The sequence below is a fragment of the Nansenia antarctica genome (assembly GCF_963989245.1).
Source record: "Nansenia antarctica genome assembly, chromosome: 11".
In the NCBI taxonomy this organism is placed as follows: Eukaryota; Metazoa; Chordata; class Actinopteri; order Argentiniformes; family Microstomatidae; genus Nansenia; species Nansenia antarctica.
The window spans coordinates 21104468-21166722 of record NC_137681.1 but is presented as its reverse complement, the minus strand read 5'-3'; the positions used below and the strand labels follow the sequence as shown (position 1 = coordinate 21166722).

General features: G+C 45.3%; 2 protein-coding genes across 2 annotated transcripts in view; both read left to right on the top strand.

Annotated features, from left to right (window-relative positions):
- Nucleotides 1-5425: 5425 nt before the first annotated feature.
- On the top strand, nucleotides 5426-52138 carry abca5 (ATP-binding cassette, sub-family A (ABC1), member 5; the record flags this gene model as incomplete). The annotated part of the gene is made up of 37 exons (XM_080541752.1): nucleotides 5426-5557; nucleotides 10443-10632; nucleotides 11703-11876; nucleotides 12166-12263; nucleotides 12760-12986; nucleotides 13646-13787; nucleotides 14026-14214; nucleotides 14694-14841; nucleotides 15421-15598; nucleotides 16981-17039; nucleotides 17384-17670; nucleotides 19529-19648; nucleotides 19892-20030; nucleotides 20202-20292; nucleotides 20787-20926; nucleotides 21585-21704; nucleotides 24349-24547; nucleotides 25022-25188; nucleotides 27947-28074; nucleotides 28332-28469; nucleotides 28875-28988; nucleotides 33238-33408; nucleotides 33539-33652; nucleotides 33825-33962; nucleotides 34126-34194; nucleotides 44482-44573; nucleotides 45094-45217; nucleotides 45829-45946; nucleotides 46208-46299; nucleotides 46502-46677; nucleotides 47506-47581; nucleotides 48435-48529; nucleotides 50487-50606; nucleotides 50752-50904; nucleotides 51008-51087; nucleotides 51436-51491; nucleotides 51998-52138. The coding sequence occupies exons 1-37, from the start codon at nucleotides 5453-5455 to the stop codon at nucleotides 52136-52138; spliced, it is 4968 nt and encodes a 1655-aa protein (XP_080397878.1). The 5' UTR covers nucleotides 5426-5452.
- Nucleotides 52139-58122: 5984 nt separating this feature from the next.
- The window catches only part of LOC308167116 (charged multivesicular body protein 6-like), a 6479-nt gene continuing 2346 nt past the window's right edge, over nucleotides 58123-62255 (top strand). The window contains exons 1-6 of the mRNA XM_080541492.1: nucleotides 58123-58639; nucleotides 59856-59965; nucleotides 60791-60878; nucleotides 60999-61085; nucleotides 61349-61414; nucleotides 61510-61590. Of these exons, the coding sequence (XP_080397618.1) occupies nucleotides 58274-58639; nucleotides 59856-59965; nucleotides 60791-60878; nucleotides 60999-61085; nucleotides 61349-61414; nucleotides 61510-61590 (798 nt within the window). The 5' untranslated portion in view covers nucleotides 58123-58273. The remainder of the gene's footprint in view (nucleotides 58640-59855; nucleotides 59966-60790; nucleotides 60879-60998; nucleotides 61086-61348; nucleotides 61415-61509; nucleotides 61591-62255) is intronic.

Below are 62255 nucleotides of genomic sequence, written 5' to 3'. Positions count from 1 at the left end.
CCGTAACGACAACCGGAGTCACACCGTAACAGCGTCTCAACTTGCACGTCAACCTGACATCAGCTTTCTAATGCTCTTCTACCCCTAGCCCTAACCCTAACCCTGACCCCAGCGACCTCACCCTAACCCTAACCCTCACCCTGACCCTACCCCTAACCCTGACCCTGACTCTATCCCTAACCCTCACCCCTCACCCTCACCCTCACCCTCACCCTTACCCTAACCCTAACCCTAAACCTAACCCCAACCCCAGCGTCAACTGTTTGGACTGTTATTCAGTGTATGCACATGTATTTATATGTTAGGATGTAAGATGTTCATGTTTTATTGATGCTGTCACTGTTTTAGTGCTGATACCAGAGAACCTATAGCCAAAAAGGCTGTGCCTAAAAGCTACAACGCTGCCCTCTAGTGAGTAAATATGTGGAGTTGCAAATGAAATGCCGATGGCTTGGCTTTCCACCTGTCTTTTAGGTAAAAACACAATCATAAATGTACTAACTATATATTGAATATAAGAGATGACTAAGTGAATCATTTTAAATTGTCTCAACTGAAACCCAGTTGTGCTTAAATTGACAGTTAAATACCGTAGATTAGAATTGTGTTGTACAGTAAATAATGAAATGCTGTAACAGCTATGCTTATTAAATAAATGTTATGAAACATTATGTCCCCCCTTGTATTAGGGTTAGTGTTAGTTAAGTGTGTTTGTTTGGTAGTGCTGTAGTGTTGTGCGGTTTCTCCTCAGATGGGCTGTTTATTTGGCTCCCTCAAGCAGAAGACTCTCCTTGGGCGCTAGCAGTACATTGAGAGGATTCATGTTTATTTCCAGACATTGTTACATATAATTTATGGTATATTTCTCATATGTTGTTTATCGACAGGGGTCTGGCCAGACCCTAAAATGAAAACATAAAAAAATACACAATCTTTCAAAAAGTAATATTCCTCATTCAGAATCATTTCAACAACAGAGGATTTGAGAATTGTAAAAAAAAAAAAATACACAACCTGGAATTAAAATGGATTGTTTGAAAATGTGTATCATTTAATTTACAGAATATGCCTACAACTTTGAAGATGTGATTTTTTTTTTATTGTGAAGCAAACAACAACAAATAGGACAAAATAACAGAAAACGTCAATGTGCATAACTATTCACCCCCTTAAAGTCTGTACTTTGTAGAGCCACCTTTTGCGGCAATCACAGCTGCAAGTCACTTTTGATAAGTCTCTATGAGCTTGCCACATCTTTCCACTGGGATTTTTGCCCATTCCTCAAGGGAAAACTGCGCCAGCTCCTTCAAGTTTGATGGTTTGCGCTTGTGAACAGCAATCTTCAAGTCTGACCACAGATTCTCAATTGGATTGAGGTCTGGGCTTTGACTAGGCCATTCCGACACATGTATATGTTTCCCCTTGAACCACTCAAGTGTTGCTTTAGCAGGATGCTTGGGGTCGTTGTCCTGCTGGAAGGTGAACCTCCATCCTAGTCTCAAATCACTTACAGACTGGTACAGGTTTTGCTCAAGAATATCCCTGTATTTAGCACCATCAATCTTTCCCTCGACTCGGACCAGTTTCCCAGTCCCTGTTGCTGAAAAACAGCCCCACAGCATGATGCTGCCACCACCATGTTTCACTGTGGGGATGGTGTTCTTGGGGTGATGGGATGTGTTGGGTGTGCGCCAGACATAGCGTTTTCCTTGATGGCCAAAGTTCAATTTTAGTCTCATCTGACCAGAGCACCTTCCTCCATACATTTTGGGAGTCTCCGACATGCCTTTTTGCAAACTCAAAACGTGCCTTCTTATTTTTAGCTGAAAGTAATGGCTTTCTTCTGGCCACTCTTAAAGCCCAGCTCTCTGGAGTGTACGGCTAATTGTGGTCCCATGGACAGATACGCCAGTCTCTGCTGTGGAACTCTTCAGCTCCTCCAGGGTTACCTTTGGTCTCTGTGCTGCCTCTCTGATTAATGCCCTCCTTGCCCGGTCCGTGAGTTTTGGTGGGCGGCCCTCTCTTGGCAGGTTTGTTGCGGTGCCATGTTCTTTCCATTTGATTATGATGGATTTGATGGTGCTCCTGGGGATCATCAAAGATTTGGATATTTTTTTATAACCCAACCCTGACTTGTACTTCTCAACAACTTTGTCCCGGACTTGTTTGGAGAGTTCCTTGGTCTTCATGGCAGTGTTTGGTTGGTGGTGCCTCTTGCTTAGGTGTTGCAGCCTCTGGGGCCTTTCAGAAAAGGTGTGTATGTACTGACAGATCATGTGACACTTAGATTGCACACAGGTGGATTTCATTTCACTAATTATGTGACTTCTGAAGGTAATTGTTTGCACCATAACTTTTTAGGGGCTTCATAACAAAGGGGGTGAATACATATGCACATGCCAATTTTCTGTTCTTTATTTTTTTTAAATTCTTTTTTATATATATATTTCTCATTTCATTTCAAAACTAAGACTATTTTGTGCAGATTCATCAAATAAAACTCAGATTAAAAAAACATTTAAATTACAGGTTGTAATGTAACAAAATAGGTAAAAAGCCAAGGGGGGTGAATACTTTTGCAAGGCACTGTATGTTAATAGCTCCTTAAATTATCCAAATGGTAGCGAAACTGCCCTGAATGGAGCTGAAGGCCCTCAGATTTCACACGCTCCAAATCTGTCAAATCACTTGAAAACTATTTTTATGACACAGGCAGTTGCCATGACAAATTGAGCCTTTTTGCTTTTTACTCACCCATAACATTTGTAAATAAAATTAAAAAAACTTGACACCAAATAAAATGACAAATTCATGGAGCCTTTGAAGCGTAGAATAATTATAAGCTTCCAATAGGCTACACACACACACACACACACACACACACACACACACACACGCGCACGCGCACGCGCACGCACACGCACACGCACACACACACACACACACACACACACACACACACACACACACACACACACACACACACAGTTTAATTTATTTTACATGACAAGCTATCAAGACCAATGTTAATTTTCTGATCTTACTGTTTGTATGATGATTTTTAAATAAAATATATAACATTCTGTTTTTGAATACTTTGCCATAGTTTAGTTTAGTGACCAGAGATATCATCATAAAATCGATCAAATATAAGTGTTATCTTATAATGATGTGCTAGTGACTGTTGATTGGTCACATACTTTGACAGATGCGGAAGCATGACAGAAAATAGATCTGGCTGTGATATCTATTATATATATCTATATCTATGGTGTTCCGTCAACACTGTGGAGGAGATCCACCAACGTTGTTAAGCAGTACGTTCCAACATAACAACTTCCGGTTCCGTTTTCGAGACTTCAAAATAAAAGCGCAATGTAAGAGATGACTGGAAAGTAATGGGATCCTATTTTCTCGTATTTCAGGACATATGGAACAGAAAGTATATACATCTTCAAAAAGTAATTATGATCATTATAATTTACATATATAGGCCTACTGTATACAAATATTTTCCCAAGGCTAAACTGATTTTGAGTACCAAACTACTCAGCAACACTTCTAGAATATGAATCAAGTGAGTTTCAACCATGAGCTGTTGATGTCTTTTTACTGTGGCCTATTTGGACTGCATAGGACACACATAATGGACTGTACACACATAATATAATAATAATAATAATAATAATAATAATAATAATAATAATAATTCTCCAAGGCTGTGGCCCAACAGCTCAGATGCCCTATTTGACATTATTGCTGTTATACAGTATGCCCTATTCAGCTGTCTTTCATCAGGGTAATTAGGATATTAGATATTAAAATGATAATAATACATTGAGAGGATGAAATGTTTATTTTACAGAGATATGTTATAATGTGTGGTTCCTTTATCCATATTTAGCGCTTTTATTTGGAAGAAATCCTAATTTCCATATCCCAGAAGTAGCAGGGCGGAGATCCGCCGCCGTGGCTCCCAGAACGCAGAGGGTTGGTCTTCAGTCTTCTGGTTTGTTTACTGATCGCGTTCAGAGCAAGAAGAACACAACAGAGGCACGAAGCAGCTAACGACGACAGACATGCCTTAATGTATTTCATACGTGAGTAAATCATTCTTCCGTTTCATAGCAGAACAGTGTGGTTGACAGGACAGGACAGGACCTCCATTGATTGTGGCCGTTGTGGCAGTTCTGGCTGTAGCTAACGTCAGCTAGCATCACCAGCTGTCTCCACAGCTCGTAACAAACTAGCCTCCTGGTGGTATGGTAGCCTGCCGATAGCTTCTTCGACAACCACAGCATCTGTGATCAAACTGAGCATGTAGTCAACAACCACAGCTAGAACATCGACTATAGCTAGCTATCAGGCTATCAGGCTATTACGCTCCCATGAACGTCAGGCGTATGGTACTCTGGGCTGTCTAGCTATGAGGCTAGTAACAGTCATTCTCACCTTCTCCTGGTACTAGTATGTCCCCCTGGTACTAGTATGTCCTGGTACTAGTATGTCCCCCTGGTACTAGTATGTCCTCCTGGTACTAGTATGTCCTGGTACTAGTATGTCCCCCTGGTACTAGTATGTCCTCCTGGTACTAGTATGTCCCCCTGGTACTAGTATGTCCTCCTGGTACTAGTATGTCCCCCTGGTACTAGTATGTCCTCCTGGTACTAGTATGTCCTCCTGGTACTAGTATGTCCTCCTGGTACTAGTATGTCCTCCTGGTACTAGTATGTCCTCCTGGTACTAGTATGTCCCCCTGGTACTAGTATGTCCTCCTGGTACTAGTATGTCCTCCTGGTACTAGTATGTCCTCCTGGTACTAGTATGTCCTCCTGGTACTAGTATGTCCCCCTGGTACTAGTATGTCCCCCTGGTACTAGTATGTCCTCCTGGTACTAGTATGTCCTCCTGGTACTAGTATGTCCCCCTGGTACTAGTATGTCCCCCTGGTACTAGTATGTCCCCCTGGTACTAGTATGCTGTCTAGCTAGTTGCTTATTATCCTGATTGCATGAGGATGTTGAAGACTGTAATTATCCATAACAGATGCATAAACTGAGTGATCGCCTGTGTTAATGTTTTTTTTTTTTTTTTAAATATTGCTTTCATGATCGTCTTGTTAAGCTACTCCCGCATCACTGACTTAGTGCATTTCCACCTGTCTCAAACCACTAGCTAGCTAGCTATTTTTTTATTTTTTATTTAACCGTTTATTTATAAAGGTTAGTCTCATTGGGATACAATCTGTTTCAAGAGAGACCTGTTTCAACAGCAGAAGGGGAACATCGTTTTCAGACAAAACAACTTACAGTAGGCTACATGTACACAACATTGAACCAACATACAGTACAACAGTAATTTAAGTACGGTTGCTTTTGTCTGTTTTACAGCTGAGCCCACTATCGGCCAGACTTCCCACCCATGCCCCAGCCAGGTGAAGCATGCTGCAAGTATGCTGCCTTTAGTCAGAAGAGATGCTGGAGTCTGGAACCAGACCAGAAGCCTGCTCTACAAGAACCTACTGATCAAATGGAGGACCAAACAGCAGAGCCTGCAGGTGCTGGGCCTTTTCACAATCTCTCTGGCTGATTTGAGGAGTTTGAAAGTGGAGAAAAATGTGTTTTAAGCCCTGTCATATGTTTTACATTTTAACCATTTAGCAGACACTTTTATCCAAAGCGACTTACAATTAGAGATTACAGGGACAGTCTCCCTGGAGTAATTTAGGCCTTACTCAAGGGCACACTATTGGTGGTGTTCCCAGGTGGGATTTAAACTCATGACCTTCTGATCTCCAGTCCAACTCACTATCCACTAGGCCAGGCGACCACTACCCCTGTCATATAATGTAGGCCTAGTACCAATACCCTAACGTGTACTGGAATACGGAAGGCCTAGCACCAATACTTACCACCTAGTACCCTAACCCTAGTGGAAGACGGGCATTATGTCGGCCTTTACACAGGCTCTTCTCGATCAGCTGATAATGCCTATTCCTTTCATGTTTTTAACATCAAAGCATTTACATTTAGGAGACTTTTTTTTATCCAAAGCGACTTAGGCCTACAGTTAGAGATTACAGGGACATTCTCCCTTGAGTAATTTAGGGCTAAGTGTCTTATTCAAGGGCACACTAGTGGTGGTATTCCCAGGTGAGATTTTAACTCATGACCTTCCAATCACCATTCCAACTCACTATTCACTAGACCACCACTACCCCCATGCGCTCAAATATTGTCGCTGTGATCATAAAGGATGAACTCATTGCTCTCTTCTCCATGGTTGCTTCTGCTTGCGTACCGTACCCATGGCTTGACAACATCTGTTGTGTATGTGCTCTTCATGGATTTCGTTACATGTTTTACATCCCCATTCGTCTCATGGTTGTTTGTCCAAATATGATTATTATTAAAAATAAAATACATGTTTTTATTACTCATAACACAGAATTATAAGGATATCCATGCAGATTTTATTATATAAATTATTCACCATATAGGCTATGCTGATTATATTTCATTTCCTGCTGTGAGAGAGATGCATTATTGCTTCAGAATGATGTGATTCTATGCTTCTGGAGGTGACTGTATCAGGTGGTAGTGCTGCAGGCTGATGCTGACGGGGATCACACCTTGTTGGAAGGTACTTAGTAAAGGGTCAGTAACTAGTATGTGTTTGTCTCCCTGAAGTGCCAGATGGACGAGGTTTGCCCTTTGTAACACTATTCCATTGGTCCTCTCAATTTTTAAGACTATTCCATTGGTCCTGTCTGTTTTTTAAGACACTTCCATTGGTCCTCTTGGTTTTTTTAAAGGTTATTTTTTGGTAGTCCCACTCTAATTTTTCAATTTGTATTGGATAGAGACAGTAGAGAAAGACAGGAAAGTGAGGAGGAGAGGGTATGTCAGCAGGGCATGGGCAGGATTCTAACCCATGCTGACATGGGAATATGTGTGCACTGTGCACTGTAGGCCGTGGTGCTGGACCACCCCAGGCCATGGTACTAGACCACTGGACCACCCCAGGCCATGGTGCTAGACCACTGAACCACCCCAGACCATTTCCATTAAATTCAATTCAATTCAAAAAACTTTATTAGTCCCACTAGGGGCAATTAAGAGCACCATGTTCACAGAAAAACCTAAAAACGTCTCACCACATACAATCAACAACAACAAGTGCTCCAGGAGCTAGGTTAAATCATTGGGCATCGTGGGTACCTTGAAATAATACAATACAACTCAACAATCAATGAATATGCGCTATAGCCTACCGTGCTTCGCTAGCCTATCCGAGTTTAACAGTCTGACCGCAGAAGGGATGAAGGATTTGGAATAGCGGTTTGTTCTACAAGCAGGCAAGGCAAAGCGCCGTCCTGATGGCAACAGAGACAATTCACCTGCCAGAACATGCCCCGGAGACGCTAACATGCTTTCTGCCATTGGTTCTATTGTGCCAAGCCAGAAGGATTTCACCTACTATTTGAGTTCATGTCCGATGTGGATATTCTTCCACCACTCCATCACCTCTCTGAGGGCCAGTGCATCGTCATGGTCAGGTCATGTGTTCCTCCTAGACCCCTACGTTGTTCAAGTTTATTACCATATCATATATACAGTACTGGATACAGTGGAGTGTATAACACAACAGTGGAGTGTATAAGTGTATAACACAACAGTGGAGTGTATAACAAGTGTATAACACAACAGTGGAGTGTATAACAGGACAGTGGAGTCTATAACAAGTGTATAACAGGACTGCCTCCGCAACTCAGCAGGTCTCCACTAGGGATGCACGATGCATTTTTTCCAACCGATACCGATAACCAATGTTTACCCGCTTCTCGTGGCCGATAACCGATATGAGAACCGATATGAGAACAGATATAATATATAACAAGCATAACCAAAAAATCGCTATTATGACTATGTGCTGTGCCTATGCTGTTCCTCAGTCCAGCGCGCTTCATCATCCCCCTTCTAGAACTGCCATCTCCCCTTTCCATCCCTTATGTGATTTTATCAATGAACATTGTATTACTGTTATTTCAACATTTAAGCCTCTTTCACACAGTTCCCTGTAACTTCAATGGAATCCCAAGCTGTGCCATCCAGCCATTTTCGCTGTTCACTCATGAGTCAAATGCCGGTAGATTCGCATCTTGCTCCCTTTAAGACATGTCGGCGTTTCCCTGGTTGCGAGATCTAAACTACTAGAACTGAAAGCGGCAGGTAACAGGCACGTAACATCCATATGCTATATATATAAATAAATATATTTGACTACCAGCAAGACACCGGAGCACTCGTATCTATAACAAACGCAGAGATTGTATGAGCCCCGCGTCAGTCAGCCTTTCCGTAGAAATACATCGCTCCGTGCCCCGCGGTGGTGTAGCGGTCTAAGCACTAGCCACTAGTGCAAGCTGCCCACCGGGGACTGGGATCGAATCCCAGCTCGCCAGATCCGGATATGGCCGGGGCACACACAGGGAGCGGCATATTGAGCGGCCGCTCCCGAGGGCGGTATAGGAATATTTCCGGACAAGGATCCGTCGCGCAACAGCGCCCCCGGGGTGCCGGAATAACGGTGCTGGGCTCGAGGAGCCAGTCAGCTAGTCTGCCTGGCGGTCTCCTCTGGGGCTGCCGGCCACGGGGTCGTGCGGCGGATCCTACGCAATAGGCAGGGGATAATTGGATGCTAGGTTGGGTTCAATTGGATACCAAATTGGGTGAAAAAGGGATAAAATCTGAAAAACAAATTTAAAAATAAGAAATACATCGCTCCGTTATATATCTAACGTTACATGTTTTAAGGCTGATCTGTGCATGATAGTGCTGCATTATGTTGATCTATTTATATCGATCTATTCTTGCCAATTCCTTATTACCAGTGGAAAGGGGGAAGGCTAAAACACTTTGAATGGAATAGATAGGACTTTCCGTTCAATGGAGGAAGCATGATACTCGCGCAGAGTTCATCTCGCTTTCACCCCCGTTGATGTATTAAACAATCTAAGCAATCTAATCAGAGCATTAGTTGTTATTATGTATATTATTGATGGATGTGCCATTTTTGATGGAGAGCGGTGAGCGGATGACTGGATGTGAGCATGTATTTGACTAATGCCGATAGATTCGCGTCGCAGGCGCAGCATCATGAGCGCGACAACCGGAACCGGAAATATTTCCGGCTTCACATTATCGCCTCTATATCGGCTAAAATTGAATAAAACCGATAAATATTTAATAACATTAGTTTCCCAATATCGGGCCGATAATATCGTGCATCCCTAGTCTCCACCTTTACTACTTTGTTTCTGGATTTTGTACACAAGTTAAACATGTTTAGGCATTCCTCCTCTTCTCTCCCCCTTCCTTCCTTCTGTGGAGGGCCATGCATTTTTCATCTGGACTCTAGTTTCTCTAATGCATTTTTTACACCTCTCTCTGTTTCATCTGTTGTCCCCTGGGGGTAATGTGTTTGAGGCTCTCCTGAAATGAAGTCTCTCTTAAAGGGCTTCACCTTATGTTGAACAACACGTTCATGGATGTAAATGGCCTCCAATGGCCTCCGATTCCAAAGTGCTTTACAATGGCCTCTCATTCACCCATTCTCACACACATTCACACACCAACGGCAGCAAGCTACCATGCAAGGTGCTGGCCCAAGGACATCTCGACACGTGGCCAGCCGGGGATTGAACCACAGAACCGCAGACCTTGTGATCATTAGACGCCGGCTCTACCCGCCGAACCACGGCCGCCTTACGCTCAGACTTCCTGTCAAAAGGAAGTAGCTGTGGGTCTGTGTTCATCCTGCCAGGGATGCAATCCTTTCAGTTAACTGCAGGGGTGCAAACGTGTCACCTTTCCAGACAGCATAGAGAACACACGGTAAACTGTTTTCGAAGCAATTCTGCAGGTGTTAAGGTCAGGGCTGCCGCTACTTACACATGCATCATTGTTAGACCACCGTTAGTGCTAGCGCTATCTATTTAACACCATTAGTGCTAGCGCTATCCCCCCCCTAAGGTTAGTCACACAAAAAAAATGTGTCACCTTTTTGGGCCATCACCAGTTTGCACCCCTCTAACTGGAACAGGAATGTTTTTATTAACTGGAACAGCAATTAAGCGTTATGACTTATGCAATGTCTCATGCCGTGTCTGTCTCAGAGTAGTGGCGGTTTAGCTTTATGGGATTTTTTATTGAGGATGATATGTTTAGCAAATTATTTTATTCAGTCCTTTTCCTGTGATGGCCCAGCCTATTGAAGTCAAACACTTCAGGGAGACTGTCCCTGTCATCTCTAATTGCAAGTCGTTTTGGATAAAAGCGTCTGCTAAAGGGTCAAAATGTGATGTAAAATATTCTGTTTGCAGCTCTTTTAAACCATTCCTGTGCCCCCCCCACCCCACCACCACCCCCCACCCCCCTCAGGAGTTCATCCTGCCCCTGCTCCTGCTGGGCCTCCTGATCCTGATCAGCACCCTGAACCCCCATGTCTACTACGGGGGCATCAGCACCATGGAGCTGGACAAGGAGGACTACTACTTCCTCAAGGGCCTGGGCTACACCCCCATCACCAACGTCACCAACCACATCATGGAGGAAGTGGCCCAGGAAATGCGTGAGTGACTTGAGAAACAACTAACCAGAAACACGCCTTTTCCTAGACCCCCCGGAGACGCTTGCGTAGAAATGTATAAGCTAAGTATGGGAACAGATTCCAAGGTTCCCATGTTACCTACCATGTAATGGATCTGATTGTTTTTCAGTTATTGATTATGGTGGAGGATATTGATCGCAGATGTCTTTCGTCTCTGCGTTGTGTCATTCCAACCATTCACTGTAAAATAGCCCCCTCAACAATACGGTCTTCAGGTTCAATGATAGACTTGGAACACGGGTTGCTGGGTCCTCAGGAGAATAGATTTATTACAGAATTGCAGCATATAGGATACAGAGAGATTCTCTCTCTCTCATTCCAGCTCGCAACCAACTCCAACCCAACAACAAGATATTTTCACACAGACAGAAGCATATAAGCACCCATCTCTCAGTTGTTGAGATTCCCCATCAGACATTCCTGCAGATCCACCTGCCCTCCCCCCTAGAGACCTTGACGACTCTAACTCCTCCAGACAAGGCCTAGTGCTAGCTGAGTCTACAGCTGATAAGATAGTATTCTTTTGGAAGGCAGTTTAATGTAGAGTGACCCTGAGTAATATTCCACCAGATTTCTAAGCTACCTTATAATGAATATACAATGGATATATAATGGATACACAATGGATATATAATGAATAGAAATATTGATCAAATCTAACACATGGTTACATCTATCCAGTCGTTTCTGGTTTGGGGTGTCCAGGGCAGAACTGCTAGAGTTTTGTTTTTTCTTTGGACGGGGTCTTCCTCTGTTACTCAGCCCACTAGGACAGAACCCACTAGGACTTCTGAACCACAGAACTGGTGTGAAAATCCATGAAGCCAATGTCCATCTCATGTGTGTTTTCTTCTTTGTGCGTTGAGCCATCAAATCAATCAATCAGTCAAATCAATTAGTGTAGCAAATAAATATATCAGTACATATGACTTATTGAACAGTTTCTGTGTCTTATTAAACGAAAATGTTATACGAGAAACAACAGTCTTTTTTGTTGTTGTTGTTTACGCGGATGTTTCTCGTGGTTCCAGACATGCAGGACCGTCTGGAGATGTTCTCCAGTGAGGAGGACCTGGAGAACGCCAGTCTGTACGAACCCTCCGGCTACGTGGGCGTGGTCTTCCTGGACAGCTCCGCCACGTCCTATCGCCTACGCTTCCCGTACAACCAGCTGCCCCTCCCCAGCGACTACACCGAGTCCATCGGTAAGAACCAAGAACCAAATAAACAAACAAACAAACAAACAAACAACCACCTCCACCAATCGTATTCGCCATACAATCAATCCAATCAACTGTTGGAATGTGGTAATTTTTGCACACACACACAACCCTGAGACAACACACACTTGCACTGCATTAAGGTTGTGTGTGTGTGTGTGTGTGTGTGTGTCTGTATGTGTCTGTATGTGTCTGTATGTGTCTGTATGTGTCTGTGTGTGTCTGTGTGTGTGTGTGTGTGTGTGTGTGTGTGTGTGTGTGTGTCCTCCTCCAGCCAACTGCTTTGCCAGCTCAGTGAACTGCAGAGCGGCTAATTACTGGTACTCTGGCTTCATCCGCCTCCAGTCCGTCATCGACGCTGCCATCATCCAGGTAAGAGGGAGGACGCCACGGCAACATGACCTCTTCCTGACCTCCTGGTGATTGGTCGAATGGTCGATCAACCCTTGTGTCTACTCTACAGTAGAAAAGAAAGCAGCGCTCTGTTTGATGTACTAATTCCTTCATCTATTTTGGGATTTGACTCCAAACAGATTATACACTTTTTGACTCCAAACACATATTGTTGATTTTTTATTATTATTATTATTTATTTATTTTTAAGGCATTGCCTTTAAAAATAATATAAATTCTCAACAGCAAAAGGGGTGATTTAACTCACCAACAGCCAAATGATTGTTTTCTGTGGTATTTACCTAGCAACAAAACAAGCATCATTTATGTTGAAGACTTAATTCACCCTTGACACTGAATGAGTTTAGATGTTTTTAGATAACATTGAACACTCATGGAATCAGCACATGAATGTGAGGTTGATGCCAGTGTGGTTGATGTCAGTGTGGTTGATGCCTCTCTCCCCCCTGCCCAGATGCAGACCAAGCGGTCGGTGTGGAGCGAGATGGACCTCCGTGTGGTGATGATGGGCCAGCCCGGTTCCGTGGAGGTCCAGAAGTTCCCCCACTCCCTCATCTCCATCTACCTGGTACTGGCCTTCACGCCCTTCGTCACCTTCCTCATCGTCAACGTGGCGGCGGAGAAGGAGCACCGGCTCAAAGACACCATGAGCATGATGGGCCTCTACGACTCGGCCTTCTGGTGAGCACCGCCATGGGTCTTCTGCGCTCCGCGCACTTCGTTCCCGGTCTTTGACTTTTTTCAGAGTCCCTGAGTGTTGGAAAGAGAGGCAGCATGTTGTCTTGTTCTAGCTCCGTACGCCCAACATTTTGGATTTTGGAATCAGACAATCAGGAAATAAAATAATGCTTAAGTGTTTTCTTTTAACAACGATGTCTCTGGCGATCAAAGACGGTTACTCTGTCATTACTCAATATCTAGATGTTGACATCGTGGCGCCGCCAAGTTCACAGCGTGGCGCAGCGCCACTCTTCCGTTTTCTGGGGAGAAGCCTTTCAGTAGTGATGTGCACACAGAGTGAAAGTTCAACTTCAACAACAGTTTATTTATTTATTTATTTCCCCCCAAAAATCTGAGTGGGGCAGTCCCACTCATATTTTTTCTTTATTGTGATAGAGATAGTAGAGATTAGACAGGAAGGATGGGTGAGAGAGAGAGAAGGGATGACATGCAGGATATGTCCACGGCCGGAATCGAACCGGGAACCCTGCGGTTACGTGGTCAACGCTTAGTCCGCTATGCCACTTAAGCGCCCCCTCAACAACAGTTTTAACAGCATTTATTAACAGGATATCTCCTTTTTTGTCTCCAAACATGTGTCTGTGTTCATCCTTCCACAGGCTGTCGTGGGGGCTGCTGTATGCTGTGCTGGTTACCACCATGTCCGTCCTGATGTCCATCATCGCCACATACACCGCCCTCTTCCCCAACAGCGACTTCCTCATCGTCTTCCTCCTCATCTTCCTCTATGGAATCTCCTCTGTGAGTACCTCTGTGAGAAGACATGATGATGTCGTTAACGTCTAAACGTCTGCATCTGAACTTGATTTGTAGCCAATCAAAGTGTTGTTGCTAGGTAAACACCACATAAAACACTTGGAACACTGTAGGTGGTGAGTGTTCCGGAATTCTTTGTCAGTTGGTGAGTTAATCCTTCCTGCTCTTCTTGCTCGCTCCCTCCCTCCCTCCCTCCCTCCATCCATCTTCCCTCCATCCTCAGATCTTCTTCTCCTTCATGCTGACTCCCCTGTTCAAGAAGCCTAAGTTTGCCAGCACGGTGGGCTCCATGCTGACGGTGATGTTCGGCTGCCTGTCTCTGTTCACCGTGCTGATGGAGGACTTCCCTCAGCCGCTGGTCTGGGTCCTCTCTCTGCTCTCCCCCACCGCCTTCTCCATCGGCATCGCCCAGGTAACCGACGTCACCGCAACGCACGTACATTTAACACTTTACGGTGAAGTCGTTTAGCAGGCGCTTTTGTCCGAAGCCTCTTGCAATAAGTGTGTTTTTCTGAAGTAAGTGAATCAACTATACATCGGACATTGTGAGTAAAACCCTCGATGAGAACAAGTGACGTCGGCAGTGAGGGTGCTGGAGAAAGGAAGAATGATCATTTTTGATTTGGTATTCCAAGTTCTGTGATGTAGGCTGTGGAGAGGTCTGAGGAGGAAGAGCCCAGGGTTACCATGGCAACCCAGTGTAGTATGATGCATGTAATGGGTTACGTGTTAGTGCCGACATCGTTATGGTAACCACAGACATGTTGACTCTTGTTGACGTGATGTTATTGTCCTGTGTTATTGTGTGCGTGTGCGTGTGTGTGTGCGTGCGTGTGTGTGTGTGTGTGCGTGCGTGTGTGTGTGTGTGCGTGTGTGTGTGGGTGTGTGTAGGTGGTGTACCTAGAGGCCCAGGGCGAGGGCGCTGTGCTGTCCACCCTGACCAACGGGCCCCACCCCCTCTACGTGCCCCTGCTCATGCTCGTCCTGGACTGCATCCTCTACCTGCTGCTGGCCGTCTACCTGGACCAGGTGCTGCCAGGTGAGACTCAGCACGGACACATCCTCACCACGTCTCTTCTCATGATGGCTTCCCTCAGTGTTTCCCGTACATAGACGAGTGTAATTTGTCCTGCCATAGTCTCATAACGAACAGAAAGCATTTTCAGCACTGTTTTCTTTTCTTTCTTTTTTTTCTATTTTTTTCCAGCGCTGCTTGCGTGTTGTGTAAAGGCTAGGCCCATCATATATTTCATTTCCTACTGTGAGAGATATACCTATTGGACATGTTATTGCTTCAGAAAGATGTGATTAGTGTATTTGAGTTGTAATTGGATGGTTGGCATGCAGGATAGGTCGACAGAAGCGAACCGGGAACCCTGCGATTACATGGCTGAAGCCTTAATGTGCTACGCCACCAAGCGCCCCAAAACAAACATCTAATTAAAGCTGAGAATCTCTAACTTTGACACTGTGCTTCCTCTTTCCAATACTTATGGAGAACACTGTATTGCTGAATGCTTTTCATTGCTTTGGATAAAACCGGACTCAAAATGAATAGGCAATTTATTTTGTTACTCTTGACTTGGGGTTTCTTGACTTTCTGTTATCTCGTTTGCAGGTGAGTTTGGCATGCGGCGGTCCTTGGTCTACTTCCTGAAGCCGTCCTATTGGTCCAAGCGCAGTAAGCGCTATGTGGAGGTGAGCTCCGTCTATGAGACGGAGGAGAACGGTGCCCCGGGGGCAGACGAGCCTGTGGAGCCTGTCTCTCCAGAGTTCAGAGGGAAGGAGGCCATCCGGTGAGACCCTCTCCTCCTCCTGCTCCTCCTCTCCTCCTCCTGCTCCTCCTCTCCTCCTCCTGCTCCTCCTCTCCTCCTGCTCTTCTCCTCCTTCTGCTCCTCCTCTCCTCCTCCTGCTCCTCCTCTCCTCCTCCTGCTCCTCTCCTCCTCCTGCTCCTCCTCTCCTTCTGCTCTTCTCCTCCTGCTCCTCTCCTCCTCCTGCTCCTCTCCTCCTCCTCCTCTCCTCCTCCTCCTCTCCTCCTCCTCCTCTCCTCCTCCTGCTCCTCCTCTCCTCCTCCTCCTCCTCCTGCTCCTGCTCCTCCTCTCCTCCTCCTCCTCTCCTCCTTCTGCTCCTCCTCCTCTCCTCCTTCTGCTCCTCCTCTCCTTCTCCTCCTGCTCCTCTTCTCCTGCTCCTCTCCTCCTCCTCCTTCTCATCCCCCTGCTCCTCTCCTCCCCCTCCTCCTCCTCCTCCTCCTCCTCTTCTCCTGCTCCTCCTGCTCCTCTCCCCCTCCTCCTCCTCCTCCTCCTCTTCTCCTGCTCCTCCTGCTCCTCTCCCCCTCCTCCTCCTCCTACTCCTCTCCTCCTCCTCCTCCTCCTGCTCCCCTCCTCCTCCTCTTCTCCTGCTCCTCCTGCTCCCCTCTTCTCCTGCTCCTCCTGCTCCCCTCCTCCTCCTCCTCTTCTCCTGCTCCTCCTGCTCCTCTCCTCCTCCTCCTGCTCCCCTCCTCCTCCTCCTCTTCTCCTGCTCCTCCTCTTCTATTCCTCCACCCTAGGCCCTGGTACTAGACCACTGGACCACCCCAGGCCCTGGTACTAGACCACTGGACCACCCCAGGCCCTGGTACTAGACCACTGGACCACCCCAGGCCCTGGTACTAGACCACTGGACCACCCCAGGCCCTGGTACTAGACCACTGGACCACCCCAGGCCCTGGTAGTAGACCACTGGACCCCCCCAGGCCCTGGTACTAGACCACTGGACACCCCCAGGCCACCATGAAACTGTCCCTTTTCATATCAGCTCTAAAATGGTGCCTGAAGTGAGATGGCGTCGTACAGAGTGTCCCTGTCCTCCTCCTGTTTCATAGCTCAGAGAGAGGACAGGTCTCACCGTAACAAGTCCCTATGAGACTGTAGCTTGTTGGAGACACAGGGGGTCTGTTTGATCAGTGTCTGCATCTCCAAACCTGACCCCTGCTATTGACATCTGATGTCCGGAAATACCGTCTTTTAGACATTTCCGAAGCGCTGGGCTGAGGCGATGTGAACCTGATACAGACCGCCACGCCTCCACCACAGATGCCCCAGTAACCCAATATTTGTTGTTGTTGCTGTTGTTGTCGTCGTTGTTGTTGTTGTTGACGTTGACGCTCCTCTCGCCTGTGTGTTAACCTCCACCCCGGCAGCATCAACAACATCCGCAAGGTGTACAAGGAGAAGGACAGCGTGGTGGAGGCGCTGAGAGGTGAGACCATGGAGAGATTTCGATTTTTCAAATGTCACTCTGCTAGCTGATCATGTGATCATGTGATCATGTCAGAGCAAACAGAGTTCAGTTTAGAGTTCAGTCAGGACACTTCAGGTCAGTTTCTTATTGTTTAATGAAATGGTAGTACATCAGGTTGGATGGTAGTACATCAGCTTAGTGGTGGGTGGAAGCTGGGGTGGAAGAGTGTTGCATAACTCGCTCACATGTGGTGTCCAGCCTGACGCCACATAAACATCATTTCTTTCATTGTGCCTCTCCTGGTCGCTCCTCGGGTGGCGTTCACGTACACCTTCACATTCTGCTTGACCCCTGACCTCCAGGGTTCACCTTCGACATCTACGAGGGCCAGATCACCGCCCTGCTGGGGCACAGCGGCGCCGGGAAGTCCACCCTGATGAACATCCTGTGCGGGATCTGCCTGCCCACAGAGGGCTCGGCCACCATCTACGGCTCCCCGGTGGCGGAGATCGCCGAGGGGGCGGAGATGAAGCAGCTGGTGGGCATCTGCCCTCAGTTCAACATCATCTTCGACGTGCTGACGGTGGAGGAACACCTGAGGATGTTCGCCGCCATCAAGGGCATCCTGCCTGCGGACATCGACAGCGAGGTGAGGTCATGGGGTCACGGAGGACGTGAACCCTCAACATTTGAGCTTTGTGTTGTTGTTCAGCTAGGTGCAATACCTCTCTTTTTCACAATCGTAATGGCAGCCATGAATGAATGAATGAATGAATGAATGAATGATATTAAAAACACATACATAGCTAAAACTGTAGCTATGGGTAGGGGTGAAAAAGCGGTGTGATGTTCCTTCAAGTCAATGTCTTTATGTGTGTGACCCAGTGTTTCCTCTTTATGCATTTATTGGTGGCGGGCCGCCACGAATGAATTTCCTCCGCCACCAAATGATTCAGACAGTCCACTTTGATTCAGGCTGCGCAGAAAGGCAGCGAGTTATTATGACCGGAGAACAGAAAAAAAGCAGATTGAAGCTAGATTTAGGCCGCTTCCAGACCAACATTTCGTTACGATTTAGGGCGTAGTTAGTTACAATATGTTACAATGTTGCAATTAACCTCGTCGTTTGTGTTCGCACTGCAATCGAGACTGAATCTCTCAACAGGCGCGCGGCGCGAGGCGACGCGCTTTCAAAACTGGCTGCGTTCGTAAATTCACTCAGGAAATCCGATCAGCACTCGTGGAATGCCTCTCGTCCAATCAAATGACTCGGGTTCTCTATGACGTCGGGCCCAGTGTGCGCTCCAGCGCTCTCAGAGCGACTTTACGAACGCAACCTTACACTCATCTAGCTAGTTAGCTTAGCAGTCGTAGCTCAATTTAAAATTGGAGTGAGAAGCAGAGTTGTTGCCTTGTTGAAAACATATTCAGACTCCCCAGCTGTTCTACACGAGTTTATGACATGCAGCTGTATCATGCGGTGGTAGTACTAAACCCTCGTTGTGTATTGTTTGTTTTGCCGTGGAAATGAAACATTTATGAGTCTTACAACAACTCATGTGCGTGTAAAAAGCCGGTAAACGGATTTCTCTTTTAGCCCGTCGCCGGTGCCTTTAATCCCGTACGTATCCTAATCGAAAACGGAACATCATCAGCGACGACTGTGGGTTATTGCATTTACTGCTGTTCTCTGGTTCATGTTCTTATACCAGTGCTCAGTATAGAGTATTTTAAATGAACATTCGTAATGTATGTCTCTGATGTTCATGGTCAACTAAATCAGCCTATTTTGTGAAACAAATATAATGTTCCCGCTAATGGGTTAACCGAGCAGCCTCGCACCTAACGTGCAAGCACCTAGCTTCAAACTATTCATAGCAATATGCGCTGGGCAAAAATAATCTATTGCCTCTAAAATCACCACGAACAGAACGGCGGAGATACGGGTAAGCAGGGCTCATGTTCTGTCATCAAAGGTAAGAGTTTGTTTTCTTTAACTCAGCTGATGCATTACCTTGCTGTTGTTGTTTACCGAATGCTCCATCTGACTGTCCCACTGTGATTTTACTTGTGTAAACAGTTAATGAGTAACGTTAGCCGGTTTTGTGCGTGTACTCTCACGTAGGCCTACTTCGTATTGATCTTTCTGTGTGTGTGTGTGTGTGTGTGTGTGTGTGTGTGTGTGTGTGATGCGCGATGCGCGTTCCCCATGTTCTGCTGCAGCTGTAGGATATATTGGTATTTGATCACCTTCTATATAAAATCACCTGCTCGGCTTTAATGACTTAACCGCTATTTAAGAAATTATAATTGTTGCCACCCTGTAGTTTTTGGTGAAACTACGTCCTTGTTTTGAGCGCCAGTGCGCGTTTTATGCGCGTGCACGCGAAAAAAAGAATCGCGCGTGAAAGATAACCGCTCCGCCACTAATGGGAACAATCCTGGAGGAAACACTGGTGTGACCTATGACCTTTCTCTCTGTTCTGTGGGGCCTGTCTGTCCCATAGGTGTCCAAAGTGCTGAAGGATCTGGACCTAGAGAAGATCATGGACGCCCAGGCGAAGAACCTGAGTGGCGGCCAGAAGAGGAAGCTCTCTGTGGGCATCGCCATCCTAGGAGACCCCAAGGTGCCTGGATCTACCCTCACAGGACCACAGTTGTTCTTCTGGTTGACTTCAACAATATCTCACTGTGTGTGTCTGTGTCTGTGTCTGTGTCTGTGTCTGTGTCTGTGTGTGTGTGTGTGTGTGTGTGTGTGTCTGTCTGTCTGTCTGTCTGTCTGTGTGTGTGTGTGTGTGTGTGTGTGTGTGTGTTTCTGTCTGTGTGTGTGTGTGTGTGTGTGTGTGTGTGTGTGTGTGTGTGTGTGTTAGATCCTGCTCCTGGACGAGCCCACGGCAGGTATGGACGCGTGCTCCAGACACCAGGTGTGGTCCCTGCTGAAGAGCCGCAGGGCGGGCCGGGTCACTCTGCTCAGCACCCATTACATGGACGAGGCTGACATCCTGGCTGGTACACAGTTCACTCTCACTCACCAGAACCTGTACCAGAACGTGTACCAGAACCATGTACCAGAACCATGTACCAGAACCATGTACCAGAACCATGCGTACTCCTCAGTGCAGGAGTCTCTGCATCCTTCAGTGCCCTGATGGTGGCGTCCATCTTGTGTCCTCCCTCCAGATCGTAAGGCGGTGATCTCCCAGGGCCAGCTCAAGTGTGTCGGCTCCTCCCTGTACCTCAAGACCAAGTGTGGCGTCGGCTACAACCTCAGGTAGGGAGAGGAGCTGCCGCTCTCCTTCTGAGAACGTTGCTCTTTTCAATCACCAACTGTCAGAGTTCCGGAACACTCAGCACCTAGAGTGTTGTAATGTTGGTGCGTTCGTAAATACGCTCTGGAAATCTGAAATCTGCACTCACGGAATGCCTCTTGTCTTGTCCAGTCAAATTACTTGGTCGCTCTATGACGTTGAACCCAGTGTGTGCTCTGGCACTCTCAGAGCGAATTTACAAACACACCCTAAGTGTTTTATGTTTACCTGACAACAATACTTTGATTGGCTACAAAAAAATGAAGCATCATCATTTATGCATTTTTTTGTCACCCTTGGCGTGCTAGAATGTTGACAGATTTGGGCGACTTTATTCACCCTCGGCACTGAATGAGTTACTAGAAAGTGTGTTTGGTGTGTAGTGTGTTTGGTGCGTAGTGTATATCTTATCTTATCTTAGAAGTTGTTGTGTCTTTCTCCCCCGCCTCTCCTGTAGGATGTCGGTGAGCGAGGGGTGTGAGGCGGACAGCGTCACCTCGTTGGTCAAGCACCACGTACCCAAGGCGCAGTTGTCACGGCAACAGGAGGCAGAGCTGACTTTCACGCTGCCATTTGAGAGCATGGACACCTTCTCAGGTCAGGCCCTAACCTGCACCCAATCATAGAATATAAATAATAATAATAATAATCAAATCAAATCAAATCTTATTTTATTTGTATAGCGCATTTCTTACAAGATGCAACTTAATGCGCTTCACATAATGAACATTCAATCATTCAATTCAATCAATCAATCAATCAATCAATCAATCAATCAATACTGACAGAGCCGCAAGCAGGCAAAAGTAAAAACCTGTACACTATGTAGCCAGGAAAATTCCCTTGCAGCCCTCTACACATAGAGCGACTACTAGCCAGTTTGCCTACCAGCACCCAGCGGTGGGCCCCCACACCCCCCCCCCCCCCCCCGGGGAGCCCCCGCCGCCCCACACACCCAGCCCGCCCCACCACCAGCACACCCAGCCCAGCCAAGCAAGCACAGACCATAAAAGGCCCCGCACAAGGACGGCCAAGCAGGTGCCCCGGCGGCGGAACAGACCACTGTGTACTATTATAATAGTAATAATAATAATAGTAATAATAATGTATTTATTTTGTAAAGCACTTACTCGTACTCAAAGACACCATGGAGACACACATGGAGAGAACAAGAAGAATAAGATAGACGGCGATAGATAGATAAATCAAGAAATAAATAAATAATAGGATTGACAGCCAGCCTTCTCTCCCTCAGGGCTGTTCTCTGAGCTGGACTGCCGGCCTGACCTGGGCATCATCAACTACGGGGTTTCCATGACGACGTTGGAGGACGTGTTTCTGCGTCTGGAGGCCGAGGCTGAGGTGGACCAGGCTGGTGAGTGATATGACCTCGCATGTAAGCCTGGAATAACAACCACTCAAACCTGGCCTTAGTTGGCGTGGACCTACCGAGTAAAGTGTTTATTATTTGAATTCAGCGAATCAAACAGCTGCGAGGCTTAGCGCCCAATCAGAAACGCGTGGTGTGCCGGAAAAGAGACGTCTTGATCAGAACGGTTGGGTGGGGGGATGGTTGGATTACTCTCTATCACTACAAAATGAAGCATCGTCATTGATGGGTTTTTGGTGAATAGTCCCCTTGTAGCACTCTAGAACGTTGACACTTTGGGTGACTATTCACCCTCGGTACTGAAAGAGTTAACCGAACAGACGACTCACGACTCCCATCACAACATTCTCTTGGGCCCAATCCCGATTCTCTTTTTTACCACTTCGGCTCGTTTTGGAGTCACTCGTTTTGGAGTCACTCGTTTTGGAGCCATAGCCGTAGTGGTTCCCCGGGGGAAATGGGACAACGACGTCATCCGTAGTGTAATGAATGGGTTAATTCATAGTCAGGACAGCGCATGCGCCTTAGAGAGAGTTCGTGATATACCAGTAGGTGACTGACAGGTGTCGAGAGAACCGAAGTAAACTGGTTATACCTTTGTTGAACCCAGACTAAAGTGTCTTATTATTCTATGTCCAAGTGACATTACACGTAGTACCGTAGAAAAGCATTGACGCTCGCGATTCATTCACAACTTGAATGAACTTGAACACTATCAATCGATCAAACAAGTCATAAAATAAAAAGGAACAATTATCAGACCATGACAGAATAAGCTCTAACCTGTATGAAACCTGTGCTCCAGTGGTGTAGTCACTAGGAAAGGCCAAGGATTTCCGTATACCCACTTAAAAATGTGTGAGGATACGTAACAGCGTTTTGTGACAGAACTTTCACTTTCATTCATAAAATTCACCCCGTCTGTGTTACGAAGCGCTTGACTTTTGGACCATTGAAACTGACTATAGCGTCATATACCACCAAGGGGGGTGGATAGATAACTTTAGATAGATAACTTTACATTAAATATGTCTACCATCATCCGCTGTCAAACACCACAATTTATTTTTAAATAAACATGATTGTACATCTCTGTAATCGCGCACCGATGTATTTATATGGGGAAGGCTGTGCTTGACGATTCCATTGGACTGACGCCGGGCAGAGGAACAGGGACTATCGCCCTGCTTTGATAGTCTAATGCAGCGGTTCCCAACCTTTTTGGACTCACGGCCCACTTTACAAATCTCTACAGTATTCGCGGCCCACCTAGTGTGCGAAGCGTGTAAAGAAAAGGTCTATAATGCATTGAAATGACATTAGTAGCCTACATCAGACATTAGACATTAGACATCAGACATGGAAATATGTCAATGCGCGGCTGTCATGCACAAATCAGCTTGTAACGTTAGACACACAGCACATCGGCATAATAACGTTTTGTTGTTGTTGTGCTTGTTATAAAGAAAAGGTATATAATGCATTTAAATGAATGATACAACCCATTAATAATATTACCTAATAACAACTGCTCGGATTAGATTGCCGGTTGTTTTGGTATAATAACAACTATAGGGTCATATACCACCAAAGGGGGGGGGAACACGGTGACTGTCAGCCTGTGAGAAACGCGCTCCGGTGTCCTGCCCGCTGTCCCAAGCGCGCTGGACTGTGGAACTTTCTATGTTAAGCACCTCGGCATAACAGCGATTTTGTTGTTATGCTTGTTGTAAAGAAAAGGTCTATAATGCATTGAAATAACATTAACTTATATAACCCATCAACAATATTACATAATAACAACTGCTCGGATAGGATTGCGGGTTGTTTTGGTTTAATACGTGCCATAGCTGTAAATAAAACATGTCATGCGCGTCTATCATGCACACACATCAGCCTAACGTTAGATAGATAACTTCACATTAAATATGTCTATCATCATCCGCTGTCAAACGCCAAAGGTAATCTTTTATTTCTAAACAGGAATGTACATCTCGATGTGAATCGCGCTCCTTATATTATTATATAATATATTATATTATGGGAAGGCTGTGCTTGACGCTTCAATGGGGCTCTCCTGCATAGGCACAATAGCGGCATAATAGCGATCTTTTTTTGTTATGCTTGTTGTAAAGAAAAGGTCTATGATGCATTGAAATTACATTAAACTAAGATAATACGATGGTTATCATATTTTTTCAAGTCTTTAATTACAAGTAATTCCAGAAAAAGTAAATGACATTTCAGGCTCGCTTCCGTATTACGAGAGCGAAAATAACATTTCTGTAGATGTTTCGCAATGCATGCCGGAAGGGAGTCTCATGGCTCCGAATCGAACGAGGGTCAAGATTTGCTCCGAACGGAGCCATGGAAAACCCTAACCCTAACCCTAACCCTAATGAGTAATGAATTGGGACGCCACTACGGCTACACGTGAACGCGCAAAACGGAGATTAGGGGTGAAAACGGAGCCGGAGTGGTGAATTGGGTTTCACCCTTGGCCTTTGACCCCCTTCCCTCCATCCCTCCCCCCTCCCCTCCCTCCCTCCCTTCCTCTGTCTCTCTCCCTCTTTCCCTCCCTGCCTCCCCTCCCTCCCTCTCTTTCCCGCATCCCCCCCCCTCCCCCCAGACTACAGCGTGTTCAACCAGGAGCAGGCGGAGGACGAGGGGGACACATCCTCGCTGGACGAGGGGGACCAGCGCCTGCTGACCTTCTCTGACGGCCGCGGCGACACCGTGTCTGGCCACGCCCTCTGGCGGCAGCAGTTCAGCACGGTGGCCTGGCTGCATATGCTCAACATGCAGAGGGAGAGGAAGGCCGTCTACACGTAAGGAGGGAGGGAGTGGGGGAGGGAGAGAGAGGAAGGCCGTCTACAGATAGGAGGAGTGAGGAGGAGTGAGAGAGTGAGAGAGTGAGAGAGAGAGAGAGAGAGAGAGAGAGAGAGAGAGAGAGAGAGAGAGAGAGAGAGAGAGAGAGAGAGAGAGAGAGAGAGAGAGAGAGAGAGAGAGAGAGAGAGAGAGAGAGAGAGAGAGAGAGAGAGAGAGAGAGAGAGAGAGAGAGAGAGAGAGAGAGACCGTGACCGTGACCGTCTACAGATAGGAGGAGTGGGAGGGAGACAGAGGACGGCCTTTGTATACATGTACGAGGGGGAGGGAGGGAGAGGTAAAAGAAAACAAAAAGAAACCCTCTTTCTCCTCCTAAGTAGTCATGTGTATGTTATGTGTCATGGCTTGTTGCTAAACACTCTCTCTCTCTCTCTCTCTTGGGGTCTCTGTCTCCTCCCTCTCTCCTCCCTCCCCAGGCTGGCGTTGTTCCTGATCTTCCTGGCGGCGGTCCTGGTTCTGTCCTTGGCCACCGGGAACATCCAGATCCACTCCCCTGACCGCCAGTTCCTCCCCGTCTACCTGCTGAAGCCCAACCAGGCCCAGAGGAAGTACGCCAGCAGCCTGCTGGTCCAGAACTCCTCAGGTGGGTCTAGAACTCCTCAGGTGTGTCTAGAACTCCTCAGGTGTGTCCGGTAGAGCCAGCGGTGCCATGGGATGTCAGCGGTGGCGGTGGAAGTCAGCGTGGTGGAGGAGGGTTAGGCCCAATCCCAGTACACCTCCTTGCCCCTACAATTTAGCCCTACCCCTCCGTTTTGCTAGCGGTCGGGTGTCCCGATTCTTGTTTGGATAGGGATAAGGCCCAGTGTTACGGTAGTTTGTGCATGACAGTCCAGCCTTTTGACATATTGCTATGTCACATTTATTATGAGGTTGCGAACGAATCGCGAGCGTCCATGCTAGCATCTACCAGGTGACCTGGAGAGAATCGCTGTCTTCTCCACGAACTCTCTCCACTGGAGTACCCCAGGGTTCTGTCCTAGGGCCCCTACTTTTCTCTCTCTACACCAAGTCTCTTGGCTCGGTAATCTCTTCACATGGGCTCTCCTACCACAGCTACGCAGACGACCATCAACTCTTCCTGTCCTTCCCCCCGTCTGATGTACACGTGGCAACCCGTATCTCAGCATGTCTCGCTGACATTTCAACTTGGATGGCTGACCACCATCTCAAGCTCAATCTTCTTCATCCCCGGGAAAGGCTGCCCTCTCCAAGACTTCTCTATCACAGTGGAGAACTCTACTGTAACCCCCTCCCTGACAGCCAAGAATCTTGGAGTGATCCTGGATAACCGACTATCCTGTGCGGAGAACATTGCAGCAACGGCTCGCTCCTGCAGATTCTTCCTCTACAACATCAGAAGGATACGACCATTCCTTACCAGAGAGGCAACGCAACTCTTGACCCAGGCACTGTTCATCTCCCGCCTGGACTACTGCAATGTACTCCTGGCTGGGCTCCCCGCTTCAGCCATTAGACCTCTGCAGCTCATCCAGAATGCTGCTGCCCGGCTGGTATTCAACCTCCCCAAATACTCGCATGTCACCCCTCTCCTTCGCACCCTGCACTGGCTCCCGATAGCAGCTCGCATCAGATTCAAGACCCTGGTGCTTGCATACCAGGCAGCTAAAGGGACAGCCCCTGCCTACCTGAAGGAAATGGTAACCCCCCAAACCCCTGCCCGCTCACTCCGCTCCTCCACCTCGGCTGGCCGACTGGCCTCACCTCCTCTACACAGCAGTCGGGCTGCCCGATCACGTCTCTTCACAACACTGGCTCCCCGCTGGTGGAATGAGCTCCCCACGGCTGTCAGAACGGCAGAGTCACTACCCATCTTCCGTCGTAGACTGAAGACCCATCTCTTCAGGTTACATCTTAACTGCTCCTCCTGAGACATCTTCTGACCCTCACCACTACGTCTCCTAAAGACAACCGCTTTCCCCTCTACTGTGTCCCTAAGAACTTCTATTGCCCCCCTTGTACTGTTTCTCAGTTTCTCCAGTAAAAAAAAAAAAGAGTTTAGAAGAAGGTGATAGGGAGAAGGTTTTTCCTTCTATCAGTGGCCCCGGGCCCGAGCTAGATTACTCTTCCTGCAACGAATGGTGGATTGCTGATTCACATGCTTAGTATTAGGGCTGCAACTAACGATTATTTTGGTAGTCGACTAATCTGTCGATTATTTTTTCGATTAGTCTCGATTAGTCGTGTGGCTTTTCGCTGCGCGTAAATGGCGACGCAGAAGCATAAATCCGGCTTAACTAGCTATCTAACCTAACGTTACGCCAAGCTACAGCTGCTCACAGAGCTAGTTGATTGGCTAGCTAGCATTGCTGGCTAGACTACAGACAGCTCACGTTAGTAGGCTACGCTTGGCGCTGTTTATCTTACAGACAGCTCGCTGGTGGACTCAACATAATTGAAATAGCATTCACTTATCAAGCATCATTCATGATCATCCACCATGACTACCTGGTATTTTAATAGCGACCACCCCTCACTTCATTTCATCACGCGTTCTCCTGGCTTCAACATGGAAAACCCCTGCTACGTAACGTTACATACAAGCGCCTCTGTCTGTCACACGCGTGCCACAGGGCAAATAAATTAATAGCACAAACGCTCATAGCATGTACAGCCCTGTCCATGAGACGTTGTTTTCCAACATGTAACAGTAAAGCTAACATAAACATTACGACCCTAACAATATAACGTTAGCCAGTTGGCTAACAACGTTAGCTAAAACTTACCCAGCTGATTCTTGCATGGCTCCCGTAAAAAAAAACAAAAACAAAAAAACTTAGTATTCAAATGTATTGATTGTAAGTCGCTTTGGAATAAGGCGTCTGCTAAATGCCAAAAATGTAAATGTAAATGTACATCTATGACACTACTGATGATGTATCAGGATCTTGGAAGGGTGCCCATTTCATAGGGGAAGATTTCAAACGCTACCCCTTGTAGCTCTGTTCCCGCGGGGCAAGTCGAAAAGCGAGGGGCACTCGAAAAGGAGGGGTAGGGGTAAAAATACGAAATGGGATTGGGCCTTAGTCTTGGTTGTGTTATGGAGGTCCAGGTCTTCAAGCTGCTGGGTAGCAAAATGGAGGCGTGGTGGCTTAGTAGAGTCTCCTCTTCTCCATCCTCTTCGTTCCTCTTCCTTTTTCTCCTCTCCTCTCTCCCCATCCTCTTTTCTCCTTTTCTCTTCTTCTCCCCGCTCCTTTCCTCTATCCTCTCCATCCTATTCTTTTCTCTCCTTTTCCCTCCTTTCTCCTCTCCTATCCTCTCCTTGGTGGAGGAACAGAAATGTCTGACCTCTGACCTCTGCTGTGCCCTGGGTGTCCCTGCAGGCTCGGACATCTGCGACTTCGTCCACAACCTGCGGTCTCAGGACATCAAGGTGGAGATGATGAAGAAGATGGACTACATGTCTGCGGCTCCGCACAGCGCAGCCATCAACGTCACCGGCTCCAACAAGGTGAAACCAACGCGCCGACCTTGGCCTAACTAATTTTTAGAGGCCTCTGTTACTTGGTGTTGTTTTGTTGCCATGAAGAGAGGTCATTAGGCCAACGATGCCACTTTAAACCTCTTTGCCTCTGTCAATCTATCTCTCTCTCTCTCTCTCTCTCTCTATCCCTCTCTGTCTCTCTCTCTCTCTCTGTCTCTCTCTCTCTCTCTGTGTCTCTCTCTTTATCCATCCCCTCCCTCCGCCCTTTCTCCCTCCCTCCCCAGGGTTTCAGGTACAGCATAGCGTTCAACAGCACCACGGTCCACTCCCTGCCCATGGCCGTCAACGTGCTGAGCAACGCCATCCTGCGAGGCCTCAACGGCACCGGCACCATCCGGACCTGGACCAAGCCCTTCGACTACGTGAGTAGCGTTCTAGAACACAAGAACCATACCATACTGCTACTCTTAGTTTCTAAGACACGGCAAAGTTATTCACAGGCAAATACTATACTATTATACAATATACTATACTATAATACAATAGTACTATTATACAATAGTAACATGTTATTACTGCCAGGAGGTGGGGTATAGATTATTATTATGGAGGATGTTGTTGTTCACAACTGAATTTCGCCACAATGACATATTTACGATAATCCGCTATCGCAATACACTGCTCCTTTAAGTTTTTTTTGTTTCACCCCTCCTCTGGCTCCTAAATGGATTAAGCGTTATTCCTCACACACATGGACACACACACACACACACACAAACGCAGTCACTGTCTTACTGTTCAATGCGTCTCTGTGTGCTTCTCCACAGCAAATCCCTGACTCCACATCCTACGCCCTGGTGTACATCGAGGCCATCATCCTGGGCATGCTGGCGGCAGGAATGCCCGCCTACTTCGCCATGGACCACACTCGAGACCGAGAGGTAATAATAATAATTATATAATATAATACTTCACTATGGACCACACTCGAGACCGAGAGGTAATAATAATAATAATATATAATATAATACTTCACTATGGACCACACTCGAGACCGAGAGGTAATTATAATAATATATAATATAACACTTCGCCATGGACCACACTCGAGACCGAGAGGTAATACTAATGATGATGATGATGATGATGATGATGATGATGATGATAATAATAATATAATATCTAATAATATAACACTTCACCATGGACCACACCTGGGACTGAGAGGTGAGCAGCCGGGCCAATCAGATCCAGGCACTAGGAAGCAGACACACAACGCCCACTCAGAAAGCATGATGAGAGACCAATTAAACAATTACGTATTGATGGAGAAATTAGCGTTTGGTCCAATTGAGTAGACTAAAGCCTGGTACACATATAAGGATTTTCTAAATCTTAACAGATTTTTTATCTGAGAGAGACCCCACACATGAAGATAAAAAATCATGGATTGAACAGTTTTGATCGTATTGTGTGTGGTGTGCGCCGATATTCCCAATACAGCACACCACATACATAAAGATCTGTCCTACAATCGTCTAGACTCTAAAGTCTCGTCCCCCAAGCCAGAAATCTCGCGTGATCATACCTGACTGACCTGTACGAGGCAGCCATGTGCGACAGGGCAAATAAAGTGCTGAAGTACGAAAAGAAGAAGTCAGCTCGCTTCTTGATTGGCTACATTTCATCCACGTCACAATCAGACTCTGGAGCAGGGTTGCCAGATGGGTTTGACACTTTCCAGCCTAACCACAGTCTAAAGCCACTAATTCCACCAAAAGAACTGAGCCCATCTGGCAACCCTGCTCGGGAGTTGCCCACACACAAGAGGACTTTTGATCATAAGTATTGAACACGTTTAATATTTACGATTGTCGGCCCCAACCATTTTACGAGCAGATTGTCGGGAGAAATCGACTCTTAACACTACAAGCGCGACGTTTTTTTACCTACTAAAGCGCGACGAGGTGTGGATTCACACGACCACTATTCACAATGGGGGAGTGTGTACTGACCCACAAAAATCGCTGGATGGCGATGTCACGCAAGAAGCGTGAACACGCAACAGAAACACACCGCGGGGGAAACCCGATCTCTTTGTTAATTGATCGGAGAGCCATCAACCCTCCCCCCACTGCCCGCAGCGCAGAGCGCATGTCTTATCGCTGGAACGAGACTGACTGATACACACCACACCTCTGCCATCATACATCGGTCCCACATGTATTTATTTACCATCATATTTTTCAATATAAAACGGTATGATATGGTAGCCTACATTGCAGTCGTCCCGCAGTTCTAGTAGATCGCCGACATCATGTTATTTGATGTACACATTTCACGGCAAGAGAATTCCGATTTGTGGCAAACACCCAACAATTGTTCGTTCACTAAACATTATAACATGAAAACAGTTATAGCACCAGTTCCTAGCACCTAGTTTCCTAGCATCAGGGGAGCCCCCCCTCCCAAATTTCGTTGTTTGGTACCTGTACTATATCAATGACAAATAAAGACCATTCATTCATTCATTCAAACAATGACAGTTACAGTCTCGCTCAAACTGTAGCGAGATTAGGAGACTACTAATTGAGAAAAAGAAAAGAAAAGACATGAAAGAAAGGAGAGAAAGAGTACAGAATGATAAATCATTCAGAATGTTATTGGTTTTAATAATTCACAATCTGCCAGAATAAGCACGCTCCCTCGCACGCCCAGCCCATCATTTTTGATGCCGCTAATGTGTGTAATGAAAAGTGTGACAATGTTGAAAGACATGATGTCATAATCAAAATATAAAACCTGGTTGGATAAAATAAGATTCTGTTGTGATTGTGTTGACATTGTTGTGATGTCAAAAGAGATCTTGGTTATGTAATGTGTAAAGTGGAGAGGAGATTGATCGGAACTGCGGGAGTTTTCATTACTAACGAATGATGGTTGATTATTATTATACAAAAATAATAGTAATAAATATTGCAATATTGTGTTATCATAGTTATGAGCTTCACAGTGATAAAGTCTGTTTATTTGTCGTGAACTTCACGACGGCCGTGCCCGTAACATCAGCAGACAATCGACTGCTGTAAGCTTGTAAGCGTTGAAACCTGCTTGGCAGCTTTGAAACCCGCTTGGCTCGCTCATGAATTGGCAGCTATTGTTTGCTGATGGGAAACGATCAATAAGATTACCCTCCCCCGTGCATCAACCATTGCATCAAGTGATTGTAACTCACTTTAGAAACTAGTTCTTAGCCTACACGTTTATTTGTCAAATACATGCTCTGCATGTTTCTCTAAAATGCATAAAGTTCCTATGAGCAGAGAAGTGGGGAAATTATTAGAGCAATCTGATATGAAGCTTGAGTCAGCTGAGAACGAACTATGGAACAGATTAAATGCTATATATGGAGAGGAGATTGATTGAGACTGCGGGAGCTTTACTAATGAATGAAAGTTGATTATCATTATTAAAAAAGAATAGTAATAAATATTGCAATATTGTGTTATCATAGTTATGAGCTTCACAAAGTCTGTTTATTTGTCGTGAACTTCACGCCGGCCCTAACATCAGCAGACAATCGACTGCTGTAAGCTTGTAAGCTTTGAAACCCGCTTGGCTCGCTCATGAATTGAATCAAGTGATTGTAACTCAGAAGTTTGTAACTTAGAAACGAGTTGTCCCATACAGTGATTTTGTTTCTGCCTACTTGTTAGAAACAGAGCCTAGTATGTTTATAACCAAGTGCTTTAGTTGGCGAGCGGACATGCCACATATCATCCCAGTACCTCCATCCCACATGTATTTTTCATATTTTTCAATATATGTTGTATTGTCTGAACGAACATTTATTTCGCCATATTACGTGACTTATCACCTTCGTTTTTTGTGAACGGGACGATCAGAAAGAGATTCGTTTACCACAAAACAAGGAATGCAAAATCCAAAAAACAACGTGTTACATTGGCCGTCCTAATGAGACGATAACTGTAGGCTACTCAAAATAGAAGTCATTATCACTATTAGGCTACCGCGTCTCAATCTCAATGGCATTCAATTGTCAGGATTCATCTGTGATAAACAATGGCCTACTAATTACATGCCATTGAATATGTTTGCAATCTGCCATCCTATTTATCATCATATTTTTCAATATACCTCCATAGCAGTCTACAGTCTAATTTAGCTATTTCTATAATTACATTATGAGAACATCAGTGTTGTTCCGCCTTTGGCTGTATTGTATTGAGCCTATATTATGTGAGAATTGTTGGCTACTTCATATCACAACTGAACATTCATATCAGAATCAGAATCAGAATCAGAATCAGAAGACTTTTATTGCCATGACATGTAAACATGTTAGGAATTTGGTTTGGAACAATGGAGCACGGTTTACAGCAGGACAGGTGCAAGACAGGACAAGACAGTGCAAACCAACATCAGCTTGATAGGTACATACTGTGCAGTGTATCATTCATAACTGTACATAGGCTACACATATCATAATATCTTATCACTATTGCATGGAACTTGGGTGAAAAAAAACCCTCAGCTCCATCTGAAGGGATTGGGAGACATACTGTACAGTTTATCATTTTCATAACTGTCTGTACATATACATATCTTATGTATCACTATTGCTATATATAGCCTATATATAAACACATTATGTTACAAATATCAGTCTTATCCACTGTATCTAATTCAGCACTGAAGCCTGAAGGTTGAGCACAGTGTGTGCCCCCTTGCTACCTCTGCTGATATAAAAGAGAATTGCAGCCTTGGAGAAAAAGATGGCAGCCGTATCCCAAGGCACACCTCACACCAGAGGATAATCTTGGAGGATAATCTTTAGGGCCGTCCAATAATCGGGCGTTTGCTGTCCTTGGTCGGAAGGGGGGAAATTGGGCCAAATTCGGCCAAATTATCTTCATGTGTACCAGGCTTAACATCTACAGCGCCCTCCATAAGCATCGGAAAGAGGAAGCATTTAGCTCTGTCCTCCAGCAGTTTGGATTTGAAATCAAACAATCAACCACAAGGTCAAAGTAGAGACTCTCTGATTTTATTACATTTTAAATGTTTTCACATTAGGTATTAGGTGTATACTGTCTGCTGAGAAATGTACATTAGCAGGGATCAATTGCTTTGATTGATTGATTGATTGATTGATTGATCCTGTCTTAGATCAAGTGTCGCTCCACACTGCGTATCTCGGGCCTGGTGCCGTCAGCCTACTGGTGCGGCCGGGCGGCCGTGGACGTCCCCTTCTACTACCTCATCCTGTCCTCCATGACCAGCATCCTGTTCGCCTTCCACACCACCAACCTGCTCACCTCCAGCAACCTCACCTCTGTGGTGGGTCACACACACACACACACAGACACACACACACACACACACACACACACACACACACACACACACACACACACGGTCACACACACCCTGACAAAATGTGTTGCCTAATGTCTGGCTCCCCCCCCAGGTCATCTGTCTGATGGGCTTCGGTCCAGCCATGATCCTGTTCACCTACGTGGTGTCCTTCATGTTCACACGGGTCCAGAGCAACAGGGACTTCTTCTCTGTGGTCTCCATGATGGTAAGACACAACCTTCACACAACCTTCACACAACCTTCACAAAACGTAACACCACAGTGTTCTCACAATGTAACACCGCTACAATATTCTAACAATGTGGTTTTGTGTGTGTGTGTGTGTGTGTGTGTGTGTGTGTGTGTGCGTGTGTGTGTGTGTGTGTGTGTCCTCCCAGGTGTGTGTGGTGTCTGCCTCCATCGTCCAGCTGGCGTTTGTGGATGACAACCCCGGCCTGACCAGGGTCCTGCACAACACCCTGTGTCTCTTCAACCCCCTCTACCCCCTCATGGGCTGCCTCAACTGCATCACCAAGGTAACCCCTGGCCGTGTGTGTGTGTGTCCCCGTGTGTGTGTGTGTGTGTGTGTATGTGTCCTTGTGTCCTTGTGTCCTTGTGTCCTTGTGTGTGTCTGTGTCTGTGTCTGTGTCTGTGCGTGCGTGCGTGCGTGTGTCTAACGGATGTCTTTGTCCCCTCCAGGCCACCTTCCTCCCCACCCTCTATGAAGAGGATTTCCTCTGGAAGAACCTCCTCATCTCCGTCTTAGCAGTAAGTGTTTAACTCATTCAGCGCCACGGGTGAAGAAAGTATAAATGGTGATGCTTCACATTGTAGCCAATCAAAGTGTTGTTGCTGATGACTTCCTGTGACGCCATGGCCAAAGCAGCAGCTTGAATCTTGAGCTCCCGAGGAGAACTTTAAAAAACTAGCCAAACACCTATTATATATTTTATTTTATCTAAAAAAAAAACTCACAACTACCAAACATAATGGCCAACAGTCGAAAAGACATTGAGAAGAAGAGCAAACTAACGAAAAAAGAGGAGCAACAGAAACCAGACGAGGGGGAAGACAGCATGGCTGCCGTACTAGCAGAGCTACGCACGCTAAGAAAGGAGCACGGTGAAGCCTCTAAAGAGACTAAAGAATCATTAACAAGAGTAGAATCCGCACTGGCAGAAGTAGCTGAAAGGACGACAAAATTGGAACAACGAATGACCGAATACGAACAGAGGCTGAATGACGCGGAAGAGAAAACCCAAAGAACTGAACGAGTCCTTCACCACATGCTACACAGAGAAGCTAGCCTGTCAGCCGAAAGATCCCGCGAGCCCCCCGAGGTCCATCATCGTCAGATTTCTGGACTACAGAATCAAAGAAACGGTCATCCAAGAGGCTTGGAAACATCGCGGAGGAGTGCCATACAACGGGGGGAAGATATTCTTTGACCAGGACTACACTTCAGATACACAAAATAGATGGAAGCAAGTAAGAGACGTGATGAAACTGCTCAAAGAGAAAAACATCAAAGCCCAATCCCCCTTCCCTGCCAAGCTGAAAATCTACCTCAATTCCGAAATGGAAGGAAAGGGGTTTAGTGGAACGAAGACCTTCATGACGCTTGCAGACGCGGCCACAACACTCGGAGAGTTGGGTATCCATGTCCGGATCGACGAGCGGGAGAAACTCCAGGCGAAGCTAATGCAAAGCAACCGGTCTGGGACTTCAGTCTCAAACCGGACGAATTTGATGACCAACGCTGATTTGCAGAACATTCTCAATGGTGAATAATAGGGCCATTGAAGAGTGAATGAAACAACAAGAGTTGTGAGTACTACTGATACTAGGAGATATGATGATAGGAACGTGACAAGATGCACTATGCAATGAACATATATTTTGGCTAGTTTTGTAATGTTATGATTTAAAGTTAATCAATAAGAAACGGGTAGGCTTGACTTCCACTGGTCGCAGGGATTTAAATACTTGGGAATTATTATAACAACAGACTTATCGAAATTGTTTAAAGCCAACTATGGGAAATTGATGGGCCACATAAAAGAGGACCTTGCAAGATGGGAAATCCTACCACTCTCCTTGATAGGAAGAATAGAAAGTATAAGAATGAATATTTTACCAAGGTTGCTATTCCTCTTCCAATCACTACCTGGTAGTGTACCTGAAGAAAGAGGAGGTCTGGACCTACCTAGCCTGAAAAAATATTACTGGGCAGCCCAACTCAGAGCAATGATTGCATGGATATCCCAAGACACTGACACTATATGGGTGGGAATGGAGCAGAGTGAATGCCCAAATGTACCTTTACATTCAATACCATTCTTAAACCAAGACAAATGGGGGGAAAAGAAAGTTACAAATATATGGAGCAAAAACACTTTACAAATATGGTCAACTGTGAGGAAAAAGCTACAACTTCCCATGGCCACTTCCAGAGCTATAATGATAGCAAACAACTGTGAGTTTCCTCCAGCTAGGTTAGACAAGGGATTCCTGAAATGGAAGGAAAGGGGTTTAGTGGAACGAAGACCTTCATGACGCTTGCAGACGCGGCCACAACACTCGGAGAGTTGGGTATCCATGTCCGGATCGACGAGCGGGAGAAACTCCAGGCGAAGCTAATATAATGCAAAGCAACCGGTCTGGGACTTCAGTCTCAAACCGGACGAATTTGATGACCAACGCTGATTTGCAGAACATTCTCAATGGTGAATAATAGGGCCATTGAAGAGTGAATGAAACAACAAGAGTTGTGAGTACTACTGATACTAGGAGATATGATGATAGGAACGTGACAAGATGCACTATGCAATGAACATATATTTTGGCTAGTTTTGTAATGTTATGATTTAAAGTTAATCAATAAGAAACTATTCTCCTCACTCGAGGGGCTTTTTTTTCTTTTCCTCTTTTTTCTTTTCCACAAGGCGACTTATCAGCGTAGGCTATAGTTGCGACGGCACTCTGTGCACACCCCCGGAGAGAACGGTCACAACTCTCCGTCCTTGTTTGAGACTGATTCTATGTTTGTTAGAACAGTTGGGCTTTTGGAAGTTTATTTTTCTGTTGTTCTATTTGTGTGTTTTTATTCTCCACAATTGTGGACGTTCTATGTTATTCCCCTTACTATGCAGTCACATAAGGGGCTCTGTTATCACGGGTACAAGTCTACATTTTTTGTATTGTTAACTTTGATGGACACAATCATGGGATACTTGTATCCACATGGATAAATTGACAGTAGTGAGTTATAACGTCCATGGATTAAACCATCCTATTAAAAGGAAGAAAATACTCTCTCAGTTAAAAAAAAATGCAATGTTCAATTGCCTTACTACAAGAAACTCATTTATCAGAGAATGAGCACATCAAATTAAAAAGGGAATGGGTTAACCTAGGGTTTTTTTCCCATATGGGTTTTCATATGGGAAAAAAAGAGGAGTGGCTATTTTAGTTAACAGAAATGTGGCCTTTAGTGCAGAGATGGTGATACAGGATAAATCAGGGCGGTATGTCATGGTCATTGGGACCGCTGGAGGAACTGAGGTATCTTTATTGAATGTATATGCTCCAAATGAGTGTGACCCAATGTTCTTTAGAGAAATAGCTAACATCATTGCTGGCAACTCAAAAGGGATACTAATAATAGGAGGGGACTTTAATGCAGTGCAGGATGGGAAAATGGACAGGATGCCCAATGAGAAGGGAATTCAGTGCCCCAAAACAAAAGCATTGAATAACTTTATGTCCGAACTGGGTCTTACGGATCCATGGAGAACCAAAAACCCAGGGGGGAAGGATTTCAGTTTTTTTTCTAATGTGCATAATAGCTATTCAAGGATTGACTTTTTCTGTCTCCCCCAACAATACATGTATAAAGTAAGAGAATGTACCATTGAACCTATAACTCTGAGCGATCACGCACCCATTGTGCTGAAGGTGGATCTAGGCTTGCATTCCTTTTTCAGATACTGGAGGTTAAATGTATCACTGCTAAATAAGTCAGAAACAGTAGAAGAATTAAGTAATACTCTAAAAGAATATTTTGAGATAAATGAAAATGGCGAAGTTAATCCTTCAATTTTGTGGGAGGGGGCAAAAGCAGTTATCAGAGGAAAAATCATACAGATATCATCAAAAATAAAGAGACAGCGACTTGAGGAACAATTAATTCTGGAAAACAAAATAAAGCTCCTAGAGACGCAACACAAAACCACAAGAACAAGTAACATTGCTACAGAACTTAAGGAGGCAAGAAATGCCTTAGACAAACTCTTATCATTTAAGGCAGAAGGGGCTTTAAGATTCTCCAGACAGAGATACTACGAGATGGGGAATAGGGCTAGCCGCCTTCTAGCTTTCCAACTTCGTAAAGCCCAAGCCAATCGCACTGTCTCCAAAATCTGTCACCCTACACAGAACAAAACAGTGTCTCAACCCAAAGAGATAGCAGATGCCTTTGCATCATTCTACCAAAATGTATACAAAGATCCCAGACAACAAACATCAGCAGAGAATACGGATACCTTCCTCACCGGTTTAAACCTCCCCACATTATCAGAAGAAGCATCAAAACAGATGATGGAACCAATTACGGAAACAGAAATAAGAGATGCTCTAAAAAAAGTTAAAAGCAATAAGTCTCCAGTGGTGGATGGATTCCCTGGAGAATTCTATAAATGCTTCGTAAATGACCTAGCGCCCATACTAACTAAGGTGTTTAGCTACTCCCTCTCCAAGAACAACCCTCCAGAGACATGGTCACAGGCCATTATATCTGTAATTCATAAAGAAGGGAAAGACCCAACTCTATGTGAAGGATACAGACCCATCAGTTTGTTATGCAACGACCAGAAATTATTGAGTATTTTGGCACAAAGAGTTCAAAAACATATTACTACTTTGATAAACCCAGATCAAACAGGATTCATCCCTAATTGGCAAGGTGCGAACAATATAAGAAGAACCCTAAACATCATTACTTGCGCTAAAAGAAATAAGCAAACATCAATGTTAATAAGCTTTGACGCACAGAAAGCATTTGACACTGTGAATTGGGACTTTTTATACAGCACACTATCTGCAATGGGATTTCACCCAGAATTTATAGATTGGGTCAGAATTATTTACAGAAATCCAAAATCACGTGTCAGAGTAAATGGATGCTGTTCTGGGTTCTTTGACTTACAAAGAGGGGTGAGACAAGGGGACTGTCTTAGCCCCCTGCTGTTCGCTATAAATATTGAACCCCTGGCAGCATCTATAAGACAGAATGAGGAAATAAAAGGCATAAAGGACATGGGAAACAAGGAAGCACAAGATTTCCCTTTATGCGGATGATATTCTGACTTATGTAAGCGACCCGGTCCTTTCGGTCCCTGCGCTGATAGATACCATAAAGAAATATGGAGAACTCTCTGGTTATCAGATCAACCAATCAAAATCAGAGGCAATGATGTTGGTTGGACATTGGCCAAATCAATTGTCAGGTAGGCTTGACTTCCACTGGTCGCAGGGATTTAAATACTTGGGAATTATTATAACAACAGACTTATCGAAATTGTTTAAAGCCAACTATGGGAAATTGATGGGCCACATAAAAGAGGACCTTGCAAGATGGGAAATCCTACCACTCTCCTTGATAGGAAGAATAGAAAGTATAAGAATGAATATTTTACCAAGGTTGCTATTCCTCTTCCAATCACTACCTGGTAGTGTACCTGAAGAAAGAGGAGGTCTGGACCTACCTAGCCTGAAAAAATATTACTGGGCAGCCCAACTCAGAGCAATGATTGCATGGATATCCCAAGACACTGACACTATATGGGTGGGAATGGAGCAGAGTGAATGCCCAAATGTATCTTTACATTCAATACCATTCTTAAACCAAGACAAATGGGGGGAAAAGAAAGTTACAAATATATGGAGCAAAAACACTTTACAAATATGGTCAACTGTGAGGAAAAAGCTAAAACTTCCCATGGCCACTTCCAGAGCTATAATGATAGCAAACAACTGTGAGTTTCCTCCAGCTAGGTTAGACAAGGGATTCCTGAAATGGAAGGAAAGGGGTTTAGTGGTTCTGGACCAGCTATTTGACAAAGCAGTCCTCAAATCATTTGAACAACTCAAAGAGGAATATGACTTACCAAATCAAGACTTCTATAGATACTTGCAAATTAGACACTATTTACAACATCACCAAGAATGGGAACAGCTCTGCTCATTACCAACACAACTAGAACACCTCTTTATATTAACAACTAAAGGAACAGTGAAGACAAAGTTCATATCACGTATCTACAAGATATTGCAGGAAGAGTTAAAAGAAGATAACTTAGATATTAAAGAAAAATGGGAACTAGAAATGAACACAATCATTTCAGATGAGCAATGGGAGACTTCATGCAGTCAGGGATAGGGCTGCAACTAACGATTATTTCGATAATCGATTAATCTACCGATTATTTTTTCGCTTAATCAATTAATCGGATACAAAAAAGCGGGGGGAAAAGTTTTTTTAAAGAGTTTTTTAATTAAAAAAGATTTATTTTGCACATTTTATTTTATGTTTTCTAAATCAGCCAGGCCTATACATATACATGTGCAAAATGAATAAGTATTAATAAAAAATAAAAAATTATATAAATAAAAAAGGCTTTGCTACATCAAATAGGTTTAACAACAGGCCATGGACTATGGCGGTAGATTGTTTCAATAAAGTAGTTGAACTCTAGCTCAATACATGCATTGTTTTAGGTAATAACTTTGCTTAATGTAAAGGTCAGTAACCCAAAGTGCAATATAGGCTACAGACAAGACACTAATGTTTTTATATAACAGATATGCTCCAAAACAATGCAATGTGTCCTCTCACTCCATACAATAGGCTAGGCGACAGTCAGTGCCTCACTCTAACTCACGGGTAGCTTGGTAGGCTACCACTAGCTAGCCTTTAGCTTATCACCTCTGCTCTACCACTGACGTTAGCCAGCTAGCTAAATACACTTGTCATGCAATATTGAATTCATGAATGCGAGCAAACACTCACTGGCTATCGCATTACATTACAGTCATTTAGCTGACGCTTCACCAGAACTCACACTAACGCATTTGCATGGAGAGCAGGAGACCATGGAAGGGCTGAGCCCAGCAGGACTTATATAATAAAACAATAGGAAGTTAGCTGTAACCCTCCTCTATAGAAACATAGTTAGTGTAACCCTCGTTACCCTCCTCTATAGAAACATAGTTAGTGTAACCCTCCTCTATAGAAACATAGTTAGTGTAACCCTCCTCTATAGAAACATAGTTAGTGCTCTGGTTCTCAGCACAGCTACGCAGACTACAGCTGGACGAGCAGCGTAGTGACAGTCAGCTAGCGGCAGCAGCGAGCTAACCCTGCTAGCTAACTCACTAGCATGTCCTGACAGCAGACAGCAGACAGCTTCACTCTCAAGGCTTTTGAGTAGCATGATTTAAATGTAGCCGCCGCGCCGGTGTAGGTAACGGATTTTCCCACTTTTCCGGTTCCGGTCATAGGTTCTGCCCTTTCCGGCCATAGGTAGCGCTATGATTCGCTATGATTCGCGATGCCTACACCGGCCGCAAGACAGCGTGGCGTGCGTCAACAGGAAGTAGGTTTGTTATGGAAACAAAACCCGGAAAAAAATAAATAAATAATAATAATAATAATAACGACGAATCGATAATGGCATTCGTCGCCAATGAATTTCGTTATCGATTATTAACGATTTAATCGATTCGTTGTTGCAGCCCTAGTCAGGGACATAAGGTAACCAATAGCCCAAACTGGAAGGAATTTGAATGGAAAATTAAAATGAGATACTTTTACACTCCACTTATAACATCGAAATGGAGCACCACCTCAGATCATTGCTGGAGGGGTTGTGACATGGTTGGAGATCACACGCATATATTTTGGGACTGCCCAAAGATATTAGAATACTGGCAAAATATACAAAGAGAAATTAAAAAATGTCTCTCTATAGATCTACCTCTAGAACCATCACATTTCGTATTAGGGATACTCCCAGCTGATCTTGAAGAAAACAGCCAAACATACCAACTGAGAATCCTTCTCTTAATAGCTAACAAGGTAATCACAACCTCCTGGCTGAAGCCACACCCCCCAACAGTTATGGAATGGAATGGACTTTATTTGTCATTGCTACAGTACAGGTACCAAACAACGAAATTTAGGAGGGGTGGCTCCCCTGGTGTTAGGAAAGGGGGAAAAAAACACATTTTAGAAAAAGCATAAAAGCATAAAATCACAAGAAGGTAAGGAGCTGGTTTACATCAATAAAGGCTATGTACACAATCCACTGTACTATACTACACAGATAGTCAACTAGGGTTGTCATATTGCACAAGAGTATTTTTTCACATTATTTTAAAGTGTCACAGTTAGCAGGCTTGAAAATGTACATGTTTGTGCCTCGGCACTAGCTGCCATACAATCCGTCCGGACTGTCCTGGGCCCAGAACTTAGGCCTTTTCTGTGTTCAGGGCCTTGACGGCCCTGTGGTAGAAGCAGTCCTTCAGTCTGTTTGTCTTAGCGGCCGGGGTCCTGTACCTCCTGTTCGAGGGCAGCTTGACAAAGTGTACGTGCCCAGGGTGGGTCGGGTCCCTGGAGATCTTGGAGGCCCTCCTGAGACAGTGTGTGTTGTACAGCTCCTCCAGAGAGGGGAGGGGGGCGCCGGTGATCTTCTGTGCTGTTCTCACGACTCTCTGTAGCGTGTTTCTCTCCGCTGTTGTGCAGCTGTGGAACCAGTTGGAGATGCCGAAGGTGAGGATGCTCTCCACTGCGCCGTGGTAGAAGACCACCAGTATCTCCTGCTTGTTGTGTTCTTTCCTGAGGCATCTCAGGGTGTATAGCCGCTGTTGTGCCCTCTTGATGGTGCCTTTTGTGTTGTCCTTCCAGGCCAGGTCATCCCGCATGTTGTGTCCCAGGAATCGGAGGGTTGAGACTTAGGGCTGGGTTCAAAAAATCGATTTCCCGATTCTGAATCGATCTTCATTGAATGAGCGATTTATCGATTCATAAATCCCGAGATCGATTTTTTTTTTTTGCTTGCAGCTTCAACCCGCAACGAGATCTCGCGCTACAAGAATTTATCATATCTCACGCAACGAGAGGTCTCAACACTAAAATCTAAAAACATGGCGATGGCAGGGACACTCAAGTCACCACCAGGCTTAAAGTCAGATGTCTGGGTGCATTTTGGATTAGCAAAATGTTGGTCAATGATGTTCATTTATGTTCCAATAAAAAGTACATTCATGTAACTGCTTTGGAGTCAATTCTTAATGTAAACATTGATATGTTTAACAATGCTACATGTTATAGGGTTCCTTGAACCATTTATAGCATTAGTTCTGAGAATCTCTTTCATATTCAAGCAAAAAATGTATATTGTAACTAGATCGAATCGGAATCGAATCGAATCGAATCGAATCGTGAATCGAATCGAATCGTGAGCTCACTGAGCTGGTGAATCGGAATCGAATCGTTTTGGGAAATCAGTGGCGATACCCAGCCCTATTGAGACTCTCTCCACGCTCTCTCCGTCGATGAGCAGGGGCTGGATCTCGGACTTTTTCCTCCTGAAGTCTACGATGAATTCCTGGGTCTTTGACTTGTTTAGCAGCAGGTTGTTAACCTTGCACAGCTTGCTCAGTTGCTCTACCTCATCCCTGTACGCCGCCTCGTCCCCCCCCGAGATACATCCCACCACGGTGGTGTCGTCTGCAAACTTTACGATGTAGTTGCTGGGGTGGACGGGGGTGAAGTCGTGGGTGTAGAGGTTGTAGAGGATGGGGCTTAGCACGCAGCCCTGGGGGGACCCAGTGCTGAGGCTGAGGGCTGTGGAGGTGTGGGGGCCCACCCGCACCCTCTGGGGGCGGTCGGTCAGGAAGTCCTTGATCCACGCACATATAGAGTGTGATAGACCCAGGTCTAGTAGTTTGGTCACTAGCCTGTCTGGAAGGATGGTGTTGAAGGCGGAGCTGAAGTCCACGAAGAGCAGTCTCGCGTAGCTGTTTCCCCTCTCCAGGTGGGATAGAGTGGCGTGGAGAGTCGTCGCTATGGCGTCCTCTGTGGACCTGTGGGCTCTGTAGGCGAACTGGTATGGATCCAGGTTGGGCGGGAGGCGTGTGAGTATGTGGGCCCGGACTAGTTTCTCGAAGCACTTCATGATGATTGGTGTGAGTGCCACCGGGCGGTAGTCGTTTAGGCAGCTCACCGTGCTTCTCTTCGGGACTGGGATGATAGTTGAGGTTTTCAGGCAGGCATTTATACAATGGAGGGAAAGAATCCAACAAGTCTACAACATGGAATGTACAATAGCACTATTGAAATTAAAATTAGACACATTCCTTAATAGATGGTCACCCATTGCACTACATTTTCATTTGATCTGACTGATATGCAGATGTGTTTATTTATTTTTATTTTTATTTATTTTTAATTTATTAAAAAAAAAAATCCCTTTCTTTTCTCTTACCATGGTTGGTTGTTGTTATTGTTACTGTTGTCACACTGCTGTTGTTGTTGATAATGGTGATAATGATTATGTTTATTGGCTGTTGTGGTTGTTAATGCCAGCGATGAAATTAGGGATTATTTTTGTTGTTGTTGTTTGTTTTTTCTTCTTTTACTTTATTGTTATTATTTATTTTTAAGAAAGATATTCATGGACTGTTATTCTTTTGCGACTTACCCGTGACACCTTTATGTAACATCAATATGTTGTGAAATATTGTTTGACTGCACTTGATAATACAAATTTAAAGTTAAAAAAAAGTGTTGTTGCTAGGTAAATGCCACGTAAAACCTCTAGGTGGTGAGTGTTCTGGAATTATTTGGCAGTTGGTGATTTAACCTGCCTTTTCAATGAGAACCTGGATGATGAAGAGGGTAAAAATGGTATTTGCTCTCTCTCAGCATTGCCGTGTCTAAGCCCTATCTGAATGGTATTTGAACCTATGTAAATAGTATTTGTTCTCTGTCAGCCCTATCTGCAGTGCATCCTGCTGCTGTTCCTGCTGCGCTGGCTGGAGATCAGGTATGGGGGCAGGACCATGAAGAACGACCAGTTCTGCAGGTGAGAGAGACCACCATACCCAAGCCAGCAAAAGAGGTCAAACTGACCAGCTTTTCAATGTTGTCTTCCTCTGACCTTCTCTGTCCTCCTCTCTCCTCTTCTCCTCCTCTCCCCTTCCCTCTCCTCCTCTCCCCTTCTCTCTCCTCTTCTCTCCTCTCCCCTTCTCTCTCCTCTTGTCTCCTCTCTCCTTCTCTCTCCTCCTCTCTCCTCTCTCCTCCTCTCTCCTCTTCTCCTCCTCTCCCCTTCTCTCTCCTCTTCTCTCCTCTCCCCTTCTCTCTCCTCTTGTCTCCTCTCTCCTTCTCTCTCCTCCTCTCTCCTCTCTCCTCCTCTCTCCTCTTCTCCTCCTCTCCCCTTCCCTCTCCTCCTCTCCCCTTCTCTCTCCTCTTCTCTCCTCTCCCCTTCTCTCTCCTCTTGTCTCCTCTCTCCTTCTCTCTCCTCTTCTCTCCTCTCCCCTTCTCTCTCCTCTTCTCTCCTTCTCTCTCCTCTTCTCTCCTCTCTCCTTCTCTCTCCTCCTCTGTAGGATCTCGTCCCAGACCAAGACCAAGGTGGAGAGGAACCCAGAGGAGGGGCTGAACGAGGACGAGGACGTCCGGATGGAGAAGGCCCGGGTGAAGGAGGCCCTCACCTGCCAGTGCTGTGAGGAGGTGTGTTTGTGTGTGTGTGTGTGTGCCTGTGTGTGTGTGTGTGTGTGTGTGCGCACTGCAATCTACCTTCACATTAGGATCTGAAAAACAGGAAGTCCATGAAGCAGTCAGCTCCAGTCTGCAGGGCCGCTGAGCTGAGGTGTTGTTGCTGGTGTTTCATCTAATCAGCAGGGGGGTATTCCATCAACATTTTTCCATTTCCATTTTTGGCATTTAGCAGACGCCTTATTCCAAAGTAACTTACTTTTTATATTGACACAGGGGAAACAGTACAGGGGGGTAGTAGATGTCTCAGGAGAAACAGTATAGGGGGGCAGTAGGTGTCTCTCTTGTTAAAGGAAAATCCAGGTTTATTTTTGATAGACTTATCGCGAGACTTTCCTTTAGCGATGTCGATGGAATACCCCCCAGGTCATCTAATGACTTAACAACACGTGTTAGTGTTGCTGGTCTCTGCCCTCAGTAACCAGTGGTGATGTTGCTGGTCTCTCTGTCTCTAGAAACCAGTGGTGATGTTGCTGGTCTCTCTGTCTCTAGAAACCAGTGGTGATGTTGCTGGTCTCTCTGTCTCTAGAAACCAGTGGTGATGTTGCTGGTCTCTCTCTCCACAGAAACCAGTGGTGGTGGTGAACAACCTGAGGAAACAGTACAAGTGCAGGAGAGAAGGCTTCTCCCTCAGCAAGAGGAGGAAGGTGGCCACCAAGAACATCTCCTTCTGCGTCCGCAAAGGTCAGCTCACACACACACACACACACACACACACACACACACACACACACACACACACACACACACACACACACACACACACACACACACACACATATTACACACAGTAGTCTACACCTGGTGTCTATCTCATCCGTTCAACCTTAGAGATTAGAGAGTCCATTGTAGATCATTCATTGATTAATTCTGTGGTTAGAAAGCAATGATTTGAATGTTTGTGTGTGTGTGTGTGTGTGTGTGTGTGTGTGTGTGTGTGTTCAGGTGAAGTGCTGGGATTGCTGGGTCCCAACGGAGCAGGGAAGAGCACCATCATGCACATGTTGTCTGGAGACACGGACCCCACAGCTGGCCAGGTGAAGACCCCCCCCTAACCCCCCTCCCCCCATCAGACCCCCCCCCCCCCTCTCTCCTTATCTCCTTCCCAGACACTTCCGCTCAAAAGTGCCAGCGGTCTAACAGGTGAAACGTGGCCTTCATGAGGTGTTTGTGTTTGTGTTTGTGTGTGTGTGTGTGTGTGTGTGTGTGTGTGTGTGTGTGTGTGTGTGTATTCCCCAGGTCCTGATGGGGGACTACAGTACAGAGTTCCGTCCAGGGGAGACCCCCCTGGAGCACGTGGGGTACTGCCCCCAGGTCAACCCCCTGTGGCCCCGCGTCACCCTGCAGGAGCACCTGGAGATCTACGCCGCCATCAAGGGTATCCGCGGCCAAGACGTCCCCGGCATCATCAAACGGTAGGTCAAGCTTTATTTATACAGCACCTTTCATACATGAAATGCAGCTCAAAGCGCTTTACAACAGGAATAAAAACATAAAGTGAATATAAAAACATATACAATATGCAATATAAAACATATACAATGCATGAAATGAATATAAAAGCAGGGGGAAACTACAAAGAAAAAGGTAAAAAGGAAATACAATAAAAACGATTCAAATAAAGGGAAACAATGTACAACCTCTGCCTTAACGCTTAGTAACCGCTATCCATCTTCTCATCAGCAGAATACCTTTCCCTATCCATTTCATCTCCCTACCTTACAGTCTTTCTGTACTTCTCACTGGCTTTCAGTTTTTGGAAAAGGTCAGTCAGAGCTCAAGTTCAAACATGGCTGAACGGACCTTGCACCAAAAATCCAACTTCTCAGTATCAACATTACAGTTTCTTTCTTTTGCACTTATTCAAACCTTCTGACAACTTACAATCACCTCTTTCTCAACTAGTCTTTTTATCTGTACATCGATCCGGCAGTGTCAGTATCACAGTATTTTAACCAACTGGATTTGTAGCCTAACTGTCGTCTGTCTCTAGACACAGCAGCACAAAATCCCAGTCAACTGGATCTGTAGCTTGATGATGCTTCATTTTGTAGCCAATCAAAGTGCTGTTGTTAGGTAAACACCACATAGAACACTTAGCACTCTAGGTGGTCTAGATGGAGTGTTCTGGAATGCTTTGGCAGTTGACATCATTGAATGGTAGCCATGCTGTACAATGGCTGTTGTGGTACAGTGTTACTGTATGGACTCAGTATATACTGTGTGTGTGTGTGTGTTCTCAGGGTGGCGAATGCTCTGGAGCTGAAGGACCACCTCCACAAGCAGGCTAAGATCCTCTCAGCTGGGATCAAGAGAAAGGTGACTCTCAGCACTCCACACACACACACACACACACACACACACACACACACACACACACACACACACACACACACACACACACACTCCTCTAATAGACCTCAACTCCTTTCACAATCTGGAGGAACTGTTAGATAGATAGAAGATATTTAATTGGTCACTCAAGCGATTCAGAGTTTGGGGGCTTTGCACACAATCAATAATTGAATATGATAGAAATATGACATTATAATATGACCTCTATAATGTAATTATACATGAGGTGTTTCTCTCTGTCAGTTCACACAGCCCACACAGTGTTAGCTTAGCATCACGTTATGTAAGCTGCCAAGCACAAACTTCAACGCCTCTCTCTTTCTCTCACTAAGGCTCACTGGTACTTTGTTCACTAGACACGTCTGCCAGGGGTCCCGCACTTTAGCCTTAAAGTCTAAAATCCAGCAATCCGATTTATAAGGCCTAAAAAGGTCTTAAATGCAAGGGATTTTTCCTAATTAGGTCTAAAGAATGAGGTGCTAGGTCTTAAAAATTAGATTAGCTTTTGTGCACTTTGTTCTCTTCACGTTGAAGTGACTTTCTACAGTTAACTGTTAATGTTAATACATTTACTTTTGAGTAATTATGGGACTTTTTAATATTTTATATTAATTATCCATCAGACTTTTTTGTCTGTATGGCAGTGAAATCCCTAATTTCATCACCTCGAGGATGACAAATCATATCATATGGTGTTGCGAATAGGTCTAAAATTCTATTCAGAGGTCTAAAAAAGGTCTAAAAAGGTATTAAATTTGACTTGTTGATACTTGTAGGAACGCTGATCTGTATTGATGTTGTCGTTGTTGTTTTGCAGTTGTGCTTTGCCCTGAGCATGCTGGGTAACCCTCAGATCGTCCTGCTGGATGAGCCGTCCACAGGGATGGACCCCAAGTCCAAGCAGCGCATGTGGTGAGTAGGGTTGGGTATCGTTTGGGTTTTATCCGGTACCGGTACCTAACCGATACTTTAAAAACGTACTTAATTCGGTACTTTTGATTTTTTTAAATGACATGTATATATATACTGTATATATATGTGTGGTGGCCTGGGAAAACCCGTCGGATGTCGCTGGCGTTCGTTCGTGGCAAAGAGCAAAAATAGATGGAAATCGCGATTTTTATATTATGTGGTATTCTAGTACTTTGAACTCCATACTACATTATGGTGAATAAACATTTTAAGAAAACAAAAGAGAAAGTACTTATTTTTATGTTTTTGTGGTGGGTAGTTTGCTAGAGAAACAAGGTCATTCTCATTTCCTCATTTCCTCATTCTCAGTTAAGCAACGCACGCACACATGAGCGAAAGGAGAGACGATACTTCCACCTGTGTTATTGCCAGTTTACTGATGCTCACAATATAAGCATAAAGTAATAACATCTTAACTAGAAGACACACAAAATTGGATCTGTCCCTCGCATACCGACGAGGCGAGCAGACTAACACCGCATCACAAGCAGACAAACGAGACCGGCCGATCTGCATAGGCTCCTCCCCCGACCCAGAGGAGAAAGGGGGAGAAATCACCTTTCACTTTGACATGCTACATTAAAATGCTCATAACTTTTTAAAATAAAGGGCTATCTCGGTCATTCAACCAGTTATGAATAGCTGAGAACTTCTAATTTATGGAAATATAAAAAAATGAAAATGTCAAAATGCCACCATGTGAAGGGTTTTCCCAGGCCACCACACATATAATAATAACACGGTCGACAACATTAAACAGCTTTTCACTTTTTTATTGCTGAGGCACAATATATATTAGTTAAATATACACTCAAATTAAAATAAATTAAAATAAAACTCCTGCTGACTGAGGCACAATATACATATATATAATATTACAGTGAAATATACACTCAAATAAAAATAAAACTCCCACCTCAGCAATTCTTTTGCAAAAAGATCAGCATATTTGCCTTCTCTGGCAAAATACGACACCTCTTGACTTTTTTATTGTCATTTTGACTTTTTTTTTGTTTTGACATAATTGTCTAATGGCACAGATTTATAAACATAAAGTAAACAAATATTGTTTTCACGTCACTTTACCTGAAACAGGGAGATTCCACAGTGGAAAAGGAATGCAGTCCCTTGACCACAAACCTGGTAACAGCCCTGTGAATTTCCTCCACCTTGTCTTTGGTCAAACCTTCTACCCTTAAATGTATCCGTGCGTTGCCAGTTGTTTCATCAAGTTAGATGTGTTCCCTGCTTTACACGCGAATGATTTTAAGCATTTTGAGCACTTCGCGTTGTTTTCGTCGAGTCGGGTGAAATGCAGCCACACTTTAGAACGCTTCATTAGGGCCTTCGGCATTCTCGGTGACCTCGTAGCTAGGCTAGCTAGCGAAATTCAATAATATGATGATGATAATATAATAATAATAATAATACAATTCAGATAATATAATAATTTAGTATATATGCTTTCACTCACTCTTCTTAACTCGTAACACAACTGCTCAGCTCACTACCACGACACGCACTGAGTGGAAAGTTAACAGGCGATGTCACGTCACGAGTCACGAGTTGACTGTTGCATGACACCGGACACCAGGGGGCGAGATAGAAAAGTACCGAAATGAGGTACCGAAATCTCCTTTGCAATTCGGTACGGTAGATACCGAATGTAAAGTAACCGGTATATACCGGTACCGATTTTCGGTACCCAACCCTAGTGGTGAGACACACACACACGCACACGCACACACACACGCACACACACACACACACACACACAGACACACTCTGCATGTACTAGTTCATCTGACACATAAGCTTCTGTTGCACGCACATAAGCTTCCCTCCCTCTCTCCCCCCCCCCCCCCCCCCCCCTCTCTCTCTCTCTCTCTCTCTCCAGGAGGGCGATCAGGACAGCGTTTAAGGACCGCCAGCGAGGCGCCATCCTGACCACTCACTACATGGAGGAGGCGGAGGCCGTGTGCGACCGCGTGGCCATCATGGTGTCAGGCCAGCTCAGGTCAGGGGACATACTCATTGTTGTGACGTGTGGTGAGCTCAGTCATGATTGTCTTTGTGTTGTGGTAGCCTGGCGTGATATTGGGTTGTTGTTGTTGTTGTTGTTGTTTATATTGATGTGGTGCTGATGAACCCCCCCCCTCCAGGTGTATCGGCTCCATCCAGCACCTGAAGAGCAGGTATGGGCGGGGCTACAGCCTGGAGGTGAAGCTTAGGGAGGAGCTGACCGGCCTCCAGCAGGTGGCGCTGCTGCACAAGGAGATCCTGAGAATCTTCCCTCACGCCGCCAGGCAGGAGAGGTGAGGGAGGCCTGTGTGTGTGTGTGTGTGTGTGTGTGTGTGCGCGCGCGCGCGTGCGTGCGTGTTAGGCTCTAATGAGATGCTGATCCCTGCTGTGTTGCAGCTTCGCCACCCTGATGGTGTACAAGGTCCCCATGGAGGACGTCAAGTCTCTGGCCAAGTCCTTCTCTCAGCTAGAGAGCGGTGAGTCATCCCTCTCTCTCTCTGTCTCCCTCTCCCTCTCCCTCTCTGTCTCCCTCTCCCTCTCTCTCTCTCTCTCTCTGTCTCCCTCTCCCTCTCTCTGTCTCCCTCTCCCTCTCTCTCTCTGTCTCCCTCTCTCTCTCTGTCTCCCTCTCTCTGTCTCCCTCTCTCTCTGTCTCCCTCTCCCTCTCTCTCTCTGTCTCCCTCTCCCTCTCTCTCTCTGTCTCCCTCTCTCTCTCTCTGGCCATCTGTCCTGTTTGTCTGTGTTTACTCAGACCTCTTCAGTATAATGTGATGTGGTGTTTTTCTCATTTCTAATGCCCCCTTCCCTCTCTCCTTCTCCTCCACCAGCTAAGCAAACCTTCAACTTTGAAGAGTACAACTTTTCTCAGTCCACTTTAGAGCAGGTGAGTCACTCTGTCTGTGTGTGTGTGTGTGTGTGTGTGTGTGTGTGTGTGTGTGTGTGAAATCTGTCGACTCACTGGACTGACCTTCTCTCTCTCTCTGTCTGTCTCTCTCTCACTCCCCCCTTCTCCTTCTCCCCCTCTACTTCTCCTCCTCATCTCTCTCTCTGTCTGTCTGTCTGTCTCTCTCTCTCTCTCTTCCCCCCCTCTACTTCTCTCCCTCTCCTTCTCCCCCTCCTCCTCTCTCTCTCTCTGTCTGTCTGTCTGTCTGTCTCTCCCTCTCCTTTTCCCCCTCTACTCTCCTCCTCTCTCTCTGTCTGTCTCTCTCTCTCTTCCCCACCCTCTACTTCTCTCCCTCTCCTTCTCCCTCTCTACTTCTCCTCCTCTCTCTCTCTCTGTCTGTCTGTCTCTCCCTCTACGTCTCCTCTACTTCTCCTCTACTTCTCTCCCTCCTTCTCTATCTCTCCTTCTCCCCCTCTCCTTCTTCTCCTCCTCTCTCTCCCTCCCAGGTGTTCATGGAGTTTGCTAAGGAGCAGGAGAACGAGGAGGAGGAGGCGGGGCCTCAGAGCACAACCTTCCAATGGCAGCGCCTCCGTCAGGATGGCTCCGCCCCCCACCAACACACAGACAGCATCGTGCACCAGCTCTGAGGCCCCTCCCCCCCCCCCCCCCACCACACGGACAGCATCGTGCACCAGCTCTAAGCGCCTTTGAGGGGCGATGTCGCTCCCTGTGGCACCCTGCCTCCCTGTACTCTCTATGTGCCAGCTCTCGCCTGTCCAATACACTCCCCCCGCCCCCCCCCAACGAATGGGAGGGCCCCCCCCCCACCACCTAGGGGATGACTCCCTCCCCTTATGGGCAGGACCTCGGAGGGGTACTATACACTCACAATAGGACTGTGTGTGTGTGTGTGTGTGTGTGTGTGTGTACCCTTGTCTGCTGGTGCTCTAGCTGTGTGTTCTGACTTGCACTGAACTGACCAATCGAAGGGGAGCGTCTACCCTGACGACACGATGTTGATGATGATGAAGAAGAAGATGATAATGATGATGAAGAAGATGATAATGATGATGATGATGAAGACGACGACAGCCTGCTCCTTATTTTTATTTATTTTTCCAGGTTTTATTTTGGAGAAGTGTTTCCCTGGGAGTTGGTCTGTCCACTACTTGGTGTTCCTTACCGTGTCCACCCATCTCTCTTCCCCCGGGAGGGGTGGGTCTATCACAGGGGGCGTGTCCACCCATCTCTCTTCCCCCGGGAGGGGTGGGTCTATCACAGGGGGCGTGTCCACCCATCTCTCCTCCCCTGTGAGGGGTGGGTCTATCACAGGGGGCGTGTCCACCCATCTCTCTTCCCCCGGGAGGGGCGGTCTATCACAGGGGGCGTGTCCACCCATCTCTCTTCCCCCGGGAGGGGTGGGTCTATCACAGGGGGCGTGTCCACCCATCTCTCTTCCCCCGGGAGGGGTGGGTCTATCACAGGGGGCGTGTCCATCCATCTCTCCTCCCCTGTGAGGGGTGGGTCTATCACAGGGGGTGTGTCCATCCATCTCGCCTCCCCTGTGAGGGGTGGGTCTATCACAGGGGGCGTGTCCATCCATCTCTCCTCCCCTGTGAGGGGTGGGTCTATCACAGGGGGCGTGTCCACCCATCTCTCTTCCCCCGGGAGGGGCGGGTCTATCACAAGGGGCGTGTCCATCCATCTCTCCTCCCCTGTGAGGGGCGGGTCTATCACAGGGGGGCGTGTTTGATCGTGTTTCTCTTCAGCTCTGTCCACCTGGTCAGAAACAAACTATACCTGGGGGAGTGTGTGTGTGTGTGTGTTTAAACAGCACCACTACTGGATCCCACTCACGATAGAACCAAAGCAGCACATCCTCCGAACTTGTATACTCACACACATACACACACACACACACACACACAAACACACACACACACACACACACACTCACTCACTCACGCACTCTGTAACACGTAACTTCACATCGAGAGGAGTTTTTAGAGTCTGCATTGCATGTAGGACTATATTTGCATACTAGTAGTTTGTATGTGTAGTGTGTGTGTGTAGTGTGCTTGTTCCCCAGGCGGTGGGACAAGTGTATGTGTGCGTGCGTGTGTGTCTGCGTGCACGCATAAAGACGAATATACTGACAGCTTGGAGAGGCCTTTTTTTGTTGCTGCTGTTGTGCAGCAGAAGAAGAAGAACCCCCCCCTCCCCCTGCAGTGCCCTCTATAGGACATTTAGTTGTTACACTGAAGACGGTGAAAGGAAAGGAACATCACTCACTCTGCTGAACAGAGGTGGGTGGATGTTTGCTGCTGTATGTTCCTCTCTGTGTTCCTCTCTCTTTCTCTCTCTTTTTCTCTCTTTCTCCTCTCTCTTTCTCTCTCTTTCTCTCTCTCTCTCTCTCTGGGCGCCCAGGAGGACCGTTTCTCCTCTACACACACCAGCAGCAGGCGTTAACACACGGCCCCAGGCCACATGACCACAGCCCAGCCTAGACCCCCAGGACGCAGAGCGAGACAGGCCGGCTGTCTGACGGACATTTGAGGAAGTCGCTGTCAATATAGGGAAGGAGGGTGAGGAGGAGGGTGAGGGGGAGGAGGAGGGTGAGGAGGAGGAGGAGGGTGAGGAGGAGGGTGAGGGGGAGGAGGTGGGAGAGACCGTCTTTGCCATGATGAATCGATGACACCCATTTTTAGTGTTTTTGTGTGTGTGTGCGTGTGTGGGTGTGTGTAATGTCGCGTGTAATGTCGCTGCCCTCCAGGGTTTAGCGTGTGAGTCGAGGTGAGGGCTGGAGGACGTCAGGATAGATTATGCACTTCAGTACATGTAGCACACTGACACCGTCACACATTTGACATGCGCGCCACTGACCCTAGACAATGCTTTGAAAAGGGTCTTTTTTTTGGGGGGGGGGGGAGATATTTTGGATTTGAGATGTCGTCTGGGTTTTCATTTTTTTCTTGTCATTTTTTTCTAATCTTGTTTTTTTTCTCTGAGATATCTTGTGAGATGTTGAATGTATGATTTGCCTCTTTATTTAATTTTATTTCCAGGTGATTGGCTCCTTTTCCTTCCCAAGTATTGAGTTGTTTTGAAGCTCTATTAAACCTGACAGAGCTCAGCTTTCACTCTTGGTTCCACTCCGGTGCCACTTTCCACCACACAGATGTGTTTTGTTAGATTATCGTCTGTGTGTTTTGTAGGCAGTGTGTGTTTTGTGTATATAAAGATTCATGTCTGAGTACTGTTAAAAGACTGCTATAGTACTTGTACAAGAATGCAGTGCAATACTTATCAGCAAACCGTTAAATTGTAACTTTTTCCCTGTGACATTCAGGTGGGGCTTTAAAGAGATCTAAGAGATGGATTAGGAGTGTAAAATACATTTACTCTGTGTGAAGGTAGAATGAGAGATTTAATTTAATTTCCTTGGCTCCAGGTCCATTGAGAGTGTACTTGGTATAGTATACGGTATCTTCTAGATGTTTTGGTACATTTGAGCCTGTTTGTGATGCAGCATATACTCAGCATGGACGCATGACCCTCAGGCTTGGTTATGTTACATCACATACTTAAGAAGAAAAAAAAAAAAAGAGAAAAAAAGATGTAATCGCAGTTAAAACGTGTCTAAACATGTTCTCTCAGATCTTGTGTCTCACTGAAGTACAGTGTGAAGTTAAACATAGCCAATGTCTCATTTGATATGTTCTGGTCGCATAATTCACAACAGTTTTCAGTTTTTTTTAAATAGAAAAACGTTCTCTTTCCTGCTGTAGACAAGTCATAGAATTAACTGTTCAGAATAATTAATTGTTCATCTGCTGCATTGAAGCATTGCCAAGTTCATTGATGACAGATGCCATTATCTCATTCAACAAACAGTCATAGAAAACAGGAGGCCTTCACTTGTGTTAACAGTGGAGCTAGCCAGCCTAGCCCCTAAGCCTTAGCCTCTATTTAGACAGTGATGGGCATGTTAGCACGATGCCTCTCTTGCCTTTTGACATCATCTCCCTCTCCCCCCCTGTCTCTCTCTCTCAGCTAAAACTACATTAGGCTATGTTGTTTCTCAGTTCTCAAACGTACGTTGCTGAAGCTTTACAATTCTAATCTCTGAGTTTTAAAGTAGTCTTTCTTTTTAACAGTCTCATTTGAATGGAGGAGCTGTGTGTGGGTAGTTGTTGTGTGGCGTTTGCTTTGACGTGTTGCTCTTGGGTAATGGGATATTTTACTTGAAATGGGTTTTTCATAGCTTACTTTGTGTCTCTGCATCATTATAGTGTTGTTGTTCTGTGTGTTTTGTAAACTATTACACTTGTCAACAAATAACCAGGAACTGAAGGGAACTCGTTATGAGGTTAAAGTCCAAGTAAGCGGAGGCTCTAGCTGTCCTGGTGGCCTTCTTATGACGCCACAGTCCTTCATTTGATGGGATATCAAATTAGGTGTTTTATGTTTTTTACATTCATATTTCAGTAGTGATTTGGAACATGTGGGTTAGGTATCTGTCATTTGCCTTGTGAAAGATTCACTTTTTCTTAATAATTTTTATCAATAGTAATTTCTTAAAACATTCATGTCTACATTTCCCCCCAAGATTCCTGCCTCTGAAGAATAATCCCCCCCAAAATCAGTATATGATGCTTTGATTTCTGGTCTGAGGGGTCTTTTTTTTTTCCAAGTCAGAAATATATTGAATGGGATTGTTTTCAAATGGTACAAGGGATTCACAGTTGAATTGTGTTACAGTTGAATCTGCAAAAGAAGTGAATGAGTAAGATATCTATTGAAGCTACAGACACATTCGACATATTCATAGAATCATGCCATTGTTCTGACATACCTATCTCATTAACATGGACAGAAGTTGTTTTTTTTGCACGCTACATGTAGTCAACCTTGTACACTCTAGTAAAGAGCAAAACAAATCTGTATGAATTGTGAGTGTGGAGTGGGATGGACTATGTTAAGGGAATTCTTATCTATTTAAACATTTTTCCCCAAGTGCAATATTTGGATATGTGGGGTCACAGGCGCTCTAATACAGTGTATGTGTGGGTGTCATGGCTAACTACAATGTGTGCGTGTCATGACTAACTACAGTGTGTGTGTGTGTGTGTGTGTGTGTGTCATGGCTAACTACAGTGTGTGTGTCATGGCTAACTACAGTGTGTGTGTGTGTGTGTGTGTGTGTGTGTGTGTGTGTGTGTGTGTGTGTGTGTGTGTGTGTGTGTCATGGCTAACTGCAATATCGATGTGTTGTCTTATTATTCTGTGGTTTTGGGTGTCACTTACAGTAAAATGTAGCCACCAAAAATGTATGTGTAAGACTGTTTTATTCCTGCACTCCTGATGTCTGTTTCCCTGATCAGGTATCTATAAATGACAATTAAAAACGTTAATCTACAGTTCCCACCTTTTTTATTTTGTAGAATACCAATTGTGTACGATCATATATTATTACATTATCTCACTACTACAGCCGGGGTACAGGCTTTCTGTGCATGATTTCAACATGGGAGAAGATTGGTAATACAACCTAACCAGACTGATGTACTCATCTTCCTTATTTCCCTGGTGGTGGTATTATTGCACTATATCTGGGATAATTGTGTATGCAAACGTTTATGTATTATGCAATCTTTAAAATCATTTATGCACTGATTTAATTTGTGTATGATTGTTTTTGTTGAGCAGTGTGCTGTATTGTGCTCTATACCTGTTATTCAGTCACCCAAGACTAGACTTCCATTGTGCACCCTCCACCATAGACTTAACGACTCCACCCTACATAAATAAATATTGATGGACGCAATCACTGAAAATGTACATATTACTCCTTGTTACTATCTCTGTTGTAATGTTATGTTGGAAATAGCCTACAACTACTAGTAAGTCTACAAAGTAGTGTAGGTCCTACTACAGAATTTCAGCGAGACATGCTCATACTTTATTCATTTGTACTAGTGTAATACGAAACGTAATTGTTCCTCTCTGGACGCCGTATTTTATCTGGCAGCAGAGCCAGGGTTGCCAGAGGGGCGTGTTCTCGCCGAATGGGCAACTTTTGATCACAATGGGCCGGAAAAAAAAAGCATTTGGGTGGTTGGGCTGGATAAATAGCATTTAAGCGGTATCAGGTATCAAAATGTCAGTGCTTGAAAGTTACAAAATGCGTGAATTTAAAACACACACCCTAGTAGCTACATGCAATGTGCAGGTTTTTGTTTATTTTACAAACATCATTGGCAACAGACATACAGTTTAGGGGCAGGAGATGGGCACCTGCCCAATAGTAATTAGCGGTTTTATGACAATATAGGTTTTGGACTGGTTTTTGGTGGATTTAGCCGGTTTTAGAATGGTTAGGCTGGAAATGATCAATCCCATCTGGCAACCCTGGCAAAGCATAACATCCGAGTGTGCTGCAGACACGGGGAGCCTCTTCAGGTACCGTCATATAACCCTAACCCCATCTCCACACCGACGACCAGAGGATATAACCCTAACCCCATCTCCACACCGACGACTAGAGGATATAACCCTAACCCCATCTCCACACCGACGACTAGAGGATATAACCCTAACCCCATCTCCACACCGACGACCAGAGGATATAACCCTATCCCTATATCCACACCGACGACCAGAGGATATAACCCTATCCCTATCTCCACACCGACGACCAGAGGATATAACCCTATCCCTATCTCCACACCGACGACCAGAGGATATAACCCTATCCCTATCTCCACACCGACGACCAGAGGATGGGGAAGAAAAGTGATCTCAGTGGTTTTGACCGCGGCATGACTGTCGGTGCCAGACGAGCTGGTTTGAGTGTCTCTAAAACGGCTGACCTCCTGGGGTTTTCACGCACGACAGTGTCCAGAGTTTTCTCCGAGTGGTGCAGTAAAGAAAAGACCTCCAGTGAGCGGCAGCTGTGCGGACGGAAAGCCCTGGTTGACGAGAGAGGTCAACAGAGGATGGCCACCCTGGTCCGAGCGGACAGCAAGGCGACAGTCACCCAGATCACCTCTCTGTACAACTGTGACAGTGAGCAGAGGAGCATCTCTGAACGCACAGCCCGGCGGGCCTTGAGGCGGATGGGCTACGACACCAGAAGGCCGCGTCGGGTGAGCTATGCTAAGCTAACAGGCTACTGACTGACAGTCATAATCATAATAATAATCATAATAATAATAATAATAACCTTTATTTGTATAGCACTTTCCCTGCAAACGTTGCAGCTCAAAGGGCGTTAACATATCCACACATCATAAACACAATAATAGAACAATAGTAATCAATAAAGCGATGATATAAACTACATAATAAAAGTTAAAACAAGAATAAAACACACAATCCAAGGGGCATAGAACAAAGATAAAGGAAATAATTAAATAATATAAGAATTACTATGCGATTTAAACAAGTAAATACATATACAAATATATAGATTAATCAACTAACATTAAAAGATACATTTAGAAAAGAATAGTCGTTTAAAGGCCATTTAAAAGGCAACGGCGAGTTTTTAGTCTTGACTTGTTAGTTAGTTGTTTTATGAGAAGTTAATAGCCTTGTTTACAAGTTAGTTAGTTGTTTTATGAGAAGTTAATAGCCTTGTTTACAAGTTAGTTGTTTTTATGAGAAGTTAATAGCCTTGTTTACAAGTTAGTTGTTTTTATGAGAAGTTAATAGCCTTGTTTACAAGTTAGTTAGTTGTGTTTATGAGAAGTTAATAGCCTTGTTTACAAGTTAGTTAGTTGTGTTTATGAGAAGTTAATAGCCTTGTTGTTTACAAGTTAGTTAGTTGTTTTTATGAGAAGTTAATAGCCTTGTTTACAAGTTGGTCGACTCGACAGCTGCTCATAGTAGCGGTTATGCGGAATAGAAATGGGAAACATTTTCGGCAGAAAGAGACGCACCCGAATCACAGAGCAGGACAGGGCAGTTTTGGTGAGCTAAGTGAGCTTTGTCAGCTAGCTAGCTAGCTAGTATTCATCATGTAACTTATTCATTGAGATCCAGTTGGCTGGGGGTTTTGAATGATCATTTGATGCCCAGTCACCAAAGCTAAAACACAGCAGGGAGATGATGCTAGCTGTCATGTAACATCATGCTCCCCAACACCGTTTAAACTAACTATAGCTGTAGTACCTAGCTATCCTGCTCTACCCAGGTCTCTACCTCTTCCCGTTTACATGTACTTATGGACAATCAGATGATAGAAAGCACAGTATTGTTAAGAATCAGAGCCTTACAGCTCAGCCGGTACAGTGCATGACTCTAACAACTTGTTCTAGCCGTCTCTCTGATGGTCCGTTCCATGTTAACTCTCTATTCCAGCAACTGAAAGAACAGAGAGATGAACTGAAGCAGTACAAGAATAAGATCTCCCTGCAACTGGACAAGGAGAGACTTCTGGCCAAACAATTGCTGAAAAATGGCAAGAAAGAGTAAGTTCAGTCTAGCCGCTGTCCCTTTCTCACCGGAGACGTTCTCAGGCATGAAAGGCTTTAGTGTGCTTGTGAATAGTTTTGTCTCTCAGTAAGTGGCGACTCAGCTCAGTGGCCTTGTGGTTAGAGTGTCCTCCCTGAGATTGGGAGGTTGTGAGTTCTATCCCCGGCCGAGTCATACCAAAGACTATAAAAATGGTACCCGATGCCTCCCTGCTTGACACTCAGCATTAAGGGTTAGATTCGGGGTAAGTCCCTGCGACATACCAGCGTCATGACGAGGGGGTGTACTTGTACATCAAGCCGCCTCACGGTACGGAAACAGGAGATAGGCTCTTAGGCTCGAGAACCATCGGTTCACAAGGCTACTTACTTAAGTGGCGACTCAGCTGGCCTCAGAGAGTGACGCAGTTGTCTTATCCCACAGCTGTAATAAAAGTATTATGGGATGGGAGGGTTGTCATAAACACTAGGGATTATATAATGACAGACGCATAATACTAATACATCTACTCTACAGATGTAGGATCAATATTTTTACATGTTTACATTTTAGTCATTTAGCAGATGCTTTTATCCAGAGCAACTTACAATAGTACATTTGTAAGTGAGTGAATCAACTGCACATTAGTCACTGTAAGTAAAACCTTCCAGAAACGAAGATAAAATAAAACATTTAAAAAGTTCTGGTAATGTGGAGTGTTAGGGGGTGAAGGGGGCCTCGGAGGAGGAGGAGGCTAGGTTTAGGTTAACCCTATCCTGGCCATAACCTTAAAGATAAATAATATTGTTTACAGTTGAAGTGACTCATGTTTTCCTTCACAGCAAGGCACTCCTCTTGCTTAAGAAGAAGCGTTACCAAGATCAACTCCTGGACAAGACAGAGAACCAGATAGGCAACCTGGAGCGTATGGTACACATTTAACCCTTTGTCAAACATACACTCACCCTCCCCCCCCTCCCCTCTGTTCATCCGGAATGGTAGAAACTGGAGTCAACAAGTACCTCACAACAGTTTTTTTTGTCTTTACAGGTTGAAGACCTCGCGTTTGCCCAAATTGCAAGTAAAGTCATTGAAGGACTTAAAGTTGGCAACGACTGTCTGAAGAAAATGCATGAGGTATGTGACAGGGTCAGAGGTCACCATATTGGAATACTATGCAACATCCCTCTGATCTGGATAAGAAGGTGTGAGTGTGTGTGAGCTGCCGAGCGTGCGTGCGTATCCCTCGTTTGCTTTTGCAAATGTCTACAATCAACAACATTCTTAAATACCTGAGTTCTGCTGAAGTCAACATTCCACATCTCACTCATTCCATGAGGCTAAAACCCCACAAGCCGGAGATGGGCTTTCCTCCTATTGTTGTTTTTGTTTCTGGTCAGGTGATGTCCATTGAGGAGGTAGAGTGCATCACAGATGAGAGCCAGGGTGCTACTCAGTATCAGCAGGTGAGCTTTCCACTGGTTTATTTAGATAAACAGACGTCAGCATGGCTTTGTGGTGTATAGATCCATGTTGATGTGTTTTCTTTTTCTCCATACAGCAAATTGATGAGATGCTGGCCGGATCCCTGACCCAGGAGGATGAAGAGGCTATTCTGGCTGAGCTGGAGGCCATGACTCAGGTTAGTCCAACAGGCCCCACACTAGCAGATGTCTCTATAGGGGACTGTCTCTATAGGGGACTGTCTCTGGTCTGTTCATCTGGACTGTGTTTGCGCTCTGATCTCTCCCTGCTGCATTTCCTTTTAAACTCATCTCTCTCTCTAACCCACCTCTCTCTCTCTCTCCCTCGCTAACGCCCAGGCTCCACTATGGCCATCGAGTGTTGCGTCCGCGTTGCGTCTGCAATGCGTCTGCGTTGCGTCTGCGTCTGCGTTGCGTCTGCGTTGCGTCTGGAATTGCCATCAGCCAGGGAATTTTGCTTTTGTAATCAATGAAAGGTGCTCCACTGCCTATGTTGCGTTGCGTCCGATGGCTGCGTCCAAAGTAAAAATTCTACAAAGTTTGATTTCTGATGGCGAACGCATGCATCCACTCACATCTAGTGCATTAAAAATAATGAGATCAGTTGTATATTTATAATATACAGTATATTTACAGTATATTGGTTGTTTTCTAGTGTTTGAGTCCTAAAGACTTTTAGTAAAAGTTCGTGAATTTATTAGTTTTATTAAAAAACAAAGATGCACCAGAAATTGTGTTGTATGATAGTGGTCTAGTCTATTTCAAACTAAAACGGTTAAGTTAAAGGTGTCTCTGATGTAAACGGTTACAGCTCGAAGTGGCG